Source organism: Podarcis vaucheri, assembly GCF_965113315.1.
Source record: "Podarcis vaucheri genome assembly, chromosome: 3".
In the NCBI taxonomy this organism is placed as follows: Eukaryota; Metazoa; Chordata; class Lepidosauria; order Squamata; family Lacertidae; genus Podarcis; species Podarcis vaucheri.
Genome location: NC_138761.1, coordinates 23,871,229 through 23,943,317, shown reverse-complemented (window position 1 = coordinate 23,943,317; position 72,089 = coordinate 23,871,229). Strand labels below are relative to the sequence as shown.

The 72,089-nt window shown below is 43.6% G+C and overlaps 1 long non-coding RNA gene across 2 annotated transcripts; it reads left to right on the top strand.

The window, feature by feature from the left end:
• Window positions 1-29,417: 29,417 nt before the first annotated feature.
• On the top strand, window positions 29,418-57,446 carry LOC309529744. 2 transcript variants are annotated; one of them, XR_014218401.1, is made up of 4 exons: window positions 29,418-29,497; window positions 43,764-43,859; window positions 54,402-54,481; window positions 56,424-57,446. It is a non-coding gene; the product is annotated as an uncharacterized lncRNA (long non-coding RNA). The 2 variants fall into 2 exon arrangements; XR_014218402.1 differs by lacking the exon at window positions 29,418-29,497 and adding an exon at window positions 43,154-43,563.
• The last annotated feature ends 14,643 nt before the right edge of the window (window positions 57,447-72,089 follow it).

Sequence of the window (72,089 nt, the reverse complement as noted above, 5' to 3'; positions counted from 1 at the left end):
TAACAACATACCCTCTAACATTTCTCCATTGAAAATAGGGACATCCTAAGGAAAAGTGGGACATTCCAGGATCAAATCAGAAACTGGGACAGCTTCTGTAAATCTGGGACCTGTCCCTGGAAAATAGGGATACTTGGAGGGTCTGGATGCAGCGAGTCTTATTCTTTGGTGATCACTCATAGCCAAGTAAGATTGTCTTCCATGAATGGTCTTAACAGTGAGTCCGTAAGTGGCTGTGAAGGCCAATTCTGGATCCACACATCCTTCCACAGTGGAGACATAGATTTCTGGGTGGGAGTTGGACATGGGTTTTCCAAATGTACCTTCCTCTTAGCACGTTTCTCTCTTTCGCCCTGAGTTTGAGCGTCTTCGAAGTCCATGACAGGCTGTTCTCCCATTGGAGCGCTCACTCCAATTGTATGTAGATCAGTGCACGCTGACCAATGCACAGTCTTCACAAGTAAGGCTCTATTCCGATGGCATGTGTATCACGACGACTGGAAGATTCTTATCTGCTGCAGCCTTTATCCGCCTTCACAGCCGTTGTAATATATCATTCCGCGTGTTCTGCTGTTGAGGACTTCTTGGATCATTCTTTGTCTAGCTCCTCCCTTTTGACCTTACTGCCTTGGGTGACCTTGCTGGGATTATGAGACTCCTGACAGCTTCGCTCACAAGGGTCATAGGAATGTGCAAACCCACTCACCATGACAAGGTGATGATCCAGCGTGTGAGATGCAGTGAGTAGTTTAACAACTGTGGGCCTTTGGTACAACAGGTACAGGGTTGATTATGATGCAGCTTATCAGTAAAACCTGAACAGCACTTTTTATTGGACTTGGGTAGAAAGGTATATTGCTATACGTTCAAAAGAACCTGCCATTTGAGAGTACCTTGGCCTGAAGCAAAATGAGCGCCGCACTCCATAGTAATCTTTGACTGGACTTAACCATCCAGGGGTCATTTACCTTTACCTTTTTTTTACCATGTGGCATGAATGGATCTGTGCAAGTCCTCTATGTCAGTACATAGCAGACTTTTTTTCAGATGGAAACCGGACAAAACCTGTTGAATTTTGTAGCTTTTGCAGGGCTCCCAATTGTGTGGGAAAATCCTACTGAGTGCATAAGTAGAGGTGTTTCTCACTTTCAGACAAACCCACACGGGTGAGTTCCAGAGCCTGCTACCACATTGATAGTCCTAAGCCATGCACATTCATCCCAGTCTACAAAATTCTGCATCCTTTCTTTGGGGAAGGTCTCAGTGGGACAGCATTTGCCCTGCATGCAGAAGGTCTCAAGACTAATCCCTGGCATCTCCAGGTAGGACTATGGGAGACCACAATATTAAGCCCCGGAAAACGACTGCCAGTCAGTATGGACAATACCAAGCTTGATGGACCAATGGTCTGTTGCAGTATAGGACAGCTTCTTATATTCCACTTTTAAAATATTTCTCTTGATGTTGTGTTTCAAGGGAGCAAGGTTGACTATTCAGTTCAAAGGGCTGGTCAACATATCTAGGACAAACTCAAGACTGTGTGATACTATTCATACTATGAAAATAGGCATAGGCTGCCTATATGCCTTACATTTAAAGCACATAACTTTCTCCAAAGAGTCCTGGGAAGCGTAGTTTGTTAAGCATGCTGGGAATTATAGTTCTGGGAGGAGTAAACTACAATTCCCAGGATTCTTGGATGGGGGAGCCATGTGACTAACAGGTATGGTGTGCATGCTGCCATAATATGGGGAAACGGTGTTGGTATATCATTAGCACTTTGCCAGGCCTCCATGTTCCATTCAGCTAATGTCTTGAACAAGCCTAAACTAAGTGCATAAAGAAAAGGATAGCTGATCTATACAAAAAAAAGGAAGAGTATCTTGTCTTCTTTGATCATGAGCATATTTTTAAAGGAAATGTTGGTATATCCAGGTTTCTGTCCAAGAAGCTTAGAACTGTGAGGTCAACTTGCCTGTGCTCTTTTGAATTACAGATGGTGTGAAAGTTGCCAACTTCCAGGTTCAATTTAATTTGAGAATTGCTTCAAATTTCCAAAAAAAAAAAATTGCTACAAGAGATCCTGTCGCCGATCTTCACACTCTGGTGTCAATCGCAGCTGCATTTCCTTTGGAATATACAGTCTGCCATTCACCGCTTTTCAAAATTAACTGGCAAAACACTGCTATTATGTCAAACCATTTACCAAAAAATAAATACCCATAGGAAGTATCCATTTTACCAGAGTGAATTCCATTCCTATATACTTGTCAATCCTTTGGCCAAACAGCCTTTACGCAGTCAGCAAGTTAAGATGTAAACGAAGAAGCCAATCAGGGCCTCTCCAGGTATTCCCTTTTCACAAACAATATACAATGCTTAATTTCCTCACAGGAAATTATAGCCTCTGCTGAGATTTCAAAATCTGATTAGTTTCAGAGGCCTGGGGTTTTTAAAAACCTGTAATTCAAAATAAAGATATAAACATTACGACCACCACCCCCTGCCCCCAAGTCTAAAGAAACCTGCTTAGTGGATTCCCTCGAGGGGGGAAAGAACGGGACCCTCAAGATTCTTACTGATAAGGTATGAATAACATTCTCATAAAGCTCAAAGATTGCCCAGATAGACACATTTAAAATAATTACAGTGATTAAATAGAGTTGCAAGCGGCTATAGCTCCAGGCAACACCACCGAGGCCTAAAGAGAAAAACAACTTGGGCATATGTTTGTGATTTATGATCTTACGCATGCTTGTACAAGCAACACACCATTCATTGGCAAATAGCCACCTCTGACTTTGCGGTAGCAATGCTTTACAGTTATCAACTCATTGCGTTGGCTTGACAAGCTGGCTTTGCCCTAAAATGAAGGTTTACTCTTCAAAATACAGTTTTCAAAATTAGTATTCTCCCCATCCCAGGTAATATGAATGCAATGGTCTCGTTGTTTTTTTTTTCATTTGTATGATTCATTTGATGTCATTCATTCCTTCTCACTCCTTATTTCTTACACATTATTGAATTCTAGGATTATAATCAAATAACTAATTTTAAAAAGGATTTGTGGAGATCCAAGTTATTCCCAGCTACATTTTTGGAAGAAAGCAGTGAAATGAGAGCTTAAAATGAAGGAGTTGTCACCTACACGGTTTTTAGGGGTGGGGACAGGACAAAATGTCAAGCAGGAAAGAGGGAAGAAATATTCAAAATTTTATGGGGATTGGGGGAGGTTCAACAGTAGCAATAGTGGCAACAATTTTTCCTAAAGGGGCCACAAATGTCATAACCTTTCCTCACATGGCAGTTGCTGCAACCCCTTGATTATTTTGGTTGCCATTTTCTGAACCTTTTCCAGCTTGACTTGTACCTAGGAAAAGAAATAGCTTTGCAAAAGTGTGAAATTGCATTCAAAGATGTGTCTAATAGGAAAACTTTGCACCAACATGTTGATGAATTTTCACGAGGACTTAAAAATATTACATATGTGAAAATGCAGAGAACTGAACTGAAGGCTGCAAAAGTTGGGGGCTGAGAGAAACCAAAATTGACAGATTTGCACATTCCTAATAGTATCCAAGACTGGTCAACTTATTTTGTTACCTGAGACAGAAAATCCCACAAAGTCTCCTCCTTCTTCCTGACAGTAAAAATACAGTCATAGTGTGAAAGTCCTTCCAGGATGGAATTATTATTATTATTATTATTATTATTATTATTATTATTATTATTATTATCATCATCATCATCATCATTTCTATACCACTTTGTGTTTTTAATAAAAAATCTCAAAGCGGTTTACAACCTACATTGAAACTTCAGATAAAACAATCTGAAATAAAACATTGCACAATAAAATCAATTATAAAGTATATATTCAAAGCTACATAGTTAACAGGAAACTAAAATATTATCTTAATAATATTTCAAAATAAGACTTGACAAAGGAGGTCAAGAATACACATTTAATGCAACAAAGTTAACAAAAAAATCTTAAACATTTCAAAATTAAACATTGCTGAAGGAAGTCCGCTTTAAAATAACTTTTAGAACAGCACAATCAGCAAGTTAATAAAATATTATCTTAAACATAGAATATACCTGCTCTGTTTCTACTACTGCTGCCAATGTATGTGTGTATATTATTTTTCAGCTGACGGAGTGCAATTCTGAATAGAAAAATTGACAGAAGGGAAGGGTTAAGCACACCTCTGCTACCTATTCCTCACTCTAAGCTTTCAACCTCCTGCAGCTGCATTTAATTTTTAAAAAAATCTGGATATTACCACATGCCCACATGCATGTGCCATAAAATGTTGTCTTTTGGATTCTGTCCAATCCTATGAAATTTTCTTCCAAATTTCTTCCCTCTTGGGCTGCAATCTTAGGCTGCAATCCTATACATGCTAATCTGGGAGTTAGTTCCATTGAATTCAATGTGGATTGCTTCCACCTAGAAGTGTACCCACAATATGATATGTTTTTATAGTGGTACATCATATATTTGATTAGGGTTGCCATACTTCAAAAAGTAAAAACCAGGACACCCTGGGTTGTTGTTTTTAGGAGGACCCCAAGATTGGTGAGGAGAGCCCCAGAGTTGTTGAACTTTTTTTTATCAACAAAGCACCACCTTTCAGAAATCCCCCCCCCCACGGACATCAATTCTGCCTTATAAATTATCCACCTGAAATCTTTTAAACTTTTTTTATCCCTCCTGAGTCCTTGGGAGATAAAGAGCAACAAATATAAACACAGCAATGAATTGGGAGGAGGTGTGTTTTATGAAACGATTTGGTGAGTGGTTCGTCCACTGAAAAGATCAACGATTTGGGAGTTTTCTGTTGCTATGCCTTGCAGTGGAGCACCTTCATTCCTCATTCTAGCAAGCTGAAGCAAACCCAAACGAAAGGTATTTCCCTCCCCTCCTGTCTCCGTGAGAGCAGGTGTTTGGCTCTGAGGGACTTGCATCTTGATTGCTCTGTGTTGTGGTGGTGTGGGGTGTTAGTGTGTCCCCTAAAGCAAAGCACACAAACACAAATAGCACTTAGAATGCAGAACCTGTGAGACCCCCTGAAGTCAACTAAGCTAGGTGTCCACCCTCTTGATCTGATTTATGACAACAGAGACAGAGTGGAGCAAGCTGAATTCAAGAATGGCTCGAAGGTGGAAAAGGCTTAGCGGAGCTTTTACCAGGCCTAGCCTGAGGGGTGTTGTCTTTTTGATGGAACTGATTGGGTGGAAGAAGGAAAATCTTGACGGAGTGAACTGTCACGTAGGCAGGTGGAAGGCCCAGTGACCCTTGGCTCCAATTTTAAAGATCTGGGGGGCAAAGAAGGAGCAATACATGAAATTCTCCCTCTCCTCCTAGGCTTCTCCGCTGGTGGAAATGCAGATTAATCTCGCAATAGGCAGAATTAAAGCCTGCGTTTTTACCTGCTTTTTCAAACTCAAATGTCTACACGATAGGTGGGCTATTAATATCTGTGAAATGTTTTAATCCACTCTTCAGGCAGGTCATATTTCTGTTACGGAATGTATGTAGGGGGCTGGTAACGCATGCTGCTGAGAAATCCACTTTGAGCCTGTGCAAGGGGGCACCAATTTTGAGAAGAGGGGAATAGGCTGAATCAGGAGCATTTAATTTACAGTTTAAAAAACGCTAGTGCTTTATGGCACCTCCATGAAGCTGTAGGGAGATGTTTTCTGAACATTGCTGGCGATACACAACACTACTTCTCCTTTTCACCAACAAACTTTGGGGATGCTGTGGAAAACATGAATAATTGTTTGGGGCTGTTTTCAGATACATGAGTGCAAGCAAGCTTAAACTTAACCCTGATTGAACTGAGGTGCTGTGTGATGTTGGATGTGTAAGACATCTAATGCTGACGTGTATCTATTCTGGTCCTGTATTAAAACAGCAAAAATTGGGGTTACTGTTACTGAGGAAATCGAAACTGTTATTGGAAATCTCTAACCAAATGACCCCCTAGTTCTTCTTCAGGTAAAGGTAAAGGGACCCCTGACCGTTAGGTCCAGTGGTGGACGACTCTGGGGTTGCGGCACTCATCTCGTTTTACTGGCCGAGGGAGCCGGCGTACAGCTTCCAGGTCATGTGTCCAGCATGACTAAGCCGCTTCTGGTGAGCCGGAGCAGCGCACGGAAACCCCATTTACCTTCCTACCAGAGCGGTACCTATTTATCTACTTGCACTTCGTGCTTTCAAACACCGAGCAACGGGAGATCACCCCGTCATGGGGATTCGAACCACCAACCTTCTGATCAGCAAACCCTCGGCTCTGTGGTTTAACCCACAGCACCACCTGCTTCTTTAGGGGTATATAAAAAAAATAGTTCCAACAAGTGATAGGGATATGATTTTTTATTTATTTGTTAAGTGCTGCTTGGATTACTATTGCCTACAAATCACTGAGCTTGAAAGGCAGACTGGTTAAAGTTTGGGACACAGCTACTGTGGCATTTCCTTGCGCTCTGGCACTCATCATTGTGCCTCGTTGCACCAGAAGCAGTTTAGTCATGCTGGCCTGGGAAAGCTGTCTGTGGAGAAACGCCAGCTTCCTTGGCCTGGAAGCGGAGATGAGCGACACAGCCCATAGTCGAATTTGACTGGGCTTAACTGTCCAGGGGTCCTTTTCCTTTTTACCTGTTGTTGTTTTTAATTACTTTTAAAAGTTAATGACTCCTTAACTTGTTTCTCTCGAGTTTCCTATTTCTCTGAGCATAATTTGGCTTGAAGCAACCACTTGGCATCCACAAAAAGGGAAATGTACCCTTTGACCTCAGGAATCCAAGGCTCAGATTCTCTGGTTTCATGAGGTGTGTGAACCTTCGCACAACTTTGATTGTCAGTGCCCTGGAGAAGGAAGCTCTGCTTTCAGGGAACTTGGCAGGTGCAACCATCTTGCAAAGTTGTTCCCAGTCACCTTTCCTCTCCCTTAAACCCAACTATTCAACCATCAAGCGAGCCTTTGGGGAGTAATTTCCAGGCACACAAAGGGCTGTGAGGAACTTGCCTTCTCCAAAAGGTCAACAGGCATCAAGTGCTTAACTCCAATTGGTGCTTTCTGAAACCCTTACTCAAAAGCTACGAAAATATCTGAAGACAATGAAACATAGCAATGGTTAGGAAAAACATTTCAATTGTACCGTACATTGCCAAGGGAGGGCAGGGAGTAGCTAATTTTCTTTTCTATTCAGGCCTAATCCTGCGCAGATTACAGTGGCATGTGAGCAACTCCAATTCCAACTAATCAAATACACTGAAGAGTTTCATTTCCAACATCTGATATTGCCACAAAAGGCAAGAGGTTTTGGTCCAATGTCCTCTCCGACGGTATCCCATTTATTTCAGTCATCTTCCTTCTTCTGACAAGTCAAAGAGAAATCTAAGCTTTAGTCAACCAGTTCATTGGGTTGCATTTAATTTACTACAATTACACCCTGCTTTTAGCCCAAGGAAGTCACTTTGGAGGAGCACCACAGGTGGTCTCCCATCCAAGCATAGACCGGGTTGAGACCTGCTTAGCAATGTATTTTTGCTGTTAGACCACATTCTATGACCAGAGAAAAGATTGTAGCAATGGAAGGAAGCAAAAGACCATGCAGTCCAAAGTTGGCAACGGATTGCCAACTTTTTTTGCTAGGAAGATCTCTGTAATTCCAGCTACTGCATATGTATCCAGAGCTGCAAACAGGGCAAAAAAATAAATAAATGTCCCAGTCTGGCCAGTTTCTTGGTTTGTTCTTTTGGTAGGCAGTTGCCAGAACAAATATTCTTTAAAAACTATATGATTTAGATCAGGAGTGGGGAATGACCTGGCTGGATCCTTGCCTCCCCCAGCCCCTATGAGTCAATTTTGACAGGTGAGCTAGCCTGCTTACCTTTCAGTTACCTGGTGATGACTTTCAATCATCAGGGGATGACTTCAAAGGTGCTCTCTCCTGAGCATCTTTGAAGATGTATGTGTTAAGGAAGCTTTGTCTAAGGTGGAGATGCAAGTCAGATGCTGAAGACACACTTCCTTTTGACACCTGTGTTTTTAGGACTCACCTTGTTTCTGTGATTGCAAGTTGTTTTATATTGGAGTCTTGCACTTCTTCCCCAAAGTCCTGGCCTGAGTACATCTCTTGGCATCATGGGCAAGTTGATTTGGCTTCTCTGCAAACCTTTTTTTTTAAAAAAAAAGAAACTACTCTATGATAAAAGGATGATAAGCCCATTAAAATATGTATTTGCCTTAATACCAAGCCAGACCATTGGATGCATCTAGCTCAGTACTGTCCACACTGACAGTGGCTCTCCTGGGTTCCAGACATGACATTCTCGGCCCCACCTGACAATGCCAGTGATTGACATTGGGACTTTTGTACTGTTTTATTGTTGTTAGCTGCCCTGAGCCCGGCTTCGGCTGGGGAGGGCAGGATATAAATAAAATTTATTATTATTTATTATTATCATTCTGAATGCAAAGCAGATGCTCTTGTTGCTGAGACACAGCCTTTTTCCAAAATGAATAATAATAACCAAGAAATGACATGGGTTGGGCAATAACTGGTTTTCAATATTGCAATATATCAACAGCTAAACATTGCAATATATTGATATATCAAAATAGATAAATTAAGGAAGGACTTACGCAGAGGCAAACAGGACAATGTCCTGGCAACTGCTACCACTTAAGGGTCTAAGACTGATAATTAATCACCTCATGGTCACTTTCAGCAGCAGGCAAGCCAAAATGCATTCAAATGAGACTTTTGGTTTGAGACTTGGCTACCAAATGTGGCATTCAGGACAACCCAAAGTATGGTGATGAGTCATAGTGAATACAAATAATCTGGGACTGTCAGACTGCCAGCTGGCCTGCTAGGAGGCAGAAGCAGCAGCAGCCTGGAGGCAGTAGAATCAACAACAGCAACGGCAGAAGCAGTGGTTGCAGCGGCGCAATAGTCAGCAGCCTGCTAAGCCTTGCCATGGTAGTGAGCAGCAGCTGCAGAAGCTGTGGCAGCCTGTGAGGCCTTGTTGTGGTGGCAGCAGGAGTGGTGGCCTGCCAGGCCTTGCTGAGGCGGGTTGCCACAGCTTTTGTCACCGCCTCCCACTACCGTCACTTCTTGCCACCATGGAAAGGTGAAAAACACGAAATAAGGGTATAATTTGCTGATGACTTTATTATCAAGAATGCACTATGCGGGAGACGTGGGGAAGTCCAATGGAAATTTGAAATAAGTTATTGAAATGGATGTTATTTTCTGTTCTTTTTTCTTTTCTTTTCTTTTCTTTTCTTTTATTCTGTCTTTTCTTATTTGTAATTTGGAAAAATGTAATAAAAATTATTATAAAAAAAAAAAGAAAGGCCTCGCAAGCCCCACTGCCATGAGGCCTCGCAGGCTGCCACTACTATTGCTGCCATCTTGTCGCCGCTGCAAGGCCTTGCAGGGTGCGGCTACTGCCGTCACCTCCTGTCACTGCCGCGAGTCCCCACAGGCCTCTGCTGCGAGGACTCACAGACCACCACTGCTGCTGCTGCCAAATCCTGTTGCCATGGCAAGGCCTCACAGGCCAGTGCCATTACTGCTGCCATTTCCCCCCTTCCACAGCAAGAAGCGGTAGCAGTAACAGCATTGCAACGTTTAGCTGGTGATATAATGAGGTTAAGCTGCTGGTAACACTGCAGTGTTTAGCTGGGAGTTATCGTGATATTGAAAACCAGATATCGCCTAGCCCTTACACACATTGTGATCCACGATATATTGCCAGCTACTATGAAACAATTATCACGATGTGAACTTCAAACCCGTTTTTTACAATATATCAATATACAGTGGTATCTCTGGTTGCGAATGGGATCCGTTCCAGAGGCCTGTTCGCAGCATGAAAAGAATGCAACCCGCAGTGGTGTGTCTGCACATGCGCGGGTTGCGATTCACCACTTCTGCGCATGCGCGTGACATCATTTTGTACATCTGCGAATGCGTGAGCAGCGAAACCCGGAAGTAACCCTTTCTGGTACTTCTGAGTCACCGCGGGACGCAACCTGAAAAAAACGTAACATGAAGCAAACGTAACATGAGGTATGACTGTACCGCCAATCCCTAGCAATGCCTAATAACCTAACGCAAAATGGGAGCAGTTTGGCTATATTCATGAAGGCAGCTGTTATTTGCTTACAATACACAGTTAACTCTCTCACACACCCTGCTCTCTTACAGGAAACCAGTTTTCTATAAAACAAAACCAGGGAGTGGGAGAGAAGGCCATTGCTTGCAGCCCCGGAAAGCTTATGGCACAAGTAATGTGCTAAATGTAGCATTATTGGTCAGGTCATGCAGGCCAACACTGTACTCGTTTTCCCACAATCTCAGCTCATTAACATCTAGTTCCCCCATTGTGAGGGGGGTTTTTTGGCTGGGTTCCACCAGAGAGAAAAAAAGAAGAATGTTTATAATATGCAAACTTGACAGGATTTTTTTTTAAAAAAAAAAAAAGTTTGCGTGTGTAGGTCCCCAGGCCACCCCTCAAATAACTTCACACATAACACGTAATTTAGTTTTGGTTTTTGGGCACTATTTTGGCCACAACTTTATTAAAATACAAAATCAGTGAGTGGTTGTTTAGACATTTGTTATGACTATCTGTCCCCCCGCCTGGGACAGAACTGACATCCCGAGGTCCGATTGGTAGCCAGTAGAAGAGAAAGTCAAACTGGGGGTCATTTGAGCTAAGCGTCGGATCCACGCCGCTCACCCCAGCAGCTCTCCGAAAGCTTGCTAGCCCAGATCCTATGACAAGGATTCCCATGACAGGGATTGGACGAAATCATGGCAAGCCCCAGGATTCCTTTAACGGAATTCCCTTCAGCGCAATGGGAGGGGCAGGCATGGCCTATCCTGACCCCTCCACTACCAGTATATTATAACCAATGCCTAACCGCAACCTTACAAGTTGTGACGAATTGCTGAGTAGTAGGCAAAAACCAAATGGCACAGCCAATCACCAAATGGCAAAATTCCTACTAGGCCCCTGCGCCAAGGCAGACGACCCCATGACAGGCAAAGCAAGGTCAACTGGAAAAGAGGGAGGGCGGGCGGGTGATCCGATGCACTCTGCAAAGAGAAAGAGAAACCAGAGTGCACCAATATTTAAAGTCTATGGTCCCACCCACCCAATTTGCAACATACAATTTGCCCCAGCAACCCGGTTATCCAATCACAATGCCAGGCAACAACTATTAACCTGCCTGGCAACAAGAGGCCTGGCCCGGTGGCCCACACCGCAACACGTGCTCTCATTTATTAGAGAACACGCTTTTCCCAATAACAGGTCTTGGAAATTGGATGAAAATATGAAGAAGGTTTCATAAATTAGAAGTTGATCATCAGGCAGGGTGAGGGGCTGTTCTACAGCACCCGCTTTTAGGGGCTGTTTAAGTGAATGAACATACTGCATTTGAGTTAGCTCAGCTCAAAGAAGAACATCAAAACACATCTATGTTTGACCTTAATGCGGAAAGAAAGATAAATATGGCTATATGTGAGAAATTTTAGACAACTCTCTAGTCCTCAGGATTATGGAACCAAACTTCTAAACGCGGCAGGCATTTGTTGCAAAGAGGCAAAATCAATAAGGATCAGCCTATGAAAATATACTTATTTACTCTATTTCCCTTCCCACTTCCCAGTTGTTATTCATCTGTACCATCCATACATGTAGGTTACTAATTTTATTTCATGGATGGGAGAAAGAAACAGTGATTAGTTACAGAAAAAGAGAAGGAACCAGGATCAAGGCCCTACTTGGAAGCTCTGCCCTTTGATCTCCACTATATTTTGGTTGAGCATCCACTTTGCTAGGTTTAATCCTTAGCAGCTCCAGATGGGGCTGAGAGAGGACTCTGTCTGAAATCTTGTAGAGTTACTGCCAGTTAGTGTAGACAGTATGGAGCTTGGTGGACCAACGCTCTAACTCAGAACATGGTTGCTTCCCATGTTTCCATAGAGATGGATGAGGGTATTTAAATGGAAAGACTCAAAATGACTTACTCTGGATTACTGAGACATAGCCTTAGCAGAAAAGCTGAGTGACTCTGCCTAGCAAGAAGATAGATTTATTTTTATTTTGCTGCAGTCTGGTGAATACGATTGCCAGGTCAGGAACATCCCATACCCTGAGATTTCAGAACCCAACCCTGAGACCTAGATGCAGTCACTGATGATGTCACAGGGGATGGCCCCCAGTGATGTCGTTAAGAATGACACATTGAGCAATGGCCACAGTTGCTGAGAGCACATTCTTCAGATTTTAAAAACCCAGTTAAATTAAAATAGAAACCTTACCTACTGGGGGTGTTCCTTAGCTGAAGTGAGAAGACCATTCCTTCTCATCTGCTTAGGAAGCCTGGTAAAGAAGGCGTTCTCACTCACCTGGAGATTCGAGCCTCTCCCCTGCCACCTGGGTTGGGGGAAAGCAAACCTGGAGACTTTAGGTCATCCGAGTGGTAAGACATTCCCAAAGACTTCAGCTATGGCTTCCTTCCAGTAAAGATGACTTGAGACTCTGGTTTCTTTGTAATATGTGGTTTTATGGACCCACATATGTGCAGGCTGAGCATTAGATGGGAGAACTTATAACATTAATGCTCCAACAGATATGGCTCCCTCAGGGTTTTTATTTTATTTGGGGGGTGGTAGCAAAGCTGTGGCACTGGATTTAGCATGGACAGCAAAACCAGGCCTCTCTCTTTCTAGCCTCAGTCCAAAACAAGACTAGCTAGTCTTCTTTTTTCACACTTACCGCATCCCTAGCCAGAAAAGAAGTGGGAAACTGATTAACTGCTCTGCCAGAGCTGTCAAAGTTACTGCTGCAGCTTCTTCCATTAGGCCGCTCTTGACCAAACCTCAGCCTTACAACCAAGAATCACAGGCCTATTTTTTTCACAACAGTGCTGGATAGTTGGCCATACATATTTCTAGGGTGGGCACATCTGTATATTTCCTGCCAAGTGGTAAGGAAGATTCTATCACTCCTGCTTCTCCATATTTCTGATCAGGTGGCAAGAATCCCCTTAGCATTTGTTAGGACAATATGGACAATCAGCTTACCAGATGCTTTTATGAACTGTTGTAAGATAGCCCTTCTTAAATTATTGTATCTGGCCCACCAAGAGAAGAGCCAAGTCCTGCAAGCTTAGTAGCACAGTCAGTCTGGATCCACAGTAAACTCATTTGAAGGAGTCTTTGATCAATCCAGGAAAGAAGTTTGTTGAAGGGGCAGCAGGAACTCTTCAGGATGACTCCAAGTGGGCTCAAGCGAAAATCCCATAAAGATGAGACTGTGTGCTCCAGACCCAAACAGACACATGAGATTTCACATCAACCTGTTCCCATGGACCCAAAACGGCAGAACAACTGTTGCTCTGGATGTGAGTCATTGTATACTAAGGAAGGTAAAATTCAATCCCCCAGAGAAGGCCACTAACCTTTGGCAGACACTCTGAAATTCAAGTTGGTCCCTTTCTATAACAACTCACACTAAAACAAATTTAGGATAAAAAGGATAAAAGGCGCAGAGGCTGTGTAATTACTTTTAGCATTTCAATGTGTGCGGCTTCCTGAGTAGGTCTGGGGGAGAGGGGTGGGGTAGGGTGGGGATAAAGATCCATGCCAATGTATCTGCAATCATTGCCCTTAATTTAATATTAAACAACGGGCTTGTTAAGTAAAAGTCATTTTCATTATTCCTTGGTTGCTGGAGTCTAATTCGTTTAGGAGGAAAGACCAGGAAAGAGCACTTAAGTTGTAAAGCTGAAGAAAGCCGCTGTTTATGGTGAGTTTTCAATCTCCTTCCTTCAAAGCCCCATGCAATCAAACAACAATAAGGCCATTATGTCTAAAGCTGTCAGGATGTTCTTCTCAACCTCCCCGCCCCCACCCCTGCCCGCAAATATAATTTGTCAACTGTTAGTTACTTCGTACTGAAAATGCCAAAGCAGAAAAGAAAGAAAAGCCCTTCAAGTATAGAAAGCTAGCACTTTTCAGATGCTAAAACTAGGCATAATGAATGCATGAGGATTGGTGGGGGGCAAGGGTGGGGTGGGGAACTGGACTTAATAGTGGGCCTTACCCCTGACCTGACTTATTTTTGTCCCATTGGACAGACCCCAAACACCAGGCTAGGGGACCTTTGGCCCTCCATATGTTGTTGGACTGCAACTCCCATTAACTCTAAACAACATGACCAGTTGTTTGGGGTTTAATTATTATCAATGCTTTTTCTGGGGGGACGCAGGGGTACGCATACCCCTAAACATTTTGTGAATCTAACGAAAGGAGAAACTTTTTTTTAAAAAAAAGTTTTTCTCTAGCACGGTGAATCATCAGTTCCGTTGCTATGTTGATTTTCTTGAGTCAAAATGAGAGTACCCTAAACATTTTTTTAAGGAAAAAAAGCACTGATTTATTATTATTTATTAAATTTGTATACTGCCCTTCATCTGTAGATCTCAGGGCGGTTCACAACATAATAATACAATATAAAAAAACCCCACAAGTACATCATTAAAATAAGAACAAAAATAAACCAATAAAGCAGCTGAACCACCGCTCCCTTTATATATCACGAAGATTCTAAATTTGTTTTGTCGTATAATGGTTTTCAATACAGCATTATTTTGAATGATGTAAAGCAGCCACTCAGATACTGAAGTACCCCAGGCAAGGTCCATCCAAATACATTTTGTTGCCTGAAGCGTGGAGCAAGATGGCGCCTGCAGCTTTCAATGTACAGAAACGGCTTAACCTGGCAACTAAATCTTACTACAATTCAGGGAGGCAATGAGAACATGTCCTTCACTGTATCTGAGGGCCACAGGCTAGTTGTAGACATTCAGGACCAGTCACAGCACATGCAGAGCTCTGTCCTTCAACTTATCTGGAGGGCCATAGGTTCCTCATATAGTATGCCCATTGGTTCTTCCATGCAAGCAGAGACTACCACTCCTTTGTCCACTGAAAAGGGCTCATAGCTTTTGCAGCTCCTTACATATTACTGGTCATCAAGCCAGCTGGTCCTATGTTGCTCTGAGGTTCATAGTCGAAGGTGATGCTAAAGGCGCATTTAACCTGCAGATTTTTATTTTTAATGCAGTTAGTGGTGGTTGGGGAAGCTGATCATTATTAGGATGGCAGCGAGACAAACTGTCTGAGGACAAACACCGGCTCCCCGGCCAGTAAAGCGAGATGAGAGCCGCAACCCCAGAGTCGTCGCAACTGGACTTAACTGTCAGGGGTCCTTTACCTTTTTAGGGGGAGAGGGGAAATTCCACCTCCCCCATGACCCACCCTCTGTTGCCGCCACTCGCCAGGCCCTGAGGAAATTCCGTACTCTGCAGATGCAAGGGAGCAAAAGGGTATACAGTGGTTATACCTCTGGTTACGAACTTAATTAATTCTGGAAGTCCGTTCTTAACCTGAAACCGTTCTTAACCCGAGGTACCACTTTAGCTAATGGGGCCTCCTACAGCCGGCGCATGATTTCTGTTCTCATCCTGGAGCAAAGTTCTTAACCTGAGGTACTACTTTCAGGTTAGTGGAGTCTGTTACCCAAAGTGTTTGTAACCTGAGGTGTTTGTAACCTGAGGTACCACTGTATTCCCAATCCATTTCTGCTCTGATTCCATTAATTAACACACACACAAACACAAATGGTACAGTATCTGCAGTCCAAACAACAACCCTACTTCTTAATTTGGTAATCTGGTTGTCATGGGCTGTATCGAGCAAAGCCATACTCAAATCCGTTGGAATTAATGGTCTGAAGTTTGCCATGTCCATTATTTTCAGTGGGTTCCCCCTGAGTATGACTGAGGTCACATGCACACCATACATTTAAAGCATATTTAATGCACATAGCTTCCCCCCAAAGGGAACTGTAGCTATGGGTACTGGAAATAACAGTTCCTGGGACTAATTTGAGGGGAGCCATATGCTTTAAATGTATGGTGACCTCCAGGTATAGAGTGGTATATTAATAACAACAACAACAACAATATGGTGTGGATTGGTTGTTCATAGAAAGCTTTGTTTCACAAAAGGCAGAATCAACCATTGGCAAATACCATGCACCCAAAGACACTAACGAAGTTTTTTGGTTTTTTTTTTCCTTTAAAAAAAATATTTTTATTAAGCAATTTCAACATAACAAATTATCAGACCATATAATCACATACAATATTTCCCCTTTTTCCTGTTGTTGTTGTTGTTGTTGTTTAGTCATTTAGTCGTGTCCGACTCTTCATGACCCCATGGACCAGAGCACGCCAGGCCCTCCTGTCTTCCACTGCCTCCCACAATTCGGTCAAACTCATGCTGGTAGCTTCGAGAACACTGTCCAACCATCTTGTCCTCTGTTGTCCCCTTCTCCTTGTGCCCTATTTAAAATCCAGTTTGGAGCTTTAAAAATCCACATCTTTTGCCCACTTTGGGTCCAAGAATGTCCTTAACAACATGAGATTCCTGCATTGCTGGGGGTTGGATTAGATCCTAGCTGTCAACTTTTCCCTTTTCTTGCAAGGAATCCTATTCAGAATAAGGGGATGTCCCTTTTGAAAAGGGAAAAGTTGACAGCTATGGACTAGATGACCCTTGGGGTCTCTTCCAACTCAACTGTTCTATCTGTTAAGAAGATGGAGTACAAGATCCATTGCCCCTCCTGTGGTTTCCATCATCATCAAACCTTTTATTGGCATCACATACAAACATCCAAAGCAAATTGTGGTTTCCAGCAACTAGCAGTCCTTGATTATGACTCATTAATTCTAAGTGAATGGTAACCATTGTAGTCTCTCGCCAACCTATTAACATAACAATGGGCATTTTGCTGACAATGCTTACAAGAAACAACTGTACTCAACAAACACATCCCTCCCTAGTAGGAGGAGACGTGCAAAAGTGTCCCTTTCACAGACTCTGATGAGTTTGCAGCTGTATAAGCCAGTTCTAACCACCCAGTAAGTATTCTTAAAGTTAGCATTTAATCTGCTTTAAGGCTATGAAAGGTAATTAATGAGATAGTCAGAGAGGCATGGCTTAAATCTTTGCCTGACTAAACCCACCAAGCTGAAGAGGACACAAGTCTTGCCTGAGTATCCCTGCAATCAGATACGTGACTTCTCCATAGATTCTGTAGCAGCAAAGCCCCATTTTTCTCCACAGATTAATCTGGTGCGCTCGAACCAAACTGTTTAATGTTGTAGGAGACAGATTATTTGTACAGACTTGAGTGAGAGAGAGGAAAATAAGAATATAAATGATCATAATAATGAATGTGATACTTAACGGATAAGCTGTTTCAGGACACCAAATCCCTTGCTGATCTAATCGTACAGGTTGTTCCCTTTTTTTCTTTTAAAAAAGGGGGTTTGAGCTTTTAAAAGTTCTCCTCACAGGAGTGAAGGGACTGGAAACATCAGATGGATCATCTTTAACTTTCCACGCACTGGACTCAGGTAAAGTAGCATTTCAAACAGGAGGCAAGTCCTGCTAGATCAGAGTAAGAATCTACCTAGTGCAGCACCCTGTTTTCTCAGAGGGAGATGCCTCCAGGAAGCCAGCAGGCAGGGCATGAAGCAAACATGCCATTGTCTATCCAACAACCACAACCCGCCACCATGACCTAAAAATAAGGATAAGCTCTGCTGTCAAATGCCTTCCAAGAGGTTACAATAGTTAATGGGATTCACTCTCAGAAGATGCAGTGATGTCCATCAACTTCAGATGGCTTTGAAACCAGATTGGACAAATTCATGGCGGTAAAGGCTATCAATGGCAATCTCCCTCCGTATACCTGTTGGTGTGAGTCGCAAGAGTTCTGTTGCACTAGGTCCTCCCAGGGGGGTTGGCCCATGTGAGAATCTTGGATCCTGTTCAGGGTTCTCCTTATGTTTTTAATATATTAGTAGTTGTGGCTGGCACAGTGGAGAACATTTGATCCTCCACCTACAATCTTTCCAGGGGTTTACTCCAGCAACAGATGGTTTGTGTAAACCACAGAGCCTAGGGCTTGCCGATCAGAAGGTCAGCGGTTCGGATCCCTGTGACGGGGTGAGCTCCCGTTGCTCAGTCCCTGCTCCTGCCAACCTAGCAGTTCGAAAGCACGTCAAAGTGCAAGTAGATAAATAGGTACTGCTCCAGCGGGAAGGTAAACAGCATTTCCGTGCACTACTCTGGTTTCTCCAAAGTGGCTTAGTCATGCTGGCCACATGACCCGGAAGCTGTACGCCGGCTCCCTCGGCCAATAAAGCGAGATGAGCACCACAACCCCTGAGTTATCCACGACTGGACCTAATGGTCAGGGGTCGCTTTACCTTTAAGCACATATAGCCTTCAATGTGTAAACTAACTGCTATGAGCCTGAAGTCATATGAACATTTTATCTGCAGTGTTTGATCTGAGATGGTTCATTCACACTGCACATCCCCTCTTGATGATGATGATGATGATGATGATGATGATGATATTGATCATCATCATCATCATGCTGTTGTTGTTGTTGTTGTTATTCCTTCACCATAACGTCCGAGGGCAGGTCATAACCATTTACATTTTAAAAGTGTAAAACAAATTACAATCCCACAAATAGGGTGTGTCCTAAAAGATCTCAAATACAGCCATCAAGTGAAGAACATGGAGGTGTGACCACTTTGTTGGAGAATGGTGTGGTTTTATTACATACGTTAATAAACAAGAGAACAACATCTCTCTCCCATTTCATTATATAAGACTGTGGAAATTGCCTAAGTGGGGAGCACCCCCTAAACACCTTTTAAATGCCCTCTCAGCTACTCTTTCTCTCCAATCCAGATTCTGTATTCAAAAATATCCACAACTGGAATTGATGCTCTGGGGCTGGCAGGAGGCTGGAGGATGCACGGGAAAGACGTGGCCACTGCTGCGATACCACGCACATCAGCTGTTAAGTAGGGAGGCTGAGGAGCCTAAACCAAGCCCCACTATGTCTCCAGTCTTTTCTCTGCATTCACTGAAGTCCTTTTTGGGCTCCACAGAGGGTCTCCTCACAAGCCAGGGGGACTCTCCAACTCTTTCTCTGAATTTAATTATTTACATGTACACAGTCATGTGCAAGTTGATCGTGCATGATTGTGGGGGGTGTGCCTGTATTCCAAAGTATAATTTTCTCCAGCTGTGGAAGCAGAGCAGAGCCATCATGGCTAGTGAGAACAGCAGCTACCCCTTGTTTTTAAGATGAGTGGCACATAGGTGAGTGGCACATAACTACTTTTCCTTGTCCTTAGACATTGAAAAGTGTGGGGTGAACTAACAGGAAGATGTTTAAGCACCCCACAAGCAAATCAGGATGAGTGTCGATTGTCACATAACGGCCCTGGAAACATATCACAATGAAAGCTCAATATTAACTACTGCATAAGCTTTGTGCAAGGCGACTCAGGGTGAATGCCAAATAAAAATAAAAGTTTTTTTTTAAAAGAAAGAAAGAAAAATGCTTGTTCTCTCATTATTCCATTTATTAGCTTTGTTGCCTTCCCATCATTAGCTCAACCCCAGCTAATCACCCTCTTTGTAAGGCCTTCATCAGGGGGAACAGTCCATTAATGATCAATGCAAAAGAAGGTGTTGGGAGTCAGCTATTCCCCCCCCCCTTTCATCATTTTATTACTTCCTCTTTTATGTTGCTTTAAGTGCAAAACTCCTCCATAAAGCCAGGAAGAATGCCCCTAATAACTGTACCAGCAAACATTTAACATTAAGTTGACAGGAACAATCCATTTTTAATAACAGCCTGCCTTGGTAACCTTGTATTCTGACCCAAGGTGAAAGGTGAAGATTATATCTCCTTCACCTTCTTCTGAATGCAGCTGCTCCGCACACAGGGATTTAATTGATGGGAGAGACCCAAGCTTTGTAACCCAAGCCCAGCCCCTGCCTGCAGCTCTGAAAACGTGCAATTCAAGGCTCAGTTTCAACTGATAGCTGGTCCCACTCAGCGGATAGCCTGGACAGGAGAATAAAGTCTTTGTCGTTATCTGTCCTCCATCAGGGTATACCTCCCCCCTTCTCTAATGCTTCTCGCATTCAGGGCAGCCTATAATAATGGCCTTACCACAAGAAACATGATGAAGTGAAACGTAACTGAATTGGGAGGGGGGGCACACAGAGGAGATTAATCCACGGATAAACAAAGCTGGAGGAGCTGAGCAAAGATCCATCTTGTTTTGGCTGAATGGAATATTTGTTGTCATAGCATGTGTATGTGCAAAGGTAGGTAGGTAGGCACAATTCCTAAACAAAGTAAGTTTTCCTCAGCGCTTCGCCCTTCCCCCTCAACACAGACACCCAGTTTCAGGACTCAAGCAATTCACCATTTGCTCTTCTTCAGTTTTTACTCAGTTAGGATGTGGGATATTGGAGTTGTGCAGCACCAGGGCCATATTCCAGGCATCCTGCTTTGTTCCCAGTGTGGCCTTGCGACTAAAGGTGGGGATGCTGACGGTCAAAGGTTGGGTTTGGTTTGCCATTTTTTAGTCCAGAGCAGAGGCTAATGTTCTTTCCGACTGGTCTGGCCCCTTTAGCCTTGCAGAATGATTTCCAGTCAGCCTGGAAACAATATTGGACTGCAAAGCTGCCGTGTTATGGATTTTCCATGTGCTACTTTATCCCTGTGGGATATGAATCCACCAGAGCAAAACTCAAGCAATGTATTGCAAAATGATCTCGGCTTAACCTCAGACAGCATGCTAATTGACAGAGCACTTCAGCCCTGTAAACCAGTGAACTATCTTTATATGCTCTCTGTTCAAAAACATCACAGATGGCGTGTTCAAATGTTCCTCCATCAGCAGTTCTGCAAGGGAGGTTCTTTAAAAAAATCCCTAATGTCAATGTAAGTGTCACTGAGAATCTGAAGGCACAGAACTGATAATCAATGTTCTTATGTATTGTTCCTTTCCTCATGATATATGGAAGATTTTTATTGAACCCACCTTACAGAAATTACCAGGACAAGTCAGATGCATTTTATTAATCTTTTTACTCCTTTCAGACCAGAAAGCATCCACCTTTTCCAGGATGGCTAAATATTGTGCGGTTGCAGGCAAAACTTGCCCAGTATTTATTTTTATCAAATTGTGCTTTCTGTGCCTGGTGGTCTATAGTATGATGCAGATACTATAAAGTCCATTGTTATGGTTCTCTCATTTGGTTTTGTTTGCTATTATTTTATATATTTGTCAGTTTTTTTCTGAATACTGGCCATCGACCATGATAAAGAAATGGATGGACTGACATATTACATTGGTAAAAGTATTACAACTATTTAATGACTAATGATTAACAAACAGAGACAGGCACAACAGATAAAAGCAGAAATCACCACCTGAAAATGTTGTTTGCCCAACAGGGCCAAAGGCTACTTGAATAAAACAGTCTTCACCAAACAGCAAATGATAGCCAAAATTCCTGAGGCAAACCATTCCATTACCTGGGTGATAATGTGAACACATTTTGTTCACACACAGAGACACCCTTAAAAGAAAGGTTTTTTAAAATATTATTTCCCCCTCCCCCGAAATATGCATTATTGTATCCTTTTCTTGGGACGCAGGTGGCGCTGTGGGTTAAACCACAGAGCCTAAGACTTGCTGATCAGAAGGTCGGCAGTTCGAATCCCCGTGATGTGGTGAGCTCCCGTTGCTCGGTCCCTGCTCCTGCCAACCTAGCAGTTCGAAAGCACGTCAAAGTGCAAGTAGATAAATAGGTACCGCTCCAGCGGGAAGGTAAACAGCGTTTCCGTGCGCTGCTCTGGTTCGCCAGAAGCGGCTTAGTCATGCTGTCCACAGGACCCGGAAGCTGTAAGCTGGCTCCCTTGGCCAATAAAGCGAGATGAGCGCCGCAACCCCAGAGTTGGTCACGACTGGACCTAATGGTCAGGGGTTCCTTTACGTTTACCTTTTTTCCTTTTCTTAAAATGAAAAAATCTTATCACAGAATTTTGAGAAGAGCGTGATTTGATTGTAAAGTGTTTTCTGACTGGCATAGGGAAATATGTGTGTTACAAATAAAGTTGGTTTGCTTTAAAACAAAGGCCAAACAAAATTCTCCACCATCCCTAAGTGTCATCCCCACATGCACACATCCTAGGGCTGGACAGCTATTTGTGGCATCTACAAATAGCTCAAGAAGAGTTATGGGGCTAAGACATTGCTGCAGGCAAAGCTGACTCCACAGAGAAAAGTGTTGGAGACAAAGAATAAAGGTGACCCAAAAAAATATTCTCTCCTCTGCCCTTGCCATTTTTCTCATCGTCCCCATTTTGTTGTGGTTCCACACTTGTAATGGGAACTTCACCCACACAATGTGGTTTTTTTAAAACTGAAAGGTAAAGTTACCTTTTGATCCAGAAGTTTGATATGTGCTCAGTGGATATCAAACTGTTCATTTATCTTTTTTTTTTTAAAAGGCCCCAGAAAATAAAACACAATGAAGATTGACTGCTTTATGAAGAAACCATGAAACATTGGCATGAAACCACATCTCTATAAGAGGATTAACAGAATTCCTTTCTTTTAATCACTGACTAGATGCACTTACTACTTGCTCTCCTTGGCAGGCACTATTATTTTATCAGTATAAAAACCTCCTCAGGAAATCTGATGAAACCAACCCAGAAATGTATAAGCAATTCTCAAGATGCCAGAGCTTTCCTTCCACACGCCTGCCACAAAATGATGGAGCTGTCAAACTCTGTCTGCAGGGATATGTTGAATTACACAGCATAATTTCATGGAACTGGAACAAAAATACTCTGTGGCCAAGCTTAGACACTTACCTAGGCCCTGGACCCTGTCTTGATGGTCTTGAGAATGTGTCCAACACATCCTTTCCTATACCCAGCACAATGTAACATCTGACCCAATATGCAAGGCTCTTTTTTCTTGAGAAAGGATTGAGTCAATCAAAGCTGAGGTGGAGAACCTTTTTGCAACCTAAGGGCCACATTTCCTTCTGGGCAACCTCCTGAGGGCCATACACAGTGGGGTTAGAGGCAACCAAGGACAGAGCTATGAATGTAAGTTTTATCTTTGTACTGTAGGCTAGTTTCTACAAACACGTACCCATAGATGCTGGCTTCTACGGGCCAATACACTTTGAACCCTGAATGGTTTTTTTAGGTGGCTGAGGTGTCAGGAGCTTGTCCTACACTTGAGTAGGACCCTGGTAGAGACACATGCCCGACTGACATGTTTCCTCCCTCCTGGACAATCATTCGAGAGCTTCAAAAGTTTTTTTCAGCCTGAACATCACAGCGACTGATGCCAACAGACATCTGCACACTTAGGGATCCACAGAGTCTTCGCAGCTTGCATGACAGACCTCAGCAACCCAGCATTTTGGCTAATCTACTTTATTTACACATAAACACACACTGAGCACAGCAACATGGCTCCCTCTCTCTCTAGCATCAGACAGCAAAGAGAAAGAAGAAAGGACAATCGTCCCACTTCACGGAACACAGTAACACAAACACCCTCCCACTCCCACTCACTTCCCACTCTGTGAAGTCAAAACATACACCGTCATGTGATAGACAACTGTGATGGGATGATGAGCTGCTTGTGCGTAAAATCGTAGTCCCTCAGAGTTTGCTCAAGTCCACAAACCTCTGTCTGTGACGGAGCCCCTCAAACATGGCTCCTCTAGTCACTGGCAGATTCCGACAGTGGCTGCTTTCGGAATCGCTTCCAACATAAAAGCTCCTTAACGGAAACACGTCTTCTGGACTCCCGGCATGACAGTTTCCGGCGAGGAGTGGGTGTCCCTATGGGAGGTCCAGAAACCTCCCCACTGTTCTCACTGGAAGTGTCCCTGAGCCATCCCTCCTGCTCGTTTTCCCTCAGAGACCCACCTCTCCCCCTGCTGGTTCCTGCTTCAGCTGCTGGGTCTCTCCGAACCTCCGTGAGCCCTTCCACCACCTGTCCCTCCGATGGCAGTTCCCTGACAACAACAATCCCATGACTGCAATCATGGAGCAGGAATTCCCGCATTTTTCAGAGGGCAAACGTGGAGCCGGGTGCAGTGCAGCTCAGTGGTTGACAGCTCCTGCTGCTGCTGCTGCTGCCACCACCACTGGCTGTGGGTGGCTTCCCCCATCATTCGCTTGTGTGGCAGACAGAGTGGGAGGATGGGGGTCACTGGCCGCTGGGGTTCTGCTGCCTCTGCAATCAGCTCCGCCCCCTGGCTCCCTGCAACATTGCATGTGTGACGTCAGGATGTCATGTTGGGCCCCTGCAATGTTTTTGAGAAGTTGGCATACACTCCTCCCTATCCTCCAACCAGGGAAGCAAGAGGCATGATCAGAGTCCAAAGACATGGACCAGATAGATGAAAACATTCCAGGTATGACAAAAGGGCCAGTATGGGGTATGGCTTGGGGAGAGAGGGGGGTGGCCTGGGGAGAGTCCAGGGGGCCAGATAGAAAGACATGGAAGGCTGCATGTAGTCCAGGACCTGAGGCTCTCCACCTCAGCTGCACTTGCCCATTCATGAAGTTTTCACTTCCATTTAGCTTCCCCATACACACATCAAATGAACAGGTACAGGTGGGACTGCTGATAGGCTTCACAGCAACCTACATTCATTCACCACCACCATGTAGAACTCTGCATGGAGAGAGCTCTCGTCCTCTATAGTGTACATGCAGTGACTCTCTTCAGGCTTTCAAAATCGTTATTCAAAATGAGCATGGCATGCTCCCTTGCCCTCTCCATGCCTTCCTTTGAATGTCTGAAAAGGTTTGAGATACATGGTGGAATCAAAGCATCTACCACTCCTGGAAATGGCGGAAATGACTGGTAGAATCCGAGACCAGGGAGAAGAGTTGGTGGAAGAAGATTGGAGGAAATTTAAAACTTATTTACAGAAACATTGTAAAATTTTTGAATGCTGATGACATTGAAATGATTTGAAGGGGCTCTAGCAATAAGGTAAAATGTAAGATGGGATTGATAATAGATAAACTAATAGGATATGAATTTGCTGAACCAATTTTTTTAAAGGGGATACAAAAAAGGGAGACGTGAGGAAGTCAGGAAAATAAGTTAATTACAGATGAGAAATTAAGAAAGAGGGAGCTTTTATTTATTTAATTTTTTGTATATGTGTCTTTTCTTCTTCTTTTTTCTTTGTGTTTAATGTTTGTATTTGTGAACTTTGTAATTTTGTATTTTTCTGTTTTTGTATTTTTTCGAATTTTTCTGTTGATAAAACCTAATAAAATATTATATATTAAAAAAACAAAGCATCTACCACTCCTCTGCCATGCAAGGTGGATCTCCAAACCAGGAGATCTGCTCAGGACTGCTGAACCAGGACTACTGCTCAGTCGTTCTGAGGTTCCTTCACAGTTCTGACTTCCTCCAGATTCAGTCGTTCAGCCAAAGCTCTACATGATCTCTCTGTGTGTGTTTTAGCATGTACTAAAAAAAAGACCTCTGTAACCTATCAAAGTAACCCAGTCAAACTCAAAGAGCTGCTTCTACATCATCACCACTACAGTCGGTGGGACGCAGGGGTACGCATACCCCTAAACATTTTGTGAATCAAAGTTTGGCCTCATTGAGGGGCAGTATTTCAATATGAGTAGGAAAATGAGAGTAGCCCTAAACATTTTTTTAGAAAAAAGCACTGACTACAGTTCTATCCTACCTTTCCTCTAATGAAAAAAAAAATAAAATTGTCCAGTAGCACCTTAGAGACCAACTAACTTTGTTCTGGGTATAAGCTTTTGTGTGCATGCACACTTCTTCAGATACACTGAAACAGAAGTCACCAGACCCTTAGATATAGTGGGAGGGTGGGGTGGGGTTTTTCCCCTCTAATGAGATCAAGGAGGCATAAATGGTTCGTGTAATATCATCTTATCCTCACCACAATCCTGCAATATAGTTTCAGAGGAGAAAATGGCAGCGAGCTTCATGGTTGAGTGGGGATTTGAACCCTGGTCTCCCATGTCCTAGTCCCACACTCCTAACAATTGCACCAAGCTGACTCTGGGATGAAAACTGAAACAGGATTGTCAGACTTTTTTCTTTGGCTCCACCCCTCATTGCCTTTGGCTCCGCCCACCACTAGCATGCAGCCTCAAGAGAATACACAACTTGCACCCCTGAGCTACAGTTATATTGGTAGGGTTAACAGAAAAAGGTGAGAAAAATCCTTATAGCAGGAATGTCCGGTTTCTGCCAGAATGTTTTCATTCAGGGGGAAATGAGAGTGGGGAGGGCTGGGGGCTACAGCTAAAAGGCAGGCATTACCTTGAAAAAATCATGTAACAAAAACACATTTAAATCTCTTAGTATAGCACTTTGGCTCGCTGAAGCTATTGTTTTCACCCAACTGTAGATGGAGGAGATAGGTTTATCCACAGGTCTATTCAGGAATCAACAGAAAGCACTCAGGGTCTTCCTGACACAGGTGTTTAACATCGACAGGTGCATTTACCTGTTAAACTGTGAACCTCTCAAATTACAATGAGTTACATGGTGTCAGGTCACATCTTTACAAAGGTGAAGAAGGCGAGTAAACAGAAGAGATGTACTGAGCATTCACAAAAGATTTGGGCCTTTAACATGAGACGCTTCAAGAGGTTTTGCTATTGTTTATCAGAGGGGGATGAAGTACTGCAGAATTTTCAGGTGTCCCCATTTGGAATAACAATCCTCTATTAAGGATATGAGTGGTACTCCTTATCAATGTAGAAACTGGAGAGCAATGCTTATGGGCATCCCATAGGCATTTGTTTGGCCACTGTGAGAGAAGGAAGCTGGACTAGGTGGGCCTAAAGCCTGGCCTAGCAAGGCTCTTCTTATGTTCTTGCTCATATGCATGATATTGGGCTGCCACTAGTGATGAACATAGAATCATAGAATCATAGAGTTGGAAGAGACCACAAGGGCCATCGAGTCCAACCCCCTGCCAAGCAGGAAACACCATCAGAGCACTCCTGACATATGGTTGTCAAGCCTCTGCTTAAAGACCTCCAAAGAAGGAGACTCCACCACACTCCTTGGCAAATCCAGTTTCTCTGAGTTTCTCATTTTTCCAATCTTAAATTCAGTTCTTCACATTTCCACATCCGTTTGAGCAGGGCTTTAAAAAATAATAAAAAGTTCTTGTGGAAAAGTGTCAGCTTTATAGTGCAAATTTCACCTATTATACATGTTGGTATACAATTTTGCCTAACAGACAAAGGCCACTTTAATGATAAAGTACTATGAGAAGGGGATGTGGGTGGCACTGTGAGTTAAACCACAGACCCTAGGACTTGCCAATCAGAAGGTCGGCAGTTCGAATCCCCGCGACAGGGTGAGCTCCCATTGCTCGGTCCCTGCTCCTGCCAACCTAGCAGTTTGAAAGCATGCCAAAGTGCAAGTAGATAAATAGGTACCACTTTGGCAGGAAGGTAAACGGCGTTTCTGTGTGCTGCTCTGGTTCGCCAGAAGCGGCTTAGTCATGCTGGCCACATGACCCGGAAGCTGTATGCCGGCTCCCTCGGCTAGAAAAGCGAAATGAGCGCCGCAACCCCAGAGTTGGTCACGACTGGCCCTAATGGTCAGGGGTCCCTTTACCTTTACCTTTACCATGAGAAGGGAGAAACTTCAGTTGCCCTTCAACAGTTAGAGCCTGGACAAGAGACTGAGCAACACAGGGTACCTGGTCACAGTCTTCGCCAATATGGTGAGACGTATTGCATCTCTATATAAATTTTAGATATTCTTTCTAAATGCGCATCTATACATATAAATTGCCATATGCAAATTTTATGCAAAAAAGGGAATTGCTTCTTCTCTTGGTACGAAATCCCACAGTGTTGCTTTCACAATCAGAAATGTTGCAGCTGTTGAATGTCTCACTCTTCCTCTGTTCTTGAAAGGCTACATCTTAAATGTGCTCACAACACAGTCACATATATGCCATGTGTCTGTTGTTCTAACTCTGGTTTATAGCCACCATTTTATCAGGGCTCCCATGCCTTTAATACCTTTCTGAGATGGATAAATTAAGCTGCTGATATCCCTCAGTGCATCTCAAGAGGAATTTGAAATTCTAGGAGCATGGAAGTGCTCCTATAGTTAAGGTGAGTAGCAAAAAGATTCTGTCCTTGTAAACAAAATCCTGTCCTTTTATTTGTTTAAAACTATATCTTTGGTAAGAGAAAATTTAAAGATGTGGATTGTTTTGCTTTTTGACAGGGTCGAACAAGAAATCTTAATACTTAACACATCTGCCTGTTGCCTTGCAACTACTGTCAGAACCAAACACATTGCGTGTGTTCCCTCAAATGCTGTCGAAATTCTGAAATCAATGTTAAAAACTGATATCCAGCATTCTGAGAACATCCGGTGAATGCTCAATACCAGATTCCTAAAAAGGGAATCCTGAGGAGCAAACTCACTTCAGTTTGTGCCACTCGAAATTAAGGATGACTCCTCAGGAAGAGAATGAAGTTAATTGTAGACAATACAACGCATGCAATACGTGCTGCTCATCAAACGTTGTCACAATGTTTAAGAAACAGTGTGTAATTCCATATGGCTACGCTGCTTGCTGACAATTTCTTGGCCAGGGAGCTCTAATGATGATTGGAGCAGCCTGCCTCAACCGTCAGGAACAAATAACATGGGAGCAGATGCTGCAGCATGTCTGATATGCTGAGAAAATGAGCAGGTGGGATGAAGGTCCGATTGGCTCAGCCTGAAGACCAAAACGAATGAAAAGCAACTCCAGATAGCTTGACGTGTGTAAAGGGCAAGAGGCTATATATTGTTGACATCTCCGCCAGAAGGTCTGACTAGACTGAGTGACGTTACGCAGCCATAGTTGCCATATTGTTCAAATAAATATGTCCTCATTAAAATACTGCTGGTTGTTTTGGGGTTTTGCTTTTTAGGGCAGAGGATGATTGATACGCACACCAAGGTCCACTGTTTAGTTTGGTGCTGGAACAAGATAAACATTTGATGTAGTGTATGAGAGGCCTTATTTAGTGCTAAGCCAATAACACAACAGTTGCAGCTCTTTGGCTTGTCATAAGTGGCTATCCATTAAAATCCCATATGATACCCTTCCCTGCTCTACAAAGGTCACTTCCTCTTCCCTCTAAATAGAGGCCAAGGATGGGTCATCCTTGGGCAGTTTCCAGAGTCCAAGCACTCTGGCAGGGTCTACCTCTGGTGTCTAGCCTGGTATCCCCCCATCTTAAAAACAAACACACAAAAAACAGCTGGGTGTGGGAGCAGGCATTTTATTCTGCCATGATCCGACCTAGCACTCTGGGAGATTCAAACAGCACGGCTTGTCTGCCAGAACTGGTCAGAACAATACTGAAACCTGCTGCTGTTGCCCCTACTTCCACTATCAGATGCACCCGCTAGGCCTCATCAAGGTAGGAAAGGATCCACCAGGTCTCTTCTGCAACCCAGCTTGGGGCATCCAGTCACCAACGTTGCCCAAGCTCACACTGAAAAGTTGTTACAGTCATACCTCAGGTTACAGATGCTTCAGGTTGCGTTTTTTCAGGTTACGGATGCTCCAAAACCCAGAAGTACTGGAATGGGTTACTTCTGGGTTTTGGAGGTCGTGTATGCGCAGAAGCGCTAAATCGCATTTTGCGCATGTGCAGAAGCGCCAAATCACAACCCATGTGTGCGCAGAAGCGCCACTGCGGGTTGCGAATGTGCATCCCGCACGGATCGCGTTTGCAACCTGAGTGTCCACTGTATTTGGGAGCGTAAGAGAGGAGCTGGCTGTTGGCTTCCCTGTTGTATGGAAAAAGGATCCTCTGATTAGGGATAAATATTTGCTGAGATCAAATGGATCTGGACTACCAGTAGCATTGGGAAAAGACTGTAGCTCAATGGTAGAACACTTGCTTTGAATGCAAAGTACCCAAGTTCATCCACCGCCATGTTTTGCTTTCTGTTTGCAGGCTTGCCATAAGCAACTAGTTGGCCACTTTAGGATTCTGGAGCAGATAGGCCTTTGACACTTTTTATGTTATTTGCTTCTCTAGGCAGGGCTGGGAACATTCCCTGCCCCCCAGCTGAGGAGACCAGCCATCAGTCCATGTCAACAATACTGAGCTGGATGGACCAATGTTCTGATTCCGTATAAGGGGGCTTCTGATAATCCTATGAGCAATTGTGGGAGGAAAAGCTGCACTCTGCACTTCTTTTCAGGGCTGTAACGAAAGCACATCGGCTAAAATATTTCAATGCTTTTGTGGTGTAGGGTTTACTTTCAGCTAGACCTGTGCCAAACACTCTGCCCTGATTACTCAAAAGTTCTTCTCCTGCAAAAGAGGCCTCAACATTTCTGCCTTTTTCTTAGGGCACTTTGAAATTTCTGAAATTTCTGAAATAGCACTTTGATGTCTATGGGACAGCCTCCCCGGGTGTTTGTACTTCCTCATCAGAAAAAGCCCCTGGGAGAAAGTTGCTTCATGACACCTTTCTGTCAGTTTAACTGAAGCACAAGAAGCCACAAAGGTTGGCTTCCAGGTGCCTCAGATGAGTGCAGTCACAGATATTTTTCTTCTTTCCTTTTTGAAAAGAGAAGTCCTTTTCACATTTTTGCTGATTTCTTAAGAAGTAAAAACACTTTAAAACAAACAACTGCCAAACACATGGTAGGCAGCACCTCCCCCCCCCAAGCTTACAGGAAGGACAAGCTGGGGACGCCATCGTGTTTTCAGGAAATGCAGGCGGTCAGGACTCTGGAGAGATGCCTTCTCATGGACTTTGATTGAAGTGTGGGCACCTGGGAAGGCTGCACAGACCAGACAATGGTGAGATGATTTGTAGAATGAAAGATGAAATTCCCTTTCTTGATGACCTCAAAAGTAAGGTAAGTGCAACAAAAACTCTGCACACAAGTATTTCAGTGATGTTTTCTCTCCCCTTTGATAACTTTTGAATGCAGTTTCTTTTCTTATAATTTGAGAATTGTCCAATTATAATAATTGGAAAAATGATAATTTTTCAGCACTTTCAACAAATTTCTCAAGGATTTATGCCAGCTTTTGCCTACAAACATTGTATGCAGTTGACAGAACCCTGTGCTTGTTTGTAGGCCACAAAAGGTGATTCGGGAGGGGCCAGCTTCTTTCAAAGTATACTTTGCTCCACTAGAAAGGAAAATACTTTTAAACTAGTAGCTTAAATTGTTATTATGGTTACATCCAAACTGAAAGAAATCCAGTTATCCCTGTTGAGTTCTTTTTTTAAAAAAGCAACATAATTGTTATTGTCTTATTGCAACAAAACAGATAATTACGCCCTGCAATTCTGCCACTGGTAATTCTACATAATTTGTTCCAAATCTGCCTTTTGACATGTGTAAGAAAAGAGAAAAAGAGGGAGTTGTTTTCAGAGAACATCCTGGGAACCACTATAAAGTAAATAAACGCTGGTGAATCCCCTGTTCCATACACTTTTGAAATACAGGAAGTACACAATATGAAACTGTGTGTGTGTGTGTGTGTGTGTGTGTGTGTGTTTGTGTTCAGCAGCCAAAAAAAAAAACAAAAACTATAAAGTGCAGAGTTGAGGCTAGATCAATTTAAATGCCAAAAAAGAAAAAGAATGCTCACCTCAGCTCTGCTGAGCTGCCTGGAAGAGTCTTCCATCAAACAATGCCGAGCGACTCTGCCTGGGGCCAATTTGTTGCTGGGTTGGGTTTTCATCAGTATGCAGATGATACCCAGCTCTACCTCTCTTTCAAATCAGAACCAGTGAAGGCAGTGAAGGTCCTGTGTGAGTGTCTAGAGGCGGTCGGAGGATGGATGGCGGCTAAACAGATTGAGGTTGAATCCTGACAAGATAGAAGTACTGTTTTGGGGGGACAGGAGGCAGGCAGGTGTGGAGGACTCCCTGGTCTTGAATGGGGTAACTATGCCCCTGAAGGACCAGGTGCGCAGCCTGGGAGTCATTTTGGACTCACAGCTGTCCATGGAGATGCAGGTCAATTCTGTGTCCAGGGCAGCTGTTTACCAGCTCCATCTGATACGCAGGCTGAGACCCCATCTGCCTGCAGACTGTCTCGTCAGAGTGGTGCATGCTCTGGTTATCTCTCGCTTGGATTACTGCAATGCGCTCTACGTGGGGCTACCTTTGAAGGTGACCCAGAAACTACAACTAATCCAGAATGTGGCAGCTGGACTGATGACTGGGAGCAGCCACCGAGACCACATAAAACTGGTCTTGAAAGATCTACATTGGCTCCCAGTACGTTTCTGAGCACAATTCAAAGTGTTGGTGGTGACCTTTAAAGCCCTAAGCGGCCTCAGTCCAGTATACCTGAAGGAGCGTCTCCACCCCCATCGTTCTGCCCGGACACTGAGGTCCAGCCCCGAGGGCCTTCTCATGGTTCCCTCACTGCAAGAAGCCAAGTTACAGGGAACCAGGCAGAGGGCCTTCTGGGTAGTGGCACCCGCCCTGTGGAATGCCCTCCCACCAGATGTCAAAGAGAACAACAACGAACAGACTTTTAGAAGATATCTGAAGGCAGCCCTCTTTAGGGAAGCTTTTAATGTTTGATGGACCACTGTATTTTAATACTTTGTTGGAAGCCACCCAGAGTGGCTGGGGAAACCCAGCCTTTCCCAACTGAGCCGACGTTTACAGCCAGATCCTATGCATATTGACTTGGGAGTACATCCCTTTTAATGGAATTCAACAAAATCCCAATAACTGCTAAGAAGGTTACAGTCATAATCTGTGCCGCTTTTCATTTTTTATTCTCTTCAATTCTCAAATATATCCATTGTAGCTCATTTTAGTATGCTTCCCATATTTTCACATTTTTCATTCATTGTGTACCATTTTTATTTTGTTTTTGTTCATTTGACATGAGGAGGGAGCCACCATAGTCAGATTTGGAGAATAGGAGATAGTGCCATTTAGTAGCTGATACTTCCAAAGGGCCTTTCATGTCTTTCTTGCTCTTTCTATTATAAATTACTGTATTTTTCCTGTTTTCAGTATAGTTCTCTTGTGCAATACATTTATTCACAGTTAGTAAAATACTAAGCAGGCAGAGCCATCCAGCATGACCAAAGTCCAAGGATGATGTGAGTTGAAGCTCACCTTTTAGTTATGGAGAACATTGTCAGGAATGTTCATTCTTGGAATTAGATTCAGTGTTCACTTTATGTGAATATAATTTTAGAAGCTCCATGACAGTTACTTAGCTGGGCAATATTTATGACTGAACTAGCAGTTCAGGTAATTCCAATCCCTTTTTCCCTCCCACAAACACAACATTAGTAAACTCTTAAATACTCCCCAAAGATCTTCTTCTCTTTTCTTGGCAGGGACATGAAACTCTCATTAGTGTCAGCAAGGGTCATGGCCATATATCAGGAGCTGAAGAACTCTAAATAAATTAATTGGATTCCCCACATCACTCACCCTCTTCAGTGAATGGAGGTTATTCAGATTCAGGCATGTTTTGATTTCAAAGCTAAGGCACCCAGTGTCGTTTCATGGAAGATGTGGGATGGATGGGCCACCAGCTTGGATGGTTTTAAAAGGCATTTCAACAAAGTTGTGGGGGATGAGCCTGTTGGTGGTTATTGTGCTGGGAAACACAAGTGGGCAGAAACTGTGATGTTTCTGGTTCCAGCAAACCATACCAAGGATGAGGAATAGTTTTATGGAAGAAGCTGTATTCAGCGGTGCTTCAAATACCCTCTGCTAGAACTGAAAATCCAAGCCTAAGGAACTCTTTGCTCTCTTACTTTTAAGGCTTGCCAGGTTCTGGGAGATGGAGGGTCTGGAATGCTTTCTAATGGCAACATGTCAGCTGGGTGTTGCTCATGATTTCCCAACTTTCCCCCTCATCTGCCTTTGAGCTACTACCTCCCTCAAACCCCTGCTGTTAAATCTATACAGCGGTACCTCTGGTTGCGAACGGGATCCATTCCGGAGGCCCGTTCACAACATGAGCAGAACGCAACCCGCATCTGCGTGTGCACGGGTCGCGATTCGCCACTTCTGCGCATGTGCGTGATGTCATTTTGCGCGTCTGCGCATGCGCAAGACGCAAAACCTGGAAGTAACCCTTTCCGGTACTTACGGCTCACCGCGGGACGCAACCTGAAAATGCTCAACCTGAAGCAAACGTAACATGAGGTATGACTGTACTTTCCTTCTCTTCCTCCTCCCTGGAAGGGTCAGGATGGGGAGGCGGTCTCCACCGTTCCTCCACTGCCCAGTCCCTGACACCAACATGGTTAATTCCACCCTGGTTTCATGGGCTGGATCAGTCCAGGACCTGATCCATGTCTTTGGTAAGAGCACCACACCTGCTCCATCTTTCACCCCCTTCGACCCATTCCTACCTGTCCCATATCTACATTACCGTGTGTGCAGGTGCACCCAAAAAGCAATCTTGGTTGTACACATGGCCATAGTGAAACATTACTCCCATAATAAAGAACATTTAATCACGGGCGTGATTGCGTCGTGGCAATGACACTGTGCTTTATAAATGCACACATGAGCACTGGTCATGTAGGGAGCAAAGGAAAGATGCAAATATATGGAAAGAATGGGAAGCTCAGATAAACCGCCCATGAAGTATTTCAGGGATTGATTTTGCAGATTCTCCTGGTTAATTCAGAATATGGGAGGAGTGAAGAGGGAAATAGAGGAACAATAAAGGAAGAGAATAGGAGAAATTCTCTCACCTCCTCAAATGGATGTTGTCACTGTGGCAATCACACAGGGTCCCCGGACACTTCACCATCTATTGATCCCTGTGCCACCACTTTATTTCTCGCTGCCACCACCCAGGCCCTACCTGGTACAATACTGAGTCCAGTCAGGGTTAAATTGGAACATAAACTTCTGTTTATTTATTGCAGTTTAACAAGCGTGTGGTTTCATAAACGGTATCGGTCAATTACAATCATGAGGTGCCTATCCAGACCTATAACTTCCGCTACCTGCTCTCACTTACTAAACCACCTCTCAGTTATTTACTTGTCTTCCTAGCTCCTAAACTCCTAGTTCCTGACTCAGCTTATTTCGCTACACTAACTCAACCTACCCACAGATTCTATCCCAATTCACTCCCACTCCAACCAACCACCCAACTCCCAACGAACTCCTCCCTTTGCCCCTCCCAGAGCTGGTTTTATAGTCCCTCTGACTCCACCTCCCTGGGTCCTGATTGGGTAACCTGTTTAATTATTTCTCCTCCAGCACTCTCATATGTACGTCACAGTCACCAAAGCATTCATGCTGCCTGCAGTGGGGGCCTCAGCACGAACAACTGTCTCTCTGCTAGCATTTGGGGGGCATGAGTGGCTGTGAGTTCCAGGGTCGGGGAAGCCAGGCAAACCATCAAATCTGCGGAGCTCCCCTGGGTGTAGAGGCCCTGGCAAATGCCCCAGTAGGCCAAGTGCAGATTCCAGGTCTGGTCTCCAAGGTACGGACAGAAGGCATGCTGAAGCTAAGCAGGCCCGGATCTGGTCAGTACCTTGATTGGGCGACCGTCTTTGGACCACTTGTACACCACCTTGAGTCCGTAATTTATTTTTTAAAAAACAGGATATAAACCTAAGAGAATAAATAATTAAAACGCGTATTAAATTAACATATACAATCAGTGCAGATTTTTGCACATTCCCTAAGGCAACTGATTCGTGAAGACAGGCTTGCAAAAACACAGGTACAAAGAAAGAGGGAGGGATATGTATGTCTGAGAGAGAAAGAGAGAGAGATTTAAAGATGATTTTGGATGTCGTATTGGAACCGAAACCCTCCTTGAACTGGCTGTGGAGCTCTTTTAATCTCAGCTACTTGAGCGTTTTTCTGACCCGCTAGAGCAAATAGCTTCTAAGGTTACCCGAGGATCGGATTTTGTTTTGTTTCTTTTAAGTGGGAGAGCATTACAGGTCTTCTCCATGGTACAGTGATCATTGTTCTGCACAATCGAGGTTCACTGCTGTGAAAGCTAAGCTCCTGTTTCAAATCTACTGTGGTCTGAGAAAGCCACCACTTTAATAATGTCCGGCTGTGGTGCTAGCAAAACATTATCAATTTAGGCCTTAAATTTTGAAGTACCAGGAAGCTATATTGACGGGGGAGGGGGGAGTAGTCCTGTCTGTGATCTTATTTAAACAGTGAGCAATGGACTTGATGCCAAGGCCAGCTTCATATTTCAGGGGTTATGATGCTGCCAGGGGGCACCCATTCCTCAGCTCACCCACCCAATGCAACAAACATCCTTTTCCTCTGCTGTTGCTGCCATTGGGGAGGCAGCAACATGAATGATTGGCTCTTCCAGCTTGACCAGTCATTGTGGAGCTGAGTTTGGCTCTCATTCAAAAGTAGCAGTGCCTGTTGGAATAGTCCATTCCACCTTAAGGGACAGGCATGATTGTTGTGTGTCACATGTCTGTTTACACTCCAGCACAGCTTGCTGGGAACTTCCGTTTGTGGACAGCTTTTGCTTATGCTGCTTGCTTGGACACGAAGGAGAGAAGACATGTTTTCCTCTTGTATGCTGAATAAACTGTTTGTAAATATGCTCAACACAGCCTCTCCCCGCCACTTCTGTTGCGCAGCATTATTTACTCTGCTGAGTTGTGTGCTCCAGCTTCTGAAGGCGTCTGAAGGTGTTTAGTCGTGTCCGACTCTTTGTGACCCCATGGACCAGAGCACACCAGGCCCTCCTGTCTTCCACTGCCTCCCACAGTTTGGTCAAACTTATGCTGGTAGCTTCGACAACACTGTCCAACCATCTCATCCACTGTCCTCCCCTTCTCCTTGTGCCCTCCATCTTTCCCAACATCAGGGTCTTTTCCAGGGAGTCTTCTCTTCTCAACTCTACAGTTCTATGACTGTAGCTTCCTATGTTGCTCCCCACATTTGTGGAACTCCCAGCCAAGAAATATTAATGCTTGATCCTGTCTTTGTTAGTTTGATATGGTCCTTGAAGAGCTTTTCATTACCTCAGACCAGTCTTCCCCAAACTGGTTCTTTCCAGATGTTTCAGACCCCAACTCCCATCAGCCCCAAACATAAGGAAGGATGTATGGCATTACTGGGATCTCAAAGGAGGAATTGATGTCTGGGGAGATTTTTCAAAAAAACCCAAACAGCTCAAGATCTTCTTCTGTTCAGGGCAACCCTAAAGGATGGGAGTTGTAGTCCAAAACATCCGGATAGCACCAAGCTACCATCAATTGAATCCTGGTGGGGGGTTTTTCACATTTGTGATACATTTCTATTTTGTTTTTTTAGCCTTTGTTGTTTTAATCATGTCACTGCTGCTGTGAGGATCATCGCTTTATGAATCGCTGCTGTTTCAGTGCATTGTTTTTCTATCAGATTTTTCTTTTCTTGGCTTGTTATTTTAACACTGATGTTCTGCAGTTGTTATTTCTTCAATTTTTGTTTGATGTTGTGGTTCTGCACCCTTTTATACATTGTGTGATGTTTAAATCTGCAAGGCATTGTGCATTCAGGTTGCTGCTGTTTCTAAGAAGGCGGGATAGAATTTATTTTGCAACGGTCTTAGTTACATCTATTGTTAGCCCTGAGAGTATGATATTGCAGAGAGTGTCGTGAAAGTGTGTAAACAAAGAAAGATGCACGCTATTTTGTGTGAGGGATTCCAGTGCATAATGGAAATGGAGGGTTCTGCAATTAAAGTTTATTCAAGTGCTCTTTCACCCTGGTACAACAAAGACGATTGTGGTTTTTTAAAAAATAAAAAAATGCAGGCACTGAAAAGCATGGGATGAATGAATGATTAGCAAGAAGATGCATGAACAGCCCACAAGCAAACAGAGATGAATGTTTACTGCCATATAACCTCTACCAGACCACATAATACTCTAACCTCCCTGCCAGCTTTCTGCAAGGGTGAAAGTTCAATAAACAGGTTGTCCGGAGGACTCTAAATAAATGAAAATGAAAGGCACAGGGGCAGACCAGCCTATTTCCTCCCCAGTTCAGCTGGCACCCTTGGTCCCTCTCTGCAAAGGTAACAGGAGAAGGGAGTCTTGGTGTTATTTCCATTTTAGCCCGCCAAATTGGGTTTCCCCTTTTTGAAATGCCCGCCTGCCCACAAAGCAACACAAATTCCACACAATGAGATAAGACACTGTGAAACCATTCAACAAGTCGCTGGGGTCCATGTGCCAATGGCAAAGTGTAGCTGAACAATGGCTTGCTAAACAGCAGCACAGTATTAATTGCTAATTATTTCACCAGCCTGTCTGAAATGCAACTCCCCTCCCCAGCCTCCTAAATCAATTTTTAATCCATTTAAACAGCCAAGGAATGCTCAATCACAAAACATGTAATTACAGGGGATTATATCACACCTCCAGCATTTTGGCAATGGGACTCGGTGGCAAAAGATAAAAAAAAGAAAAAGAAAGAAAGAAGGTAGCACCAGATTGTTTTATTCATGAATTTTTCTACTTAACAGCAAAATTGCTAGTTATCGCTACAATGCATTCTTTGTTCAGACTTTTGGCTCCCATTCTTCAGGTTTTGAAATAAGACTTTAAAGTAAATAGAGACATACAAAAAGGACCCCCGCCCGTACCCTACTCATATCAGCACCATGATAGGGAAGCAAGTAAAGCTAATATTAATTCTAAAAAGGAACTGCAAACATTAGTAAAGTAAATTCCCCCAGGGTATGGCATGGTAGATCGCAATGCTACCTGTATTGCTATCATAGCTTTTTTCATGAATATGGTTTTTTAATGATGCGGTCTTTGCATAGAATTGGATTCATATATATATGAATGAAACCAAGGGATGTAAGATTTATGGCTGATTTCTGCAACCTGTTACATTTTGGACTACAACTCCCATCATCCCCAGCCAGCAGTCTAAAACATCTGGAGGTGATAAGTTCGGAGAAGGCTAAAATAGTGGGGTGCATGGGGTGTTGGGGGAGGAGTAGTGCCTTTGGAGGGGGACATGTTGTGCTCCATCTGGGGTAGATTGTCCACTTTGGTCCCCACCCTGCACTTGGCTCTCACCTGTGGCTCCTAGAAGTTGTCAGCATGCAACAGCAGTTACAGCCCGGGAAACGGCTTTGACTGGTCGACTAAACCAGGTGAGGTTAGGGGCTTCCCCTGCATGCAAAGACAGACTCTGGTGGATTGAGCAGACAAGACCCATAGTGGTGTTGGGAATTCCATTCCTCCCGTGCTGCAGATGTGTGGGATTGTTGCATGCCACATGTCTGTGTTTACATTCCAGCACTGATTGTTGGAGTCTTGTGAGCTGAAACTGAGATACAGTGGTACCTCGGGTTACAGACGCTTCAGGTTACAGACTCCGCTAACCCAGAAATAGTACCTTCAGTTAAGAACTTTGCTTCAGGATGAGAACAGAAATCGTGCAGCAGCAGTGGGAGGCCCCATTAGCTAAAGTGGTACCTCAGGTTAAGAACAGTTTCAGGTTAAGAACGGACCTCCAAAACGAATTAAGTTCTTAACCTGTACACTGTTCCATTCTGTATAGCTATTGCTTTTGCAGTTCCTTCTCCATGGAAGAAAGACAGAGAGAGAAGCCTGTTAGGATATTTCCGTTCCACCTTAAAAGGGAGCAGGCTTTGTGAGTCACAGAGTCTGTGCATTTCCGGTTCACAGGATGTTTATGTTTCCTATTGCTTTCGTTTTCTCTCTGTGTCTGGAGACACTGATGCAGGCAGTCATGTTTTTCTTCGTTCTGATCAACGCTGAATAAAACTTGTAAATAATGCTCTCCTGCATGCAACTTCTGCTGTGAACTATCTGCTGATAGAGTGTGCATGAGCTCTGGAATGTGGCAAGCTATTTCTAGAAAACTCGTGTCGCTAATTGCTGATACTGTATCTATGGGAGATCGATGGATCGTCCGGCAGCCGGCTTGGGGGCCATGATGGACTTTGTCTCCCTGGCAGTATCCCAACAAAGCCATGTTTTCTTTGTTCTGTTACATTTGATTTTCTGCGCAATAATTTAGGCTTAGATGTTACACATCAAGGCTCAGCTTCCGTTTGGACTCTGCTAGTCATGTGATCACATCCTTGAATATGAAGAAGAAGAGTTTGGATTTGATATCCCGCTTTATCACTACCTGAAGGAGTCTCAAAGCGGCTAACATTCTCCTTTCCCTTCCTCCCCCACAACAAACACTCTGTGGGGTGAGTGGGGCTGAGAACTTTAGAGAAGTGTGACTGGCCCAAGGTCACCCAGCAGCTGCATGTGGAGGAGCGGAGACACGAACCCGGTTCCCCAGATTACGAATCTGCCGCTTTTAACCACTACACCACACTGGCTCTGAGTCACATCAGCGTGACGGGGTACCAGAGTGATGAATCCCGGGCGATGCTGCGTTGGGGTGGAAAGGCACCGGCCTCGGCATTATCACCCAACAAGTGGGTCCAATGGTCAAGAGGGCACATGCTGTAGAGGGAAGTGAGGGGCAGATGGGGCTTGTCAACATGGGAAGGTAGCCCATCTAGAAGAAGGAAAACTCCTAAACCTTCACTGCCTTGCTGGATATCTTCAGGAGAAGAAAAGGCTAAAGAGTAAACCCAACACAAATCTGTAGTCCCTAAGACGGCTGGATGACGCCTCATACAGCTCCTTCTAGCAACTCCTGCAACCAAGCTGGTGCCAAACGTCCTGCTCTGCTTTCCTTTGGACCACATCAGTGTGGCCGAGAAGGCGGTCTTCTCATCTGGGAATCCCAGAACACACTTCCCAGGCTTGTGTCTGGGGGAGGTCATTTCAGTGCTGCTAATGCAGCAGCTTGACTCCTCCCCAAGGCGTACCCCATTGTCTCTCGAGACAGACAGATGCCAACAATTTGCAAGCAGTGAATTTGGCTGAGACTTTTCAGCACAAAAAAAGATGGGGGACTTTGTGTAAGAGGTTTGGACAGCATTATTTTTCAGATCTTTTAGGTGGGAATCTTCTTGGCAGTTGCTGTCTAGTGGCCACCATTCCCCCCCACCCCAAAAAAAGAAATGTCTCTGGGTGCAGGGAGAGTTGGGGCAAGAAAGAGCTCTCCAGCTGCATTGAACAGCCACTCCCACAGCTGGTGACACCCAAAAAGATACTTTTTCAAAAAAGAAAAAAAGACTCACAGTTGCAGCCTACTCAAATGTTAACCTCCCTCAATCCCTTAGAAATGGTCTTACTTTCCAAATTGCCTCCAGGTTTCCTTCCAATCCCCCCCCCATTCAAACCTTCTCTGTTGCTGCACCCAGATTTTGAACTCCCTAGCATCTAGTCCAGCAACCTGTTCTCACAGTGGCCTGAAATAGAATCATAAATTGGGAGAGCACTGTGACACTCAGGCCCTCCTTCTCTGGTTCCTATAAGCATCCAGTTGGCGACTGTAAGAATGGGATGCTGGAAAACCCAGCAAGGCTCTATTTATGATCTTGTGCTTCATGGTTTCCTTGACTCGAAGAAGAGTAAAAACACAGACTTTCTCTTTTCTTTTGTGGCATTTGAAATGCTGGTTTTAGGTCTGATTCCAGAAAACACTGGAAAGATTCTTGATCATATATGCCATGCGGGAAAAGAAAAGGGGCCAAAGTGGTCAGTAATTGGCATAAGAGATAGGAATTATTAAACACACATATACTTGTTTTTAAAAAGAATTGGTGCAGACAGATATCGTTGCAAGCCACAGATATCTTTGCAAGCCACAGATTTATAACAGATAATATTATGTAATATATAGCTTTCCAGGCTGCTACAGGAACACTAATCAAATAAACCATATAGACTCCATTCCTATATCCACTTACTTTGGAGTAAGCCACATTGAACTCAGTGTGTCTTACTTCTTAGTAGACGTGTGCAGGATTGTGTTGTAAAACATACTTTTTGCCAATGAACAGTATCTCTGTGTGTGTATTCGAGCAAGAAAGAAATGTTTTTCTTGGCTAATCGAGACTCTGCAGCTACTTATGTTTAGGGGAAATGATAATTTAATGCATTCATGAGAGTTGTAGCCTGGCCTTCTCCCTCATTCCGAGTTACAGGAAATGTTCTTACTGAATGGGATTCTGAATACCAAGGAGTCAAACTGAAAGGCAGATACTGAAATGTTGTGATCTGATTTATACAACCACAACCATGCAAAAGAGAACTACAACCCAAAAACTTGGTGCATGCAACTGCTCAATCTAGTTATATACACCAATACAGACTAACCCATTGCCTTTAAATAAAACTCATCAACTTGGGGATTCTTTAGCTGCGATTCCTGCATTCTGTGCATTCTGCTCAGTGAACATAGGAATATAGGAACATGCCTTGTTCAGAGTCGGACCATTGGACGATCCAGTTCAGCTTTGCCCACACTGACTGCCAGCAGCTCCCCAGGTTACAGGAAGGGAATCTTTTCCAACCCTACCTTGATTGAACCCAGGGCTTTCTGCATGAAAACAGGTGCTGTACCACTGAGCCATGGCCCAATGGTGCTTCTTCTCATGTACGGTGGTTATAGGATTGTATCTCAGTCTTGGAAACTGGTCCAATGAAAACTGCCATCACCTAGCCTAATAGCACAACTCCCAGGACCACAGAAAGGCTCGTGAGCGCCAAGACCTGTCCTGGGCCCTCCAAGCTGAGGGACTAGAGAGTGATTGGCCATAGCTGTGAGCCTCCAGTTTGATTTCCCACAATGCCATGGGTGGCATTGTGCTTGGCACTTCAAGGCATTGTGGGGAATAAATTGGCAGGTCTCGGTCCCCTTTGAAATGCTCTTGCTACCACCTGCACCAGGTAAGCCTAAATGAGAGAGCAACAACATCAGAGGAGGGCACTGGAAGAAACTTTTTAATAAACTATTAATGTTAGGACTCAGCAACATTATTATTTTTTAAGTGTTTTAAATGTGTTATAACACTGTGACACCAGATGGAGCTGTAGAGTTCTGTCTTACGGCAACATGTTTACAATGTGTTTTCCTAAAACACATTTGTTTGTTTTTTGCTGGTACTACCCAACTGGTGCCATTCAAAGCCAGCCTAACTTTTACATGAATAAATGAAGAAAATGCAGGCTTCCTAGACAGAAAGAGGCGCAAGTCTGAGGTTAAGCCTGAAGAAAACTGACTTGCAATGTTCACATGCTTAACCCTATTGAAATCAGTGTGGCTTTCCTGAGTTCAGTCTTGGCTGGACCATGTTGTGTATTCTTCAAATGCAACCTCAGCAGCAAGCAGTTTCATCGGTATTCACATCAATATACAAAGAATGAGAAAGTCTCTCTTTTCTTTTCCTTCTTCTGACATCACTCATGTACCCAGGTGCTAAAGTCTCCCCTCCACCTGTTTTTGCAACTTACTGACACGCTCCTTTCATTCAGGAACATGAGCATGCTACCTACCTGCCACCTGATCCCTTAACACCCTTTGATGTCCTTCTGCCCTGCGCCCGAGGTCGAAGTCGACAGCGGACATGCCTTTGGTATGAATGATTTAAGGCAACAGGTGAAAGTCTTTACATGTGAATACTTACAACGGCCTTTCAAGGTCTCGGTATCAGTTACGATCATATTCCCCAAGTGGTCCCTTGCGTATTCCCAATTGTGTTGCTGTTTATAGAACTTGCTGCCCTGCCACATTTCATGGCTTTTTATTATTATTTTTAATGAATTGTGCACACAGATCCTCCGATTCTTGCTTGGGGGAGCATCTCTCAAGCAGTCATCCTTCATTAAGGGGAGCTGCCATTCACTGTTGAGACAACAGCAGATCACGGATGTAAGTTTCCTGTTAACTTCTTTAAGTCCCACCTTCTCTCTGCATCCACTGATTCTGAACTTCTGAGGGAGTCAGCCAAAAACGGCTGTAGTTTTGCTGATGTGGCATGTTTGAGAGTTTGGTGCTCTTTCTGGGTTTTTGCTTTTACAGCTTGGATTTTAACGATGCTTTAAGACCATTTTCGATTGCGTCTGAATTAAATTTTATGCGAGCAGCTCCGAAGGTTCATTTGAGGTCTGATAGGACAGGATATAAATGTAAAACATATAGCTCCCTTGTTCCTTTTATTCTCCTCTCCCTTTGTTTCCACTCTACCTTGACAGCTCTTACTTTTATGAGGTATAAAATAAGACAACCTGCCCCACCTTTGTGGTCTTTAGGTGATTTGAACTTCGGCTTCCATCATCCCTTACCATTGGCCATGCTGTCTGGGGCTGATGGGAATTAGGGCCCAAAACATCAGGAAAGCACCAATTTGGGGGAGACTGGCCTGGGGTTTAAAACAAAAAACAACACCTTCTTCTCTTGATGCTGAAAGGACATAAGAGGAGGGGCTAGGTAAGTCTCTCTGGGATGGATGTTCCCCCAAAAAGGTAACACAGGTGAACAGGCCAACTGAGTCACCCACCTAACTTGGGATGCTCACAATGCTACTGCAGATACAGTACATGTGGGAAAAGATTTCATTTCATTTCACTTTTAATTTGTATACCGCTCAGTGGCAGAGCTTCATGCTCCGGCACTTGGGGGGGGGAGTAGGCGGGGGCGGGGCTGGCACGCATCCCGGGGTATGGTGTGGCACCCAGCGGGGGGGGGGGTTGGCGCAGCTGCAATGGCACTCTGCCAGGATCATGCTGCCGGGGTGGGTAGGTGCACTCCCCCCATAATAAAAACATAATAAAACATTAAACATTTTTTTAAAAAACCTTCCCTATACAGGATTGCTTTCAGACGGCTTCGAGGTTGGATACCTTCCAACATTTCTCCAATGAAAATAGGGACATCCTGTGACATTCTGAGACCAAATCAGAAAAAGGGATGGCATCTCTAAATCAAGGATGTCCCTGGAAAACAGGGACACTTGGGGGGGGGGGTCTGTACTTTTCAAGGGAGGAAAAGATAACCACCCTCATCACCTCATGACTAAGAGGGCAATGAATGTGAGGGGAGGCTGCACAGGCAGCGGAGGACGACTTCAGGAGTGCCACATTGACATTCCCAGACATTAGCAATGTCACAACTCTCAGCCACCGCCATGTAAATTAATGAGAGAATAACTAACACTCAACGTTACATATGCGAATGGCCATCTTCTGTAGCAGAAGAAGCTGAAAGTAATGTTTTCAATTCGCTCAATAAATTTGTCATTTCACAAACCAAGCATGCACTAGGGAGGTGCCAGCAATCATTTCCTAAAACTATCAGACAATATCTATAAGTTTAGCAGGTAGGTGCCTTTATTAGGAACGCCTTTTGTAAACAGCAGCAACACCAGGTATTTGAAGAGCGCTCAGCAGCTGATTTCAAAGCACTACATTACCAGGAACTGCTCTTTCCTTTCTCGAGTTTTTCCTTTGGCATAGTATCATAGCAAGCTGCACAACTCAGCCTTTCAGAGAATCCTTTTTGAATTCCATCCTTATGCCCTGTAGCCTCCTCACATTCCTGTAAGGCAGTTTAATATTCATTTCATCATGCTAGAACACCACATGCGGCACTCTGCGATGGCTGTACAGACGCTAATTAAGCCGAGCTGTGCAAACAATCAAGCAATTTAAAATCAAAACAAATCCCCCTGTTTCATCCAAACAATTGATGGGGGCAAAATCAATGAAAACACTCTCGGCGCATGCAGAGTGCAGAAATCATCCCATGATATATTGATGCAATTACTATAATAAATGTCACATTTACAATCGCAAGTGGTCAGGAACCTCAAGCACTGGAAAATAGTAAATTGCTGGGTAAGTGGAAGTATGTTTGGTATGCTCACATAACACTTTTTTCTCTTAAAAGTAATAGCATGTCAAATTTTAGTTTGGGACGTCAGCTTTTAACTTTGGGAATCATTTGGGAGCCATGCTTTTAATTACAGTGTTAACCTCTCTCCAAAAGGTGAGAGGTTTCAGTGATCTTACCCAGGCTCAATTTCCTTTAGAAGATAGCCAGTGAAAGTTTATTGGTATTTTTAAATATTGGTGTTTATTTAGAAACATACAGCTTGAGTATAGATGAAGACCCAGCATTGAAGACTGGCAGCCAGCCCAAAGTTTGGTGCTTTCACATCCAGTATCCAGGAGGGCAGCCAGTACGCTGAGACTCTTGATGAGCCAGCTCATCTCTCTGGCCCCTGCCTGCCTGCCTTTCTCAATCCCATAAAAATGCTTTTGGTTGGATCCAGAGTTCCTGGGGCTAGAACCCCGCTCAGGAGATGCTCCTAGAGGGGGTAGGCCATAGCTCGGTGGTAGAGCATCAATCCCTGGTATCGCCAAGTGGGACAGGAAGAGACCTCTGCAGTTCTAGACAGTCACTGCCTGTCTGTGCAGATGTATCAGTGGTCTTATTCCCATCCTTTTCCATTAGTGAGCGACCCTGTTGGACCAAAAGACCTTCTGTGAATTCAGGGCATCAGTAGGATTCTATCCAATATGCTTATCTGTGATGTGGGAGCTTGGACGTCAGTGACTCTGTATTGTGCATTTTTAAAATTTCCATTCCTGTAGCAGGCATGTCCAACAGGTAGATCTACCGGTAGATCACTGGCTCCCCCCAAAGAAGCTCAGCATTTTCGCTCTTCACCTTCCTACCTCTTCCCTAAAAAAGCTCAGCAACTTAGACCTGAACCCCAAAAAGGGGGGTAGATCACTGCCAGTCTTTGTGAGTAGATCACAGTCCCTTGGGAGTTGGCCACCCTTGCCATAGAGCATGAAACTCTAGATCTCAAGGTCATGGGTTCGAGCCCCAGTTTGGGCAAAAGATTCCTGCATTGCAGGGGATTGGACTCGCTGATCCCTGTGGTCCCTTCCAACACTACAATTGGATCATTCTATGTGCCCTTTGTAGACTTTCATTCCCACATTTGACAAATGCACCTGGGAGTGTTATTGCAGCTGCAGGCTCCCCTCACAACCTATGTGTTCTTGGAATGAGCATCGCCCTAATGAACATCTCAAAATGGCTATGATTGTCATTCAGGTAGTAGCTATCCGTGAGGGGGCAGGATCACGACCTACATGTGCTCATCTGAACACCAGAACAGGTAATGCTCATATAGCATCTAGATCAAGGGAAGTAATAGTGCCACTGTATTCTGCTCTGGTCAGACCTCACCTGGAGTACTGTGTCCAGTTCTGGGCACCACAATTCAAGAAGGACACTGACAAACTGGAACGTGTCCAGAGGAGGGCAACCAAAATGGTCAAAGGCCTGGAAACGATGCCTTATGAGGAATGGCTAAGGGAGCTGGGCATGTTTAGCCTGGAGAAGAGGAGGTTAAGGGGTGATATGATAGCCATGTTCAAATATATAAAAGGATGTCACATAGAGGAGGGAGAAAGGTTGTTTTCTGCTGCTCCAGACAAGCGGACACGGAGCAATGGATCCAAACTACAAGAAAGAAGATTCCACCTAAACATTAGGAAGAACTTCCTGACAGTAAGAGCTGTTTGACAGTGGAATTTGCTGCCAAGGAGCGTGGTGGAGTCTCCTACTTTGGAGGTCTTTAAGCAGAGGCTTGACAACCATATGTCAGGAGTGCTCTGATGGTGTTTCCTGCTTGGCAGGGGGTTGGACTCGATGGCCCTTGTGGCTTCTTTTCTGACACTGAGATGGGCATGTGGAGGTTTTTTGGGGCAACATTATAAGGAGATGAGTGTAGAGAGTGCAAGTGCAGTTAAGTCTTGCTTCTGGGCTTCTTGCAGGCATCTGGTTGGCCACTGTGAGAACACGATGCTAGACTAGGTGGGTCATTGGTCTGATCCAGCAGGGCATTTTTTATGTTGCGTTTCAGCTTGCTGCTGCAATCCTACTCCCTACTTGATGCATGTTTTTTCTACCCTGATTGGAAGGTCTAAAAGGAGCTACACTCATACCTTGGAAGTCGAACAGAATCTGTTCCAGAAGTCCGTTCGACTTCCAAAATGTTCGATAATCAAAGTGCGGCTTCTGATTGGCTGCAGGAAGCTCCTACAGCCAATGGGAAGCCACAGAAGCCCCGTTGGACGCTTGGCTTCCAAAAGTACTTTGCAAACTGGAACACTCACTTCTGGGTTTGTGGCGTTTGGGAGCCAAAGCGTTTGAGAACTAAGCTGTTTGAAAACCAGAGGTACGACAAGCACAAACACAACCTGAATAAACATTGTTTGAAATACCTGACCCTCCAACATGTTGAGTCCCAAAAACAGGACACATTTCTTCCTGTCGGTGCTCTCATGTGAGTCACATGATCTGCAGAAAATCACAGAGCCTCAAAGACATGCTTGGGGGGGCATGTTCTTACGGCACCCAAAAACGTGTATTTTGGGGTCCTGTGTGAGATTGCGGCCACCATGCTGTCGCGGGGGGAAATGGGATGTCCTGGGGAGAACCAACTTGAGCTCCTTGGAGGAAAAGTGGGATATAAACATAATAATAACAATAGTACCAAGTGAGCAACTGTAGAGTCTTACAGCCAAATCTGAAAGAGGTTTGCTCAGGGGTCTCACAGAAGTTGACAGGAAAGTTTTCCTCCTAGAGATGCTCTGGGTTGTAAGTCTTGCTGAAAGGAAAAGTCCCGCATGAATCCAAAGTCAACTTTCCTGACAAATCTAAAGCTTCATATTGAATGTTTCCCAGGTGTTTTCTAAAATCTATTTAGTTTCCCAGATGAAATGGCACAAGTGCCACTAGTCATTACTACCTTCCAGAATGACCCTTACAATTCAGCTGGCAGGGTCTGTTTGTGGACAGGCACTAAATTTGGCCTGGACTTATTTAGCCACACTAAATACAGCAATTTAGATGGATAGAGTTTCTAGAGAATGCAGGGTTTCTGTGAAAACGCTATATTTAAGGTAAAGTAAATTGTATACCCCGATTTGGAGCACGCAAACGTTACACACTCCTTAAGTGATGGCAAACAGAGCCTTCTCTGTGCAATTACTGCAAAAGCCACCTTCAACGTTGCAGGTGTCCCCAACCTTTTTGGCCCTTGGAACACATCTAGAAATCTGAATGCTGGAGGGCACCAGAAAACGCCCAGCAGTGGAAGTGGTGATGCTCATAAATGCATGCAGCAGCAACAACAAACACTATAGGCAATTGTTATGGGTATGGGGTTGCTCGTGCGTAAGTTGCCGCCTCTCCTGGTTATGTTGCCTTGTTAAACCTTTCTGTCTGGACAGCCCTTCAATTTGTGGCTGCCTCAGTCGCTAGCAGAATCCGTCAGTGGGTGTTTCTTAAATCTTTTCCAACATAAAAGTTGTTTGACACCCAGTCTCCTCCTACTCTCTCTGCGCGGAAGTCTTCTGCGCAGGGTGGGCATGGGTAGCGGAGGACCCATGCTCTCCCCGCTGGTGTCCGGTGAAGAGTCCTGGAGCCCTCTCGACGATTCCCCCATCAGCCCCTCTATATCCCTGGTGTTGCGCTGATTTGCTTTCCCATCTACGGAGCTGCCTCTCTCCCTGCTGGGCCCTTCTCCAGCATCATTTGAGAGCCTTCCCTCCGCCTCTAGCTCCGCTGTCAGTTCCCTGACAGAAATATACCTCCATAAAACAAAAACGTCAGGCTACCCACCATAAAAAACACCACAAAGAGGAGTCATCCTCTGAAAAGACAGACACCGGGGGGGGGAGCAAAAAAAGAGACAGGCAGTCTAAAAAATGCATGCAGAACACCCCCCCAAACAAACATAAACACACACCAAATCACCTCTCTCAGGTCACACCCATAATTTCCCCAAAATGTAGCAGTAAAATGTCCCCATTTATTTTTCTTTTCTGAAGAAGGTGCAAGACAAAAGTCCATGCCTCAAACTGTCCCTCCCTGGTATTTTCTTCTCCTGTCTCTGGGCTTATATGTAAGCCAAAGGCATTCTGAGCGTTCCAGTTTGCGAACTACTTTTGGAAGCCAAACATCCAACGGGGCTTCCGTGGCTTCCCATTGGCTGCAGGAGCTTTGGCCAGAGGACGAGATGGTTGGACAGTGTTCTCGAAGCGACCAGCATGAGTTTGACCAAACTGCGGGAGGCAGTGGAAGACAGGAGTGCCTGGCGTGCTCTGGTCCATGGGGTCACAAAGAGTCGGACACGACTAAATGACTAAACAACAACAATGGACATTGGTTCCATTTTGCTTGAAACAAAATGGCTGCTGATCCTTTCGGAAAGCAAATGCAATTCACAAGGAAGCCGTAACAAGAAAAGTGCCATCTAGCATTATTGTTGACAGCTGGCAGGTTGGGGGAGGGTGCTGGGGGTGGGGGGCAACAGGCGGTAAGGACACACAAACCAATAACTCAGCTTAATGGTATTTGCAAAACTTGGGCCAAACAGCAAACATTGTTTTTGACAGCCTGTTGGTTCTGTATTGTTCCAAAGCCTGGTACCTTGGTTACGAAATATCTCCAACTCTCTCCCCCCGCCCCCCAATGATCAAAAAGGCTTACTGTGGCATGTTGGGTGCAGAGAAAGAGAAACAATGGGTAACTAATGAGGAGAGGGGTACTTAGTAAGTTCTGTGGAAAGAAAATGGCTCCATGGCAGCTTTATTCATTCAGACAAATGCTTACAGGTCCCCTGCCAAAATGGATTCCCAAGACTACAAGAGAAACAACTAAGGCACATTGGTTTCTGTTATCTCTGTTTGGACATTTGTCTGTCTTCACTAGATCTTTGAAAGCTTGTTTACAAGGAAGACAGGTTGCCCCAAAGCAGAAGGGATGAATCTGTTGATGGATAGGATGCAGTTTGGGTTTTTTTCTTTCCTTTTTTTAATTGGAAGCTGATGTTCGCTGGAATGAGCCTGTAAGGTTTGCTGTGGAACAATACGACCTACCACCAGCGGCTTATATTTCAGCAGGGTTAAAGCAAGGGGTCTTTGGAACTTGGAGTGGCGTGGAATTCTTCATTTTAATGCAGCGATTGCATCTGATTAGATACATTTTTTTATTCTTATTTTTAAAGGTTCCTTGTCCTAGCAAACTGAATTCTGATAGGCTTTTGGGAGGGGGTTGTTTTTGTTTTATTCCCTTTGCAAAAGAATGCTTTTCAAATGCAATCATACAGAATATGTCTACTGAGACCAATGAATATTAGTCACAGTTAAGACAGCAACCATTGCAAATTCTATAGGAAATGAACGCTATTTGGTCATGGCAGGATTATTATTTTTTTATGCTAGTCTAGATAAATAAATAAAGAAATAAAACCCCAATTTCCTCTGTCTTTATTTAAAACTTCATCCAGATACAAAACTCAGAAAAGAATATATATAATGCCTACATTTATGCTCAGTATAAAGGTAAAGGGACCCCTGACCGTTAGGTCCAGTTGCGAATGACTCTGGGGTTGCAGCACTCATCTCGCTTTACTGGAGAAGGGAGCCGGCGTTTGTCCGCACACAGCTTCCGGGTCATGTGGCCACTGTCTGTGAACAAACGCCGGCTCCCTCGGCCTGTAAAGTGAGATGAGTGCGGCAACCCCAGAGTCGTATGTGACTGGAGTTAACTGTCAGGGGTTCTTTACCTTTTTAAAAAATAAATTCCATAACTATTTCCTAACTAGCCCAAAACAATATTGGGTTGTATTCCTTTAAGTTTTATTGAGAGTGGACCCGCTGAAATGAATGAACTTAAGTTGCCATGGGCAATAAGTTCAAAGGGTCTACTCTGAGTATGACGAACATTGGCTGCAACCCATTATTCGTTTCATTTGCAGTTGTGTGATTTGTAAAGCTGTCACCAGATTAAAATAAATAGTTGATTAACTATATGAGCGTCAGTCAATGAGCCAATAATTTTTGCATAAATTCACATATGAGTTAAAATTATTATTCTTATTATTTCTTGAATTTATATACCATCTCAGGGTGGTTCACAGAATAGTAGCCCCAAAGCAAGAAACACCATACTTTAGACTTTAAAAAGAAATTAAATATAATCTCAGATCTTTCCACTCTGTTCCATCTCTCTCTGTTGGGACCTACAGCCTGGAACATGACTCTTTCATTCTCCCACAGGTCCCAATGTCCATGTCTTCACTGCCCTTCCTCTGCCTCCCACTTTCATTCCACTCTGCTTACCTTCCAGACACACCTACTGCCACTCCCATTCCTCACACGGGGTTCTGACTGAATGTTGTCAGTTCAACAGTGTGTGAACACACAAGGTCAAACACTCATGTCCTCCTCTTCTCACATGCTTGACATCAAAGAAGGCTTCCCATGATTTGATCCCAGTTTGTAATCCTGGTTTGTATGGAGCTGAAGTCAGTTTGTCAAAACGTTTCAGAGTCAGGGCGAAACTGTGCTTTATTAACAAACCAGGAAGTTTATTGGGCACATGAGAAAAGGAGGGAAGGAGATGAATAGGAGAGGATGTTTGAGTTTATTGCTCATTCCCACTTCCACACCCACTCAGGGTTCCTGTTCACTTGGATCAGGCCACACTAAATGTGTGGCAAGGCAGAATGGCTTGCGGATGCATTCCCATTGTCTTCACACATTCACTGAATGCTTATAAGAGGGTCATCTGTACATGTGTTCATCCTTTTAGCTAAGAGCTTGGAGGTACGCCTAGCCTAGCTTCTCTGCATTCATTCCATTGTTCTGTGAGTCCAAATCATTTATGGATTTTATTTTATTTTTAATCACAGAAAACGAGGGGAATTATTAACTCTGACTTGCATTTTATATGATAAAATGGTGATGCGCCCAAATATGGCAGGCCTTAAACAATAGTTTTTATAGCTCCCTTTGCGTTCTTAGCTATTTCTTAAGCCAAATGTTGACAAATAGGCAACTAAGGCCATAGCGAGGGGGCTGCCAACCTGACATAAGTAAGAACAAATGGTGTATTATTTTCCAAATGGCTTATACCAGGACAATAAAAATTGTTGCATATGATTCTCATATTTGCTGCTTGCTGTTAGGTTATGCAATTCCCCCCTCCTCTTTTCTGACAATAGAGATGCCCAAAGCTGCTTTACACTGAACCAATCCATTGGTCCATCTGCCTTCTTACGGTCTACATCAAGGATGGAGAAATATTTTTAGCCCAAGGACAACATTTCTGCATGAATGACTTTCCAGGGCCCACACACCAGTGGTGGGCTGGACCAGATGCAAAAAGGACAATTGGAAACAAGGTCCTAAACAAGTACTGGGGAGTCTTAGTGGTTGTTCTGCTGTTCACACAGCTGGAGAGAAAGGTTAACTTCTCCAGGAATTTCCAATCTGTACTTGGTTTTTAAAAAATATTTTCATGCACCCAACTGGTGTCCTCCAGATGTGGATGGCCTTCCAGTTCCCTCCAGCCCCGGCAAACATGCCCAATTGTCAGAAATCTGCTCCAGAAGGTTGAGAGACCCTCCAGGTCAGATCTGGAGGGGATAGTACAAGAGGAGAGGAACATGGACAAATGGAGCCCCGCTTTCTGCAACATTGGATGCAACCTTATAAAAGGCAAGTATGCTGATAAATTGTTTCTGGTTCATCACAAGGGTGCCTCAATATGTTTTGCAACCACACGGTACTATAATCTTTGGATCAGGCCCCAAGGAGGAAGCTCGACACAGAAGGATCAGTGTACGTTCTCAGATTACTGACTGAATGGGGTCACAGTATGCATGGGTACTTAGCAAAGAAGCCACAGCATTTTCCACTGGCTGCGACTTCCAAACAGAACACAACTTGCACACTGTGCCGCGGACTCTGGAGCAAAACACTCCTGTGACCACTTTAAATGCAGAGGTGTCTTTTTGCGTGAGGAAAAGGGAAAGTGTGGGCACAAACTACTCTGGACTTCAAAGAGTCAGCTTTGACTGAAGCAGAGACGGCAAGGCCCGGCGGTTAGGTCCCTGACTGCATATCAACAACAGTACCATAAATCACATTTACTTCCAAACCTAATACCTAGCATTTAGAGTCAAGAGACATTTAGAGAGCTGCCTTCAAGACATTGCATAATTTATTGTTCCCTGATTTATTCTCCATATGACAAGTAAAAAAGTTGAAGTATTGTCGGTAGCTATTTTGATTTCTCTTCAGATCCATTTGACATCTGTTATCCAAGTAATGTTATCTTGGCGGATAACAAGATTTGCTCCGATTTCTTGCATCGTTCCCCCCCCCCTTTATTTTTTAGAGAATGACAATTAAATAGAATTAAATTGCAGCGTTCTGCTGTACATTTAAATGTAAACAGGACAGGACTGCGGTATAAAGATGCATTACTGATGAAGTACACAAAGCTCTGTAACAGAAACTAGTTTTGATCTACTGTTTATAGTAGAGCAGAGAGATGTCTACCAAATGAGGACAACATCTGAAATGTGTTTGCCATTTACAGCTCGAACTTTCAAACATGCGAAGAGGAGGGAGAGAATTGGCCCCTTTGCTGCTGATGACACAGTCATTCCTAACTTTATAGTGAGAATGCCTTTTCCTTTCTATTGTTCATAAGGTGAGCAAAACCAATTCAGAACATTTTCTGAATTCAAGATGGCGCCCTCTACCTCCATTCCACATGCAAAAGCCAACCACACTCACCGTTGACTCTTACTTCATCACTGCACTGCACTTCATCACTGCATACCCCCCAATATTCCTCAGATGAAAACAGGGCCGTTCTATTCTACATCAGTATCACTGCTGGGGGGGTGAGGGCTTTAAAAAAGTATATTTTAAGATATTCATTAAAGTGTTTATGATACGGACAAGCCCCCCTGCCAAAGTCCAGCTAGCTCCAGCGCCCACCCTTGACCCCCATAATCTCCTTGCCCCACCACCCTTCAAACTCCAGTCCCCCACAGAGCTGTCTGCACCCTGCCAGCTACACCCTTCCCCACCACCCCTAGGGCCTGCTTCTCCAGCCACCACCTTCTCTTGAAGCTTGACTTGGCTTATTTTCTCCTCCTTGTTCTTATTTGGCACAACCAACTGGCTGGGGGCCTGCCAAGCTGGAGAGTTGCAGCCTCCCATGGTGGGAATGGTAACCCTGTTGCCTAATTCCCTCTTCCTTCTCCTCCTCTTCCTGCTGCTGCTACTCCTCCTGCTGCTATGCCCATAGTTGTCAACTTTTCCCTTTTCTTGCGAGGAATCCTATTCGGAATAAGAGAATTTCCCTTTTTAAAAAGGGAAATGTATACAGAAATGGCTATGCCACAGGTCGGCCAGCCCACCAGCCTGGCTCCCTCTCTCAGACCCAGCACAAGACTCTTCCTTCAGTCAGCAATTATCTCCTCTCCCTGCTTCTACCAGTGTGCAGCCATTTCCGGTTACCATGCCTTAACAAAGATGGGAATTCAAGACTCTGCTTGGGAAGCCATGATGGCTTAAGGGTTTTCGTGATGTTCCCGGCATTTTGGGGCAGTTGGAGACTATGTCACTGCACTAGTTTAAGGGACACAGGGCAGGCTGTATTGGAGCTTTTGGGGGGCAAAGTTGTTGAGAGACATTTTTTGAGTTATTTTTAAGGAAATTCACCAAAACCTGCACTTAGAGCAATTTCTGCCCAGACACTGTTTCTGACAGCCGAATCCTGGAAATTTTCAGACATATGGCAACCCTAGGCTATATGGCACACACTGCTCTGTCTTACAACTCCTCCCCACTGCAGCCATCTCACTCTGTCTAATGGTAGGGCCAGCCCTTGAGGTAAGTCATGGGGGGGAGGCTTCTCTCAAGGTGAGAGGTCCCCCAAAATGTTTACTACATTCCCCTTCTTAACAGGTTGTGTTCTTGCCTGCAATGATGAAGGGATCCCAGAACCAAGTTCGGACAGGGCCATGCTTCAGCTGGAAGATCCCTGTAACCTTGTTACAGTAATTCTGATCGGAGAAACTCTGTGGGTAGCCTTAGTTTCAATTGATTGTCAAATCTCTTTTAAAAATCTATCCTGTTCTTGCACTGGCAGTATTCTTACAGATGCATGGCTAGATACAGTTAGCAGCAGACTTATTTCAGTACAAGAATCAGTGACTAAGAACTTGAGTGGTTGTTTGCAGTTTTACAACCTTCCACAGTTTTTAAATTGGGCCAACTTGGAGATACAATCTTTTCCCCTTTGGCTTTATTTCATTTTCCAAGCATTAAAAACTGCTTTTCTCCACTCCCCAAAGTTTCTCTTTTGCCAAGTCATGCTGCACTATTCAGCTTTTTAAAAACAGTATTTAACCTTTTAAAAATAAGGGTGCCATCAAAAACACCACTATGGTACCCCAGTTGTGGAGTTTCTTCCCAGTAGAGATACAATTGTCCCCTCATGGTATTGTTGTCCAGATAGCAATGAAGATTTCTATTATTATTATTATTATTATTATTATTATTATTATTATTATTATCATCATCATCATCATTATTTCTTCTTCAGGCCTTTGGAGATTACTGAGCTGGCTGCTGGTTGTTCCCTGTTGAACTATTTACTGCTCTTTACTGCTCAGCCGATGGTTTCGTGATTATATGCCATATTTTATTTTAAATTCTGGGGGTCTTGGAGTTAAAGAATGTTTCTAAAATGCAATGCATTAAATAAATAAAACTTAAGGCATACAGGATCCATCTATGACCCTCTCTCCTTGCTCTCAGTGTTCAGAATACTGGAACCAAAAGGATTTGGTCCCTGTACAATGTCTATTTTTATTGGAATTGTTGTGAAAAAGCAGTTAATCATATTTGACATATGGGTGGTTTTTTTCTTCACATCTCAGAAAAATTCTGTTCAGAGACAAATGGGGGGATTGTTGGCTGCCTTTTAGTATCACTCAAAAGAAATCCAAGTGCAAAGGTGTGATTCATAATCAGTGAGAAGGCACCATGAGGTATGGAGGGGAAATACTTTTTTAAAAAGTTTGAGGAGAAAGATTTGACAGAAGAACAAAAGGTCCTTCAGACACCACACAGAAGAAAAGGGTGGAAAGAAAAAGGTCACAGACAGGAGCCAAAGTTAGGCGGACAAGCAGGTTCAGGAAGATACTCAGATGAGGGAAAATAGGCTTCAGTTTCATAATACTGAAAGCCTCGAGGAATAGCAAAGATTAGGGTCTCTCCCTTTTTCTTTTTCTGGTTAAGATTTTATCACCTTTGAAACACGGTGGGAACCAGAGTAGGTGTTTCCCCAATTGCTCTTCAACTTGAAAATAGCAAGTCAGAACCAGACAAAAGCATGGGTTTCAAATGCCTGACAAGGCCCTCAGAAATTATCCTGTTTTTTAAAAAAAATAACACAAATGTTATTGACGATAACCAAGAGTAGATTTTCTAGGGAGATGACCAACTGGTGTTTACAATACCACACTGTGTTCCCATAGCTTCAGCAAATGCACAATAGATTTTATTTCACGCATGTTTGAAAGGGTCCTGTTTTGCTAACGTAATGATGAGGAGGAGATTATTTACAATGGGGTATAAGTAAAAATAAAATATTAAGCTGACTCAATGAAAGCGTGTGCTTCTGTCTTTCACAACTACAGCTCTGTATTTGCAGTGGGAGAAGGTAGGGAAAATATTTACATATGTTTTCCATTAGAGGTCTTCAGGACTAGGTCTACTGTTTTTTTAAAAAAAACTTCAGCATCGTGATTGGCAGAATGTTTGCTTGATGGAAAAAACAATAAGGCCTTTTCAGTTGTTATATGAATTAATAGATGGAAGGGAATGAAATTGTGTACTTTCAGTGTAATCTAAAATGTCACTGGGTATACAACTGCATGAAGAATCCTCTTCACACAAATTGGAACCCTGAAAATTCAGGAATTGTTGAAGGGATACATGATCCTGCCTCCTAATGCATTCAGTTCAGATAATTTACAAACAGAGCTCTTCCCCACCTCGAGAACACTGAGGTGTCAGGATGAAATTGTTGGGTATGTTCAGGGTGCAGATGTGTGCTGCAAGTTCAGTCATGGTGCACCACTCCTGAACCGTCTTCCCATGGAACCACCAATGTGTTTTCAAGCCTTAGGAGTGAGGTTATTTCCCCCTGCCTTCAGTATGTCAAGATGCCCTTAGAACAGGCATCGGCAAACTCAGTCCTCCAGATGTTTTGGGACTACAACTCCCATCATCCCTGGCCACTGGTCCCTGTTAGCTAGGGGTGACGGGAGTTGTAGTCCCAAAACATCTGGAGGGCTGGGTTTGCCTATGCCTGCCTTATAAACTCCAGAAACTCTTGGCACTGCCGACAAGGAGGGAGAGAGAAAGAGAGCAACAGCTTGCATATAATATTTTTAATGTATAGATGTTATTTTTGGAAACAAATGTCATTAGAAATATCTCTCTCCAAAATGGGGAATATTGAACCAGAGATCTGTGTGCCTACGCAGTCTGCTGCTCAAATGCTAAGTGTAGATGGGCAACTTCAGGGCCTGAGATATCACTTTTATGGTTCTTTATCTTTAAACCAGACATGGGCCAGTCAGTTTCAAACAGAGGACTGTCCTCCGAGACTGCCCTTCATACAAAGGATTCCTTCAAGTACAGTAGAAGACTGTTTTCTGTAAAGTAAGGCATGTGACCGACCATGTTCCCATTCTTTATGGATAAATTTTTGCTCTGCGTCCCTTGTAAGAGCAAATATGTAGAAGACCAAAAAGAGTGGCCACTTGCACAGATAGAGCCCCATTTAATTAAGCCCGCGCAAGTGACCACTGAATCACCTCGCTGGGATTTTTGAGCATGGGAGAACATCATGCAGTTGATGGAGCAGCAGCGATAATAGAACTCCAAGCAACAATGTGATCCATTTGCCTAAGCCCTGGGAGAGAGGAAGGAAGCCAATTTATTATAGCCACTTGCTTTATACTGTGTCAGTTCATGTGAATGTTTCATTTGCTTTTTCACATGAACTGCCACAGCATGGGTTAAATAGAGAGCTCCGTAGCCATGGTGTTAAGGATTCTCATTAGCATCATTTTGGGAGTCATTAGGGCAAAACAAATCCCTGTGAATAAAGTGCAGTTACACCAAAGATCCTTTTGGTTTATTGTCTGCACCGAGCTCTCTTGTTCCTGTCGCTTCTGCTTGGAGTATTTTAAGTCAAGCTTTTTTTAAAGCTGCAAATGAAATTTACCATAGCACTCTCCAAACTCAGCAGAAGAACACTGCACATACATAGATGTGTTGCTAGTCAATGGGCTTCATCCAGGTGCTCTCAAGCACAGCTGGATGTGGACTTTATATCCCTATTCAGCATTCTTGGGTGCATGCAGGGTCTCATCCAGAAGGAGAATCTACACAGGGCAGCTTGACCCAGTGTGCAGATGGGCCTTGCTGGATAAGTGAGATGATGATGATATAATACCACCCTTCATCTGCAGATCTCAGGGCGGTTCAAAACATAAAATTATGAAAGCAAGAACTCAAAGCCTTTGTTGTTCCTTATTCTCTTACAGTCACATTTTAGATAAGCTTGGATCCAGGGTTAGTCAAACTCATGGACTTAAGTTAAAATGAGGTTCTACAGCTCAGTACCCGAGACTAAACCCCAATGAGAATTTCTGAGCAAACTTGCATAGGACAGCACTGTTAGTTATCTAACTTTATGGCTAAAAAGTCGCATTGAAATAAACTGCAATGAAACATACAGTATGGATAGCTCAGTTGGTGAGAGCATGGTGCTGAAAAAACTGAGGTTGCAGGTTCAGTCCCCGTATGATGTTCCTGCATATCCCTGCATTGCAGGGTGTTGGACAAGATGATCCTCCGGTCCCTTCAAACTCTACGATTCTAGGGAATGTATGGCCCTCTAAATGTTCTTAGACTCAAAATCCTATCACCCCTTCGCTAGCATAGGCCATGGTCAGGGATGATGGGAGATGGAGTTCATCAGCATATACTAGGCCAACCAACAATACTGTAATGGCAGTACTAAATAGTGAAAAAGGACCCCTGACGGTTAAGTCCAGTCCCGAATGACTCTGGGGTTACGGCACTCACCTTGATTTACTGGCCAAGGGAGCCGACGTTTGTCTGCAGACAGTTTTTCTGGGTCATGTGGCCAGCATGACCAAGCCGCTTCTGGTGAAACCAGAGCAGCGCACGGAAACACTGTTTCTTCTTCTTTGGCGATCACTCGTAGCTGAGTAAGATTGTCTTCCATTAACACGGTTTTAACAATGAGTCCCTATTTATCTACTTGCACTTTGTGCTTTTGAACTGCTAGGTTGGCAGGAACTGGTACCCAGCAACGGGAGCTCACCTCGTCGCGGGGATTCAAACTGCCGACCTTCTGATTGGCAAGCCCTAGTAGGCTCAGTGATTTGATCAAAGCACCACCCACGTCCCATTTTTTTAAAATAGTAAGCCATGGCTTATTTTTCCAAACACCCTGAAATCGACACTAGATTTTAGCAGCAAGCAAATATAAATGTAAGGGCAACAGGTAAGAAGCCTCTCTAGAAGACATATTTTAAGTATTTTAGTCCCAAGCTAATGTCAAGTTTGGCTGTGCTGACTCTGGCTGGGAAGAAGAAATATGAAGAGAAGCAGGTTTTTGGGATCAAAAACATCATGCTGGACATCTCCCCCACCTCCACAGAGCACCCTTTTGCTCATGCAGGACCACATGCAAATGAGCCATCCCATGTGCAGAGGCCGGTTTGTTCCCATGAACTAATCCTCACTGCTGCACAGGGACACCGGCACTTTTCGCAGAATAACAGCCTACAGTTACAGCCGCTGGAATTTATGCACTGCTGCTTCTTTGATGTGCAAAAGACATTCTGCTGCCAAGCGACACCAAAAGCCATGCAAGTCTGACCAAAATGGATTCTGAGTTTGCTGCTGGCAACCAAGATACCCATCAAACATGCAATCACTTCTGTGGGATTGTTAGTTAAATCCCAGAGCTAATTGCCACATGTGAGGGGGTGAGAGAATATTTTTTTTCCCTCTGAGCTGTCTCAGAAACAAGAAAGTTTCACCCAAGAATATGGTTGAAAAGGAAAAGGAGAAGGCTAGGTGGAGGAGGAATGTATGAACTTGTATTCTGTATTCGACTCTTATCAGCTTTGTCATCCTGACGGTGTAACACAATATTCCACGGAAGTGGTCCATTTCCACTTGCTCTGGTACTTGCATGCTTATTTTGTGTAGTTTTAGTGACTATAGAGGAGGAAAATGAAGCAAAGCACACACACAATTACACAGCAACAGGAAACTCCATATAAAAAGAATAATGGGAACTGCAGTTTGTTAAGTGTGCTGAGTGTTATTGGAAGACCCTGATTACCCTCACAGACAGTTCCTCTTCCCAGGGAATTCAGTGAATTGTAGCTCTGTGAGGGGAACAGCTCTCAACATCCTTAATAAACTATAGTTCCTAGAGTACTTTGGGGGAAGCCATGACTGTTTAAAGTGGCATGACACTGCTTTGAAGACAGGATTCAACAAACGAGTCCCATCAGCAGAAGCTCTGTGCAGGGACTTCTGCTTCTGCAATGGGCTTTCCATCCTCTTCCTCCTGTCTGTCCCCTACACACACACACCCCGAAACTGGCTTAGAGGGGCTGGGAGAAGTACTGGAACAGGGCACAGGGGGATGGGACAGATTATCATTCTGCCCGTCAAGCCAAAATGCTTGCCATGATGGAATGATTGTCGTAGCACAATGTGGAATCCCTCCTTTTATGTATAGTGCAAATGGAGCTCAAGTCCCTAATGACTAAACCATATACTAGTCATACAAATTCCAACACAAAAAGTGCCCGGGATAGAATGTCCTTCAAAGCAGATGCCATTATTTTTATTAGTAGTAGTCGTTGTTGTCGTAGTAGTTGTAGTCACAGAAATTTTCCTTTCTCAAAAAGAACCCAACAGACACTGAGGTCCAGCTCCGAGGGCCTTCTGGCGGTTCCCTCACTGCAAGAGGTGAGGTTGCAGGGAACCAGGCAGAGGGCCTTCTCAGTGGTGGCGCCCGCCCTGTGGAACACCCTCCCATCAGATGTTAAGGAAATAAAAAACTATCTGACTTTTAGAAGACATCTGAAGACAGCCCTCTTTAGGGAAGTTTTTGATTTTTGATGTTTTTTTGTTGTTGTTAATTCTGCTGGGAGCCACCCAGAGTGGCTGGGGAAACCCAGCGAGACGGGCAGGGTATAAAATATTATTATTAACAACAACAGGTTATATGAACAAAATACCCTTACATACTAGGGAGGAAATGGTAACAGATCAATGAAAATACATTGCTGGTGAGGAATATGAGACTGAGACAGAAAAATCTGCCTATGTCCCCTTTCTGAATCCTAAGAGAAAGTATTCAGCTTAGCACAGGCCTTCACATTTTTCTTCACCAGCAAACTTTAATTACAACGACAATCTGGCTGCATTATCACCTCAGGATGTTGGAACAGTACGGGAAGCCGGCCTGACCAGGCCAAACAGCAGGGAGATGTGACCTGTTTCATTCAGGGTTGATCTTACCATTAGACAAACTGAAGCAGCTCCCTCAGGCAGCTGATTTTTGGGAGTCAGGAAATGGCAACAAAGTGTTAGTTATTTTGTTTGAAAATAGAATAATAATTCCGTCAGGGAGAAGGGCTTGTGGAATTTTGTGCCTCAGGTGCCAAAATAATCCGTTTGGCTTTGGTCTCTGTGTGTCTTGGTTGGGGTATTTGCTGCCCAGCAAAATGTCTTGGACTGGTCCTGGTCAGGTTGCAATAAGGGACAGGGACAGGGGTGTGAACTTGAATAAAATATGGGGGGCAGGTAAGCCCTGACCTGCATAATCAATCGCATGATGCAACATACACACACTATTTGAATGGCAATGCTATCAACTTTGGGGGGGGACCCAGCACCCTCAAATATTTTATTGGAGGAACCAAAGGGATCTCAGCCCCTTGGAGTTGGCTTCCATGGGCAGAAGGATAGATGAGGGCAGATATAGGTGTCCGAATGGTACAGCAAAAGTTCTTAAAGTAGGGACTCCAGCTGGGGAATGACTCAGAGAGGTACTAAGGATTTGGATTCCGCTTTAGGCAGCAAAATGTTTTCAGACAGCACTGACAGAAAAGCTTCGTTCATTGTGGCTTGGCACAGAGAAGCAAGCATGCTGGTCCAGTGGGAGAATACTGTGGCAACTTTGCTCCTTCTGCTGCTGCAGTGCTGGGAGTGAACATGGCTCAGTTTTTTATTGTTATTAATGGTTTTTAATGCAAATTTATTACAGGAAAGAAAACAAGAAAGAAGATGAAACCCATCAGCTCACAAAAATATGATTAGCATCAGTTGGTGTTGGCATCTGTCTGTCTTGGGAGACAATGGAGGAGTGCAACTTTGGGGGTGAAGTCAAACAAACAGAGCCTGTTGAGGCGGAAGAGATCAATAAGGAGAGACATGTTTTTTTGCTGCTGGGGCAGATGGAGACATCTGGTTCTGCTGCTGCAGATACACATGGTGTTTCTTCTCTCTGCACTCTTCCCAGTCCTCTAGTCACTGCTGCGGATACGCAACCTGGGTGTCTATCTCTGGACACTATGGTTGTCTGCAGTGGATTCCCACATGGTGGGGTTAATGTTGCCAGTCTTCATGTCACATTTGCGGGCATCTTTGTAATGCATTGATGCTGAGATCCAGCATCACCTGAGCTCTGTGAGTGCAGATTTCTCATGATTGAGGTGCAGAGTGTTTGAGGACTGGGACATTCACAGGGAAACCAAAATGCTTGTTTACAAGGCTATTGTACTATATGCTGTATGCTTGTGAAACATGGACCACTTATAAAGGCCATCTCCAGCTCCTTGAAAGATTCCATCAACGGTGTCTCCGAAAAATTTTGCACATCACTTGGGAAGGCAAGCGAACTAATACCAGTGTACTGGAGGAAGCAAAGATCACCAGTGTGAAAGCAATGATTCTTCAACATCAACTTCGTTGGACTGATCATGTTGTGTGGATGCCTGATTATCATCTTCCAAAACAACTACTCTATTCTGAACATAAAAATGGAAAGCTTAATGCTGGTGGTCAACAAAAGAGGTTTAAAGACTCTCTCAAGGCAAATCCTTAAAAATGTAATATAAACACCGACAACTGGGAAACAGCTCTGCTCTTCCTCTTGCCCTCAAGGCAGAGGCTACTTGTAATTCCAGTAAGAGAAGCCTATATACCATGAACCTTGATCTTTACATCCGTTCATCCATTTTTTTCAACCTTTACTGTAATCACAGCAGAATTTCACCACCTGGACTTTAAGCCTGATGAATGAAAGGTCAGGCCATTTTAGGTTTGGGGGTGTGATTGTTTTTCCAGCCTTTTTTCATTCTGTGATGCCATCAGTCTTTGTGAAACATTTCAAACATAAGGAAACTGAAACTGCTGTCATTTCCATCCATTGGTCTGAGATTTTAGCTGTTTTTGCTCCTTTTTCTTTTCTCCAGAAATACAAGAAATGTGAACTGTTTTGACTACTTCAAACCACCACTCGATGAGATTTAGTGTTCTGTGCATTTAATCTTTACAAGTCCATCATTTAACTGCAATGCTCAATTCTTTCTGATGGCTCATATAATTGGCTTCAACAGCTAATGGATTTGTTTATATGAGCAGCTGACTTTTAAGATTAGCATGCCACACTGCTGTCTCGCGTAGTGATATATTAGTCATGTAAGCAGAGCGAAAGGAAAGGGAAGGGTAGAAATCTCTTTCAGATTTTAAAAAACTTCTGCCTAGTTCACACCATCAGGAATGAAAAGCCCCCAGAAAGAATTCATGGAAATCTAGTGAAAATCACAGGGTCTGTGCAGCAAGATTAAGATTTCAGATTCTTCTCATTGTGAGTTTTACTGCTGGGATTTTAAGTTCTAAATTATCTGCCATGTTTCCAAAGTAAAACGTTTGCATTAGCAATTCCCCATTATTCCAACTTTTCATTTCTGCATTTTGTACACAGTTTGACACAGCGTTCTGTTCCTTCTTTTATACTTTCTCCCATGCACGCATGCCCACATTTATAAAATACTATAATACTATAATAAACGCAATCTTAATGCAACCGTGTGTGTATTGATAAAACCAGTGCCATTTTTCTAGAGAAAAAGGTGCCAGAACTCAGTATGAATGCCTCCCTTGATCTCTTATAATGGCAATAGCACCTAGCTGAGAGGTGCTGAAACTAAGTTCCAGTGTGATCCAGCTGAAAAAAAATCCCTGAATAAAACATCACATAAAAGGCAATGCAGATGTGATTGTACACATGGCTGTATCAACTCTTTCATGTGTGTGGCATTTACCAAGGTACAAAAGTACAAAAGGTGTGTATATACATTTTTTAAAAATAATATTTTGCACAGATGCATGCATCAGTAACATAATGGGGGAAACAAACTGGAAGTACAATTCTATGAAGTTGCGGCAATGTGAACATGCTGCTGATGGTTTGTGTGAAAACCAATATCCCAGCAACTTTGGGTTAAAAAGAAAAATGCACTAGAATCACTACACACACACTCTTTGATGTGGTATAGCTAAGGAGCAGTTTTACAACATGAGGAGTGGTTAGCCTAAAGACCTTCTGGTGTGCCCCACCAAGCTATACTTCATTTCTAAACTAGGAGGTGAGAATAAGACAAGGCAGATTGTACCACCTGAAAGCCTTTTGTGCAGATCTGTGAATTATGGCTGCAGTAGAAAGAGGGAGAAAACACAGCTCAAGCTTATTCAACCAAAATAACAAAGCAATAAAATGCCCTTTTAAAATGGATAACCTTCATATAATGCATAACCTTAGTACAGTATATGCATTTTTGCACAAAACGCCGAGCTGCATTGCAAAATTTCCAGAAGTGCAAATTTCATTATATATGTATTTTTTCAGGTTTACGCATTTCAATGATTTTACAGTCATTTTAACATTTCAAAACTTGACTTCCTTCCCCCTCTTTCTGTGGTTCCTTAATTTATTTTTAATATTTTCTGCATATCCAAATTAACTTAATTTGTTTGTTTATTCATCTACTTTAAATATATTCTCTTACGAAACTGCAGGTTATTACAATAATCCTGCCAGTGTTCTTATCTGTTTACAATTTGTTTGTAAATATGCAATAAACCCATTTCCATTCTTTTATAAAAAAGTTTGTTATCTTGATTTCTTTTTCTGGTAAATTTTGCCATTTCTGCATATTCCCTAAGTTTTTGCATCCATTCTTCTTTTGCTGGGGCTTCTTCCTCTTTCCATTTTTGGGCAAGTAACATTCTTGCTGCTGTAGTAGCAGACATGAATAAGTTTCAGTGCAGTTTGGGTCATTCTGTCCCTATACAGTGGTACCTCGGGTTAAGTACTTAATTCGTTCCGGAGGTCCGTTCTTAACCTGAAACTGTTCTTAACCTGAAGCACCACTTTAGCTAATGGGGCCTCCTGCTGCCGCCGGAACATGATTTCTGTTCTCATCCTGAAGCAAAGTTCTTAACCTGAAGCACTATTTCTGGGTTAGCGGAGTCTGTAACCTGAAGCATATGTAACCTGAAGCGTATGTAACCCGAGGTACCACTGTAATTCCCAAAAGGAAGTGTGAATTTCAAAGGGTATCTGTTGTTTCAGTTTCAGTGTTGTTTCCCAGATTAGGTAGGTTTGGCTCCAAGCATGAACTGAATTGCATTTTTCACCATCCCTACACAGTAGCAACAGTTCTGCCTCTTGCGGCAGCCTATGTGCAGGCTGGTGAACAGATGCTGGTGTGCTCAGCATGGGCCTCTGTGGTCTGGCTAGGCTGTACCACACACCCCATACCACTTGACTCAGAATAGGCTAGGAGTGGACCCAAAAGGGAACTTCCATGTCTGGTTCACTAAGACACCAGCCAGTAGATTTCTGGCCAGCCTGCCCTGCCTTTCTGGTGAACTTATCCAATGCTACATTATTTTTATTTGATTCATATCATTCAGTGAAGTTTTTAATGTGTGACATTTTAATGTATTTTTAATCTTTGTTGGAAGCCACCCAGAGTAGCTGGGGAAACCCAGCCAGATGGGTGGGGGATAAATAAATTATTATTATTATTATTATTATTATTATTATTATTATTATTATTATTTTCAGGTTTATACATTTCACTAATTTTACAGTCATTTTAACATTTCAAAACTTGATTTCCTTCCCCCTCTTTCTGCAGTTCCTTAAATTTGTTTTTAATATCTTCTGCATATCCAAATTAACTTAATTTGCTCATTTATTCATCTACTTTAAATATATATTCTTATCAAACTGCAGGTTATGACAGTAATCCTGCCAATGTTCTTATCTGTTTACAATTTATCTGTAAATATTCAATTAACCATTTCCATTCTTTTATAAAAAGTTTGTTATCTTGATTTCTGATTCTTATTTATTTGATTCCATTTATGAATTGCTTCCGATAAAACATCTCAAAGTGCTTCCATGGTCTAGGCACTAATAATAATAATAATAATAATAATAATAATAATAATAATAGACAATTCCTTATGTAAAAATGATGAAAGACAATTCCAGATAGACAGACAAGTCCATGCAAACAAAAGTAATTCCATATATTAAAGACAATTTTGTATGTAAAAGCAGGTGCTTGTCATAGTTTACTTGTCAGTTGCTGATTGATGGGGCTGGGAAGGAATTTAGCTTGCATTCTTGATTTTACCCACATTCCTCACAAAGCTAGATTTGCTTTGGGTTTTTGTTTTGTTTTTTGCCTTATTTTATAGCAAATCCAGACTGCTCACTCGCTTTACATTTAAAGTGCACACACACCCTTAAATAATTATGTGAGCTATAGTTTGTTAAGTGTGCTGGGCATTGTAGCTCTTTGGGGATAAACAACAATTCCTAGATTTTTTGGGGGGTGCTTTAAATGTGTGGTGTGTATGGAGACACAGTTATGTTTCTTTTCCTTGGATGGGTCTTGCTCTCAACCCACGGGTCACAACTGGCTATTGATTAGGTGCTGGGGCTGTGGAAAACCAGAAAAATGCATTCCTTCAGGGGAGCTTCTTGAAGGTAAGGGCTCTGGGGCCAGCCGACTTTGTGGGCTGGTGCTCTTGCCACCCTCTCTTCTTCATGGAAGTGAGAAGGATGGGTACCTTTAAAGCTCTATGCGGCCAAGGACCCACATACCTACAGGACCGCCTCTCCTGGTATGCCCCACGGAGGACCTTAAGGTCCACAAATGACAACATTCTGAAGGTCACAAGGTGGTTAAATTGGTCTCAGCTAGGGCCAGGGCCTTTTCAGTACTGGCCCCAACTTGGTGGAACTCTCTGTCACAAGAGACCAGAACCTGCAGGACTTGACATCTTTCCGCAGGGCCTGCAAGACAGAGCTGTTCCACCTGGCCTTTGGTTTGGACTCAATCTGACCCTTATGTTTCCCTCCCCCTATGAATTTTAAAATGAGGCTGCATTTTAAATTGCATTTTAACCTGCATTTAATTGTTTTTTCTTTTTCTTTTTTTCTTATTATGTTTTTAATGAGATTTTATTGATGCTAGCCACCCTGAGCCCAGCTCTGGCCGGGGAGGGCGGGGTATAAATACAAATATTATTATTATTATTATTATTATTAATTATTATTATTATACCCAAGGCGGGGAACCTTTTTCGGCCAGAGGGATGCATCCTCTTCTGAGACCATGCACCACCAGCTTGTGAGGCCGCAGGCAAAGGTGGGTAGAGCAACAGGTGTAAATTTACCTTTGTATAAAAGTTTCCCTTTTCCAGTCTCCATCCAGACAAGCAAGAGGCATCATCAAGAGTTCCACATTCTAGACAGACCAAAACACTCAAGGAGGATGCAAAGCGAGACAGATGGAGGTGTGGCCAGGGGAGGGGGTGTGGCTGGGAAGTGGGTGTGACCTAGAGAGAGCCCAAAGGGAGAGGCCTAGGGGACACATTTAGCCCCTGAGTTTGACATATACCATATTTTTCGCCCCATAGGACGCACTTTTTCCCCTCCAAAAATGAAGGGGAAGTGTGTGTGTGTGCGTCCTATGGGGCGAATGCAGGCTTTCGCTGAAGCCTGGAGAGCGAGAGGCATTGGTGCGCACACAAGGCTTGCGGTGGGAGTTCCTGCGGGATCACAAGGCTTGCGGGCAGCAGCCTGCAGCCCCCGCGAGTGTCTGCAAGCCTTGCGCACCTGGCAGGAGGTCCCGCCGGGTGCGCGAGGCTTGGGGCGGCAGCCTGTCGCCCGAAGCACGGGGAGCCCTCCGGAGGGTGCCCTGTGCTTCGGGCAGGTGAGCACAAGGCTTGGAGTGGCAGCCGGGGGGGGGGAATAATTTTTTTTAATTCATTTCCCCAAAAAAAACCCAGGTGCGTCCAATGGGCCGGTGCGCCCTATAGGACGAAAAGTACGGTACTACTCTTGGAATATGCTGGGACCCCTAAGCTAGTTTCCTTCCTCCAGTTGATGGACTGTGAACACCACTGTTAGCAGTCAAGGTGATGGAAACACTGGGAGTGTCACTCTATTCTGCCTTGGTCAGACCACACCTGGAATACTGTGTCCAGTTCTGGGCGCCACAATTTAAGAAGGATATGGACAAGTTGGAATGTGTGCAGAGGAGGGCAACCAAGATGATCAAGGGTCTGGAAACCAAGCCTTACGAGGAACACTTGTGTTTAGCCTGGAAAAGAGGAGACCGAGAGGAGATGTGATAGCTATATTCAAATATCTCAAGGGCTATCATGTGGAAGATGGAGCAAACCAATTGCTCCAAGTTACAAGAAATGAGATTCTGACAAAATATCAGGAAGAAATTTCTAATAAGAGTTGTTCAACAGTGGATCTGTCTTCCTCTGGAGGTGGTGGACTCTTCTTCCTTGGAGGTCTTTAAGCAGAGGTTTGATGGTCATCTGTCATAGATTATTAATACAGTGGTACCTCAGGTTACATATGCTTCAGGTTACATACACTTCAGGTTACAGACTCCGCTAACCCAGAAATACCTCGGGTTAAGAACTTTGCTTCAGGATGAGAACAGAAATTGTGCTCTGGCGGAGTGGCAGCAGCAGGAGGCTCCATTAGCTAAAGTGGTGCTTCAGGTTAAGAACAGTTTCAGGTTAAGAATGGACCTCCGGAACGAATTAAGTACTTAACCTGAGGTACCACTGTAGAGAATCCAGGAGGTTGGACTAGATGACCCTTGGAGTTCCTTCTAACTACAATTCTATGATTCCTAAACTTGCAAATAAAATGTACATTTGAAACATTCAGGTGTCAGTTCTTGTATATGTTCTCTCTTTGTCCCTTTAACCTCAATTCAAGCACAAAGAATCTAGTCCCTGCTTCTTTGTATTTTGAGGGGGCAACTCAAAGCCACCCTTCACAAACGATGGGGCAATTTCATGATTAGAGAAATATGAAAGGCCTAAATTAATATGCTGTTCTCTATAATTAGATCGTCATTTAGACGATATCCTTTTGGCTCATGTTTCAGTGCTGGAGTATAGCAATCCTGCATGTTTGACAATGAACCTTCCACAATGATGCTTAACTACATTTGCTCATAAAAGAAATGTGTAATCTGCCCTAAATATAATTGCAGTTCTCAGTTTGTTAACCCGTTTGACACTCTGGTTCCAAAACCACTTTCTTTTTAGCAATGCTTTTCAAGAAAGAAATTGCAACAAGGAACAGGAGTGGGAATCTGAATACCTTCTTGTTGAACAGGAATTCAGATGAAAATATTTCTCCCCTATGGTGTGGTGAACTTTGAAGTCACCAGATGGGGGATCCCAGTATACATGAAAGTGACTCAGCAGGAGCTATGTTTTCAGCAAGTTAGACTTGGGGAGCTTTGATTGTAAATGGATGTGAAGATCAGCAGAAACAAGCTCAGGGAGGCTAAGAGAGAGAGATGCAGTCAGTGGAGAGAGAGGAGACTCTAGCAATGGCTTCTTAAATTGGCTAAACAATAGCTATGTTAGCACAGTTCCACTGAGCAAGGCTCAGAAAGCAACTTTCAGGGGTCTGTAAAACCCTGCCTAAAAGATAGATAGAAAAGAAGCGATATCCAAATCTGAGCCATGGAAGAATTCACAGCTCCACCCTATTCATCTCAACCACCTGACACTGCTCTGAAAAATCATCCCCACCCGTCTGCACCCTGCAAAAAAACCCCATGCATTCCCTTTCCCTTAACCAGTGGCATGAGCAACAGCAGAGGTCTGCAAAGAGAGAGAAAGGAGCAATTTCCCCTCCTCTTCTTTCCCATCTGACACACTGAAGCACAACATGCTTGGCTGTGGGAAACCATGAGATTGTAGTTTTAAAGGCTGCTGCAGCAACCCCTAGAAGAACTACATCTCCCAGGGCCTTCCTCCCCCCTGTAACCATAGGAGACAACTCCTAAGGTCCGAGGTTGTAAACCACATTGAGATTTTCTCTCTCTTATAAATAACAATAACAACACTAATAATAATTGCATAATAATTCAGTGGTATCTCGGGCTACATACGCTTCAGGTTCCATACGCTTCAGGTTACAGACTCCGCTAACCCAGAAATAGTGCTTCAGGTTAAGAACTTTGCTTCAGGATGAGAACTGAAATTGTGCTTTGGTGGCGCAGCAGCAGCAGGAGGCCCCATTAGCTTAAGTGGTGCTTCAGGTTAAGAACAGTTTCAGGTTAAGTATGGACCTCCGGAACGAATTAATTACTTAACCCGAGGTACCACTGTAATAATTAATTGCACAAGTTACCTAATGATGTCATTATGTTATTCCACCCTATTCACTTCAATGCAAAAAACAACAACAACAACTCAATGCAAATGGGAATAAATGTATGCATTGTTTGCATACTGCAAGCAAGAAAAACAATGGCAAATACCAACTGTATTTGCTGGATCAATTTCCATTGTGCACATGGGACAAATAACTGAATGTTGGCAATGAACTCATATATGGTTTTGATCAGAAAAGCAGTGCATTTAACGCAGGGTGTCTTCTTTGTTTTCTACTTTGAAAATCCTGCCGGCTTCATTGCCTCACCACCATCTCACAGAGCATCTCTCTCTTGCCAACCAGCAAATTGCAGCCCAGAGGCCCTCTCTAAAAATAAAAGTCTTT